Source organism: Phodopus roborovskii, unplaced genomic scaffold (assembly GCF_943737965.1).
Source record: "Phodopus roborovskii unplaced genomic scaffold, PHOROB, whole genome shotgun sequence".
Taxonomy (NCBI): Eukaryota; Metazoa; Chordata; class Mammalia; order Rodentia; family Cricetidae; genus Phodopus; species Phodopus roborovskii.
The window spans coordinates 22,799,889-22,865,406 of record NW_026126540.1 but is presented as its reverse complement, the minus strand read 5'-3'; the positions used below and the strand labels follow the sequence as shown (position 1 = coordinate 22,865,406).

The window sequence follows — 65,518 nt, the reverse complement described above, 5'->3', positions numbered from 1 at the left end:
AGAGTCTAATGTACTCTAGGCTGGCTGAGGGCTTGGCATGTAGCTGAGAATGACCCTGAACCCTTGACACTCCAGCTTCTGCTTTCCAAGTGCCAAGACTACAGGCGCGTGTCACCAGGCCCAGCGTGAAGCAATTCTGTTGGGCCCAAGGTAAGCAGAAGAATAACTGAAGGAATCAAGAAGTCCTGACTAAGCCAGGAAAGATGGTCCATACCTAAAATACCAGGACTCAGGAGGCAGGAGGACCACTCCAAGTTCAAGGCCAATGTGAGCTACTTAAGGAAGATCCTAACTTAAAAAAAAGTCTGGTCTGAGTGAATTGAAGGTCCACTTAGAGACCACAGAGTGAAAATAAAGGTTGAATGTGATGTTCAAAGGTCCACTGTTCAGAGCTTTGTGCCTGAATATGAAAATCTAGACAAAAAGTGATTCATAGGGCTGAACAGATAGCTCAGCAGTTAAGAGCACTGGCCACTCTTCCAGAGGACCCCCGTCCGCCGCTCTATTCAAAGCACCCACATGGTGCCCTCAGCAGTCTGTAGCTCCAGTCCCAGGGGTCTGCTGGCCTCTTAGAACACATGAAGCAAAACACCCATATATATTAAATAAAATAGAGACTGTTGAAGAGTATTCCTGTGCACTGTGTGAAGGTGTATCACTGTGATTGGTTTAATAAAAGCCGAAATGGCCAATAGCTAGGCAGGAGATGTAGCAGGGACTTCTAGATAGAGAGAGCTGTGGGAAGAAGAAAGGCGAGTCCACAGCTGGACACAGAAAGCAAGACACATAGGGAGAGAGGTAAAAGTCGCGAGCCATATGGCAACATGTAGACGAATAGAAATGGGTTAATTTAAATTATAAGAGCTAGTGGGAGAAGCCTAAGCAGCTATAGGCTGAGCTTCCATAATTAATAATAAGTCTCCATGTCATTTTTTGTGAGCTGGCAGCCCAAAGGAAAATCTGTCTACATATGGCAGCCAATGCGGGCCTCCAATATCCAAACATAGGGCCTCAGATAGCTAAGAAAAGTTCTGTGCAGAGAGCCACCTGTAGTTTCTAGTCCTACAGTTTCACGGGTTGGGCGGTGCTTAGTGGTATATCGAGGCACAATTACTGTTACTGCCTGTGGGCTTGAGCCAGCTGCCAGAGCCATGTGTTAAACCGAGCTTTAAAGATAGGTGACAGAGAATGCTACAAATGCTCAGTAAAGACAGATTCAGACAGAAAAAAACTTCTGAACAGGCTACAGGGGGTTTAAAACATGTTCATAGACTTTAAAATCAAATAAAATGGGTATAGACAGTCATAGAAAAACAGTTTATAAATAACAAGATAAATTCTTTAAAAACAAAATAATAGCCAGGCATTGGTGGCACACAGCTTTAATTCCAGAACTCAGGAGGTAGAGACAGGTGGGTCACTGAGTTCAAGCCCAGCCTGGTCTACAAAGTGAATTCCAGGACAGCCAGGGATACAAAGAGAAATCCTGTCTCAAAAAACCAAAACAAACAAATAAATAAATAAAGGATAGGCATGTGATGATGGAAAATACACAGTCTGGATCCTATATGGTGTCTTGTTAACTTTAAATATTGTTTATTGCTGATGAGCAAACAATAGCTGCTGAGAGACATTGGATTATAGAAACTACTAAATGAAACTGACCTATATATTTTTAAATGTCTTAACTTCAAAATGGAAGTAAAAAAATATGTTAGGGAAGAGGTTGTACCTGGGCGTTAGTGGTACACACCTTTAATCCCAGCACTGGAGAGGCAGAAGCAGGCTAATCTCTGTGAGTTCAAGACCATCCTGGTCTATAAGAGCTAGTTCCAGGACAGTCTCCAAAGCCACAGAGAAACCCTGTCTCTGGGGAAAAATAATAATAAAAATAATTAAAAAAAAAAAAAAGGTTGCGATTTTGTTTCCACAGGAAACAAAAGGCCAAGTCTGGTGTTGTTTTCACACACCTCTCTTTCCAGCACTTGGGAGAAGGAGCTCTGTGAGTTTAAGGCCAGCCTTGTCTACAGAGTGAGTTCAGGACAGTAAGAGCTGTTACACAGAGGAAACCCTGTCTTAAAAAGCAAAAAACAAAACAAAAAAAGATATTGCACCTTTAAAAATGTAGTTTTAATCTTTGAAAGCTATTTAGGATAATAAAGAAATGCAGATTAGTAGTTAATCATCTATAACCAATTTATAGTCATGTTAGGTATATTTCCAAGGTCATACAAAGGTATATTTTAGATAGGTGATCTTCAAACATTTCAAAGACCTACAGAATGTGGCATTTAAAATGTTTTAATAACATCAAGCTTTTTATGACAGTGAGACATGTCTGCTCCTGGCAACACCAATATACTTCAAAAAAAAAAAGGGTGTTGCAAATCTAAGAACCTCCATATGGAGTTTGCTTTTTTTTATGGCAAAAGATAACCACTTAGCAAAGAAATTACCCTTGCCTCCACTCCTGACAGTATGCTGTCCAAATTGGATAAGCAGGACACAAAGCAACATGCCTGCCAAACTTTGCGAAGGCAAGCTAGGATTCTCCTTTAAAATTCCTGCTTTACAGAAAAGTCTGTCAGATATCATAGGCCTGTAGACCAAAGATGGATTCACCAACATTGTGGAAGAACCTTGGGTGACTGTCCAGCCAGGCAGCTGTTTCTGTCATTTCTATAGATTTGGAAGTTGTTTGCTTTGCAATTCCTGTTTATTCAAGTAATATTTCATCCTTTTTGGGTCTCTGATGGAGATTGAAGGCTAGATAGTCATAGTTTTATGGTTTTCCTTGTTACCAAATTCAGAAAAGAAACTTACATAAGAGATGTAAAGTTTATAAGGGTGAGAAACATGAATGCTTAAATTGTTTACCTAAGAAAATGTTTTAAGGTCTAAAATGATAAAATTGTTTAAGTATAAAACTTTAGACTCATCAAGAGAAAATAGATAATGGAATATTTTCTCTAAATTTGACAAATACAAATGGCCTGGACATTGTAAATGTAATTCTTACCTGATAATTGTACCTATTGTGTGTAGTTTTACTGTGTAAGAGTTCAAAATTTTTTTAAAATTTAAACAAAAAGGGGGAAATTCCTTTATATTGTTTGATATGTCACTGTGATGGGTTTAATAAAAAGCTAAGCTGGGCGATGGTGGCGCATGCCTTTAATCCCAGCACTCGAGAGGCAGAGGCAGGTGGATCTCTGTGAGTTTGAGGCCAGCTTGATCTACAGAGCAAGTTCCAGGGCAGCCTCCAAAGCTACAGAGAAACCCTATCTCGAAAAACCAAACTTAAATAAATAAATAAAAAGCTAAACTTCCATGGAGTCCATTCTATATGGAGAGATAACTTGCCCAGCCTAGACACAGGGGTGTGGGGATGGAGAGGTGCCTTGGTCCTGCCTCAACTAGATGATGGGACAGACTTAGTAGACTTCCTAGGGGAGGCCTTACTCTCTCCTTGGAGCTGATGGGAGGAGGGGGGAGTGGGGGTAGTGGGAGGAGAGAAGGGAGGGGAACTAGGATTGGAATGTAAAAAATAAATTAATAAAAGAAAGCTAAACTGCCAATAGCTGGGCAGGAGTATAGCTGGGACTTTGGGCAGAGAGGACTCTGGAAAGAAGAAAGGCGGAGTCGCCAGCCAGATGCAAAAGCCACGAGTCATGTGGCAGAATGTAGATGAATAGAAATGGGTTAATTTAAGTTATAAGAGTTAGTGGGACACGCCTAAGCTACAGGCTGTGCTTTCATAATTGTTAATAAACCTCCATGATATTTTTTGTGAGCTGGTGGCCCAAAGAAAAATATATCTACAAGAAACAAAACCAAAAGCCTTATGTTCTCAAAGTCTTTACTTTACTGTTTACCAGCAATTATTATTTCAAAAAGGAAGTAATCTACATTACTCAGAGTACCAGGCAAGAGTAGAATGTGCCATTTTCATCGCCTGATTTCAAATGGCAAAGTTGTAGTTTGTGAGTGTCTATCATTTTAGAAAAATGTGTCCTTGATGTTGATTAACAAAGCAGGTTTAATAGAGTAATAGGCTTGGCACAACTCCTGATTCATCCTCAAAACTTTTTGTTTCTGGTTTTTTTGTTTGTTTGTTTGTTTGTGGGCATGTTTTGGTTTTGCTTTTTCGAGACAGAGTTTCTCTATAGCTTTGGAGCCTGTCCTGGAACTTGCTCTGTAGACCAAGATGGCCTCGAACTCACAGAGATCCGCCAGCCTCTGCCTCCAAGTACTGGGATTAAAGGCTTGCACCACCATCATCAGTTTGTTTCTGTTTTTTGAGATGGGGTATCTTTGTGTATTGTAACCTTGACTGTCCTAGAACTCTCTCTCTCTCTCTCTCTCTCTCTCTCTCTCTTTCTCTCTCTCTCTGTGTGTGTGTGTGTGTGTGTGTGTAGACCAGGCTAGCCTCAAAATCTAGAGTTCCACCTGCCTCTGCCTCCCAAGTGTCCACCACCATCTAGCCTCCAAACTTTTAATTTTGGGCCGTCCGGGTGGGGTTTGAGGTGTAGTCTCACTGTATTGCTCTGGATGTCCTAGAATTCCCCTTTGTCAACCAGTCTGGTCTCCAAATCACAGAGATTCACCTGCCTCTGCCTCACAAGTGCTGGGATTAAAGGCATATGGTGCTGCCACCACCCCCTGGCTAGTTTTTTTTAAATCTTGAGATTATAATTATATCATCTCCCCCCTCCATTTCCTTCCTACAACTCCTCCCTTGCTCTCTTTCAAATACATGACCTCTGTATAGTCTGTGTATCAGAGTTATGCCTGTAAGTACTTATACACCGTGTGTGTGTGTGTGTGTGTGTGTGCGCGCGCGCACACGCGAGTGCGTGCGTGTGTCAATGTGTTCTGGTACCTGCAGAATCCAGGAGTATGTTGCCTCCCCTGGAGTTGGAGTGCCAGGCAGTTGTGAGCTTCCGCCATGGGTGCTGGGAACCAAACTCAGGTCCTCTGCAAGTGCAGCAGCTGCTCTTACCACTCCAGCCCCTTCAATAGGTAGTTTTTAGTTAATATTTCTATGAAACTCATAGAACCTATCCTAATCTACTCATTCCTTCCCCACACAGTGGGTATTTTTATATCTCCATATATGAATGAAGAAACTGAGTCCCAGGGAATATAAAAACGGAAGTAGTTTACCCAAGGTCATGAACTAGTAAGAGGTACTACTGTGCTATGCATTCTGGGAGACCTCCCTGTTCTGTTTTGCTGACACAGTAATGGGCAGATAGGGATCATCGGAACGGGAGACATTCACCAGTGGATTGCTAGGTGCCAGGCACCTTGGAGAGGCTGAGCGAGCGTTAGCTCATCCAGTCATCACAACAGCCACACAAAACACATGCTATTATTGCCTCTGTTAAGCACCCTAGGAAAAGGAAACAGAACCCAGACAATCTGACTCCAGAGGTCACCACTAAAATACAGCACCTCCTTTACCAAATCAATAAAGCAGAACAAGAAGGGGAAAAAGTATAAACTGGGTGTGGCGGTACATACTTTAATTCCAATTCCGGGAAGGAGGAAGCAGGAGGATCAGAAGTTCAAGGTCATCCTCAGGTATAAGGAGGTATATAAGGAGTTTTCAGCCAGCCTAAGACACATGAAACCCTGTCAAAGAAAGGGATGAGGGGGAGAGAGAGACAGAAAACATCTGGAGAAATAGCTCAGTGGTTAAGAGCACTTAGACTCTTGTGGAGGATCAGGGTTCAGTTCCCAGCATCCACATGGTGCTAACAACTATCTGTAACTCCATTTCCAGAAGATCTAATGTTCTCTTCTGATTTCTGAAGACACTTACAGGTAGGTGGTGCCCAGACACGTACAAGCAAAACACTCATAACCATACGATTAAAATAAATCTTCAAAAATGGGGAAGAGGCCTGGAGAGGGTTAAAGAGCACTGGCTGCTCTTCCAAAGGGCCAGGGTTCAATTCCCAGCATCCACATTGTTAGGAATAAAGCGTGAGGGACCTTGGTAGATTCTATGGCAGGTGAGGGTGACTGAGGCAAGGGACGGGGGATGGGACATTACGACAAACATGCAAGACAGACAGAGCTTAGTGAGAAGTTTTATTAGAAGGGGCAAGGGGAGGAATGAAAGAAAAAAAAAAGGTAAAGAGTCACAGAGACACAGGACAGAAGAGAAGAAGGAGACAGGGAAGACCCTGTCTGCCCCAGGGAAACAGCAGGAAAGAGAGATCAGAAAGAGCATAAGTAGGCAGGGGTCTTTATTTTAAAGGCATCCTTTGCACCTGAGCGCATTCTGCCAGGTGACAGAGGCAGGCCGGTATAATGCCTGAATCCTTACACACATGGCAATTCACAGCAGTCTATAACTCCAGTCCCAGGGAACTGCTCACCCTCATACATACATGCAGGCAAAACACCAATGTATATTAAATAAATCTTTTTAAAAAGGACAGCTCTTTAAAGGGGGGGAGAGAAACTTAGTCACATTAGAGGTGGAATCTGGTTAAGAAGGCTTGTTGGGGAAGCCTCCTCAGGAAGTACTACTATGGTAGGGCCTGGGTTCACTCCTTAGCACCAAAAACAAAACAGACACAGCTGAAACTAGCTTACTATGTAAAAAAGAAATGTAAATTAGATTTCAACCCCATATGTTTTTTTAAAAGAAAAAAATTAACATTTGGAGTCTCCCCTTTGGAGGCGGGGCTACTCAGAAGAGAGGGGACCGGCTCCTCTGCAGGCAACAAGTCAGGTGCAAACAGCTATCTGGGCTGGGATTTATTTTCACATAGCAATAATAATAAAATGTCTTTTTCCTCTTCTTTTTGTTGTATGTATTTTCTGGATTTGTTTCTTCTCCGTCTTTTCTTTTTCTTTTTAGAAAAGGGGAAGGGAAGAAAAAATAAAATCAGAGAAAAATGCCAAAAAAAACAAAAACCCCACAAACCCAAAACCCATTTTCCATGATATTTAAAAACAGAACCATAGTTCTTGTCAAGACAGTATGAATTCTGGGTGAATTATTTTTCCCAGTTTTCAACACCAGTAAAGATTTTTGCAAAAGCCACTACCATCAAAACACTCAACCTGCAGATCAAATAACTCCTTCCCCTTTGCCTTCGTGTGTCACTTTTCATAAGAGGATAAAAGCATGGGCTCTGTTCTTGCAAACAGTAAGTGCGAACGAGAGAGCTCTTCTGATTCTTGTATGCTACTGAGGAGTTTTCACAAATATCCAAGGGTTATCACAATTGGAAGGATTGAAATACTAGAATTCACAAACTGATTTTTGAAAAAAATTCTTTCTTCTTTCCTTTTCCCTTTCTTAAAACTAAATCTTTTCCTTTCCTTTTCTTCTTCCCTTCTTGCTCCAGGCACCTGGCGATTTGTTCTGCTTAGGCAGAAGTACCACTCACTGCTGGGATGTGCTTGGTGCCAGTGCCTAAACTGAATCCCAATGTCAAACTTGGTCAGGCCAAAGGGAATACTGTCACTGCAACAGCGTTTTTCACTAGGTTGAGTGTCCCCGAGTTCTGCCTGCCCCCCCCCATTTCCCTAAGTTATTTGGTGCTGTTTTAAAGTCTGGGTAATGGTGCAGTCTTTCCCCTGACACAGAGTAAAAGCTCCACAGATTGCGCTGTCTACCTGGTAGTCAGTGGCAGCAATGGTGGCTGCTGCTTCTGGAAAATAATGGGAGTCTCACAATTGGCAGCATCTTAGGATTGCTTCAGGCGTTTGCTTGGGGCCCCCAGGAAAGGGCACCGTGTTGAAGCCAGAGAGCAGAGTATGCTTCAGCCACTAAGTGGGGATGTAACACCACCACTGGCTTCCACCCAGAGGTCTCCAAGACACCCTGAAGCATCACAGTTGATGAAATCCAGTGCCTGGGTTTTCAGCTGAACTGTGCTGTAGAAGTCATCCAGGATGAGAGTGTGGGCAGCATTCTCCATGGAGAGGTCCCTGTAGAGGGTGTCCTCACACATGACCTACAAACGCTCCAGGGCGTTATCTGTAGGCCAGGCCAGCCTCAAATTTAGAGAGCCATCTGTGTGCTGGGATTAAAATCAACCTCATATCTTATACCAAAACACCTATTACATGGCCTGGAAAGACAGCTCAACAAGTATAAGTACTTGCTGCTCTTTCAGAGGACCTAAGTTCAGTTCCCAAGTCTGGAAGTTTCATAACCTACTATAACTTTTATAACCTACTATAACTTCAGTTCTGGGGGATTCCATATTTTCCTCTGAGCCAGGAGGTAGTGGCACAGGCCTTTAATCCCAGCACTCAGGAGGCAGAAGCAAGCAGATTTATGTGAGTTCAAGTCCAGCCTGATCTACAAAATCTACAAAGCTACACAGAGAAACCCTGTCTCAAAAAAAAAAAAAAAAGAAAGAAAAAAAAAAGAAAAGACCGTACCTTCCTCTGGCCTTAGAGAGCACTAGTAGGTACAGTGGTTCACACCTTTAATTCCAGCACTTGGGAGGCAGATGCAGGTGGATCGCTGTGAGTTTGAGGCTAGCCTGATCTACATAGTGAGTTCCAGGGCAGTCATGACTTTACACATTGACACCCTGTCTCAAAACAAACAAACAAACACACACACAAACAAAAACCTAGTACATTTTTAAGTCAATACCATAACCAGACATGGTGACTCAGGCTTGTAAGCTCAGCGTTTGGGAAGCTGAATCGAGAGGACTGACGTGAAGTCAAGGCCAGCCTGTACTGCAGTCTAGCTGGGAGGCTTGTCTGGAAAAAATAAAAATACCTTCTTTTTAAAGTGGCATCCAAGCTGGACAGTGGTGGCGTACACCTTTCATCTCAGCACTCGGTGACAGAGGCAAGAGGATCTCTGTGAATTCCAGGGAGTGTGGCCTACAGAGACAGTTCCAGGACAAAGAAATACATCTTGACAAACCAAAAAAGAAAAAAAGAATAGCCATGTAGAGGCTGGAGAGATGGCTCAGTAGTTAAGAGTACTGCCTATTCTTCCAGAGGACTTGAATTCAAGTCCCAACACTCACATGACAACTCACAACCATCAGTAACTCTAGTTCCAGGAGATTTGACACCTCTGGCCTCTGAGAGCACCAGGCATGTCCATAGTACACAGACATACAAGCAGACAAAACACCCATACACATAAAAATGACACCTGCTAAATACTCACCGTGAAGTCACACTACTGCTCCCCATTAGCACTCAAACTGTCTGAAGGAAGTTACTTCTGTGCATGGCTAAGCACATGGTTGTTGGCACTGTCTACATTTCTAGCTTAGGTTTTTGAAGGAACCAAATCCTCATTCTAGTCACTGACGAGTGAGGAATGTGTATTATTAGCCAGAACACAGAGGAGGAAACCTTGATTGCCTCAGAGGGATACTTCATGGGGGCCCAGGAACCTGACCTGACTATGGAAAGATGAGTAAGAGGTACAAAGCCAAAGAACAGCCTGAACAAAGGCACAGAGGTATGACAGTTCATGCTGAGTAATTGCCTGTGGCTGTCTCCAATACAAAGAATGCTTCATGGGGTGGAAACAGCAGGAGACAAGGCTGGGAAAACTGGCCAGGATTATGTGATTAGAGACCCCTGAAAACTGATTGTGTTGTGTTGGGGACTGGGGCTGGAGAGATACTCAGGGGTTAAGAGAACATACTGCCCTTACAGAGAACTGGAGTTCAGTTCCCAGCATTTACATTAGCCAGCTCGTAATTGCTTATGACTCCACCCACAGGATTGACAGTCCTATGTACTTATCACACATCAGAAAAATAATTTTTTGATTGTTTTGAAACAGAGCCTCTCTATATAGTCCTTGCTGTCTTGAAACTCTCTATGTAGACCAGCTGGCCTCAAACTCATGGAGATCTGCCTGCCTTTGCCTCCCCAGTGCTAGGATTAAAGGCATGTGTTATCATACCCGGTTTAATAAAAATAGCTTTAAAAAAAAATCTTTTTAAAGTATTCATGGAGCTGGAGAGATGGCTCAGTTGTCAAGAGCACTTACTGCTCTTGCAGAGGTCCAAGTTTAGTTCCTACTATCTGCATGGTGGCTCGCAACCATCTATAACTCCAGAGAATCTGATGCCTTCTTTTGTCCTCTGTGCATATGCATACAGATAGGCAAAGGACAGACATAAAAATAAATACTTTCCAAAAGTATCTGTATTAGCTTGCCTAGCATGCACAAAGCCCTGGGGTCAAACTCCAGTAAGTAGGGGGAAAAGTGTGTTTATGTTGGAGGGAAGGGCTTAGTCAGTGGTTCACCCTATGAACCTGCCTACAGGTACCCACAGGTGCCATGGAGATTACTGGATCCCTCCGGAGGGCTCTAGGTAGTCAGACTGTGCCCATCCCTGCCCTGCCCTCGAGGTGCCCACAGTTTCCTACGGGCAACAGAGCAGCCATACATATAATCAACAAAAACACATACTGGAAGATTACAGACAGGCTTCACAGGGAAACAATAGATCAAAGATGTGTGCTGATTGGGAAGAGAGCTCAGGTGAATCAGGGTTCCAGGGAACTTAACCTAAAGCACCCAGACAGGAAGAGGTGCCAGCCTGAGGGAGAAGGGACCCAGACACAGACCTGGGCCTCATCTGAGTTCAGTGTTTTCAAGCTGACTCAAGGCAGAAGCTGAGCTTCCACAAACCCCAAGGTGCCATGGTATGCTACTGCCAAGGTATGCAGAGTAATGGTCTGTGATCTGCATAAGGTAAGAAGGAAATCAGGTTCAACCCAACTTAGTTAGCTGGTGCTGACCCAAACTTCTAGAGTCTGATACTGCAGCTTATTTTAGACATAGTTAAGTACAGTGTAATTTTGAGAGAAGATTACTGGTAACAATTATCTCAATCCCGCATGCACAGTAAAGCTCAGTGTGATGACATCGAAACTCTTTTGCAAAGTACATGTGACGTCTTCCATAAAGATGGGCTCTATAGCTTAAGGGCCTAGGATCTGGTGTGGTCTCTGTCACACAGATAGCACAGAGGTCACCAAGCTATAAAGCATATGTAACATCTCCCCTAAGGATGGGTTCTATTGACTGAGAAACAGATAAAGTCTAGGAAGGAAGAATCTGGGATAGTGTGGGTGATTTGGGAATACCCTGGCCCTGCAGATCACCAGGCTGTTACGCACATCACTTCCGGCCTTCTGGGTGGAAAACAGGTATACACCTCCATTGAGGAGACAGCCCTGCGTGTTTAACACTCTTGGTTTCCCTGGTGCTTACCTGTGAGCACCAGGACCCTGTGCTGGCTACAGTCACCTGTTAGCTGGTGCAATGGTGTCACTTAGTCTCAGATACTTAGGAAGCTGAAGCAAGAGGCTAGCATGAGCTTGAGTTCGATAGCAGCTTAGACAACACAGTGAGACTCTGCCATAAAAAACAAACACCTCTGAGCAGAGGTGTGGGTCCATGGCAGAGCATTTGCTCAGAATGCATGAGCCCTCCCTTCTGCAAACAAGAAAAAAATTACCCAGGACTTGCTATTAAACGGACAAATCAGCCCCATTCCATGAAGTGGATAGTGGTAGGACAGAGACAAGAAACAAATAGTAGGAAGCCAGGTGGGCTGGTGCATGTCCAACATATAGGAGGCCGAGGACGAGGGATTGGCAAACCTGATGACCTGAGTTCTATTTCTGGGACCCACATGATGGATGGAAAGAAGCAACTCCCTCAGTTTTCTATTCCCCACAGGCATGCCATAGCACACACAAATAAATACATTTAATAAAAAATGTTTAGGGGGCTGGAGAGATGGCTCAATGGTTAAGACTACTGGCTGTTCTTCCAGAAGACCCAGGTTCAATGCCCAGTCCCCACATGACAGTTCACAAGTGCCTGTAACTCCAAGACATGACACCCTCATACAAACATACATGAAGGCAGAACACCAAGCGCATACAATAAAAATAAACAAATAAATGTAATGTAGGTTTAATTTTTTTTGAATGCTGAAGCTGGGGGCGGGGGAGCCTTGGGCATGGGAACAGCAAGTGTGAGTGTTGACAGCACTCTGCCTGCCCTGCCAGTCCCAAGATTGTCTTGAGCAGATTACTTTAGCCTTTCCTTCCTTTTGTGAAAACAGTGTATGAGTCAGGGTTCTCCCACAAAACAGGACCGATGGAGACAGAAGGGACTGATTGACTGATTTTAAAGAATTGGCTCAGCACTTATGGAATTAGCCAAGTCCAAAGTCTGGGGGTGGGTCAGCAGGCTGGAGACCAGGAGACCCAGCACCTCAGTTCAAGGGTGAAGGCTATGCCGTGCTCCGTTCCCTCTTGCTAAGGGAGATGCATCTTTTGTTCTATCCATCTGACCTTCAGCTGTTTGGATGAAGCTTATCCACACCAAAAACAGCAATCTGTTTTACTCACAATCTACTAACCTAATTTTTTTTTCCAAGCTAGGGTTGGACCCAGGATATTTTGTGTGCTAGGTAAGTGTTATACCCCTGGTCCTCCTTTGTTTTTTCCTCTTCCCATGTTCGTATATGTGCATGGTGTACGTGGATCAGAAATTGATCATCTCTAGCAACACAGGCCAGCCTGGATATATGAGTGTCTCAAAAAACAATAGGGGCTGGAAAAAAATGGCACAGTTCAGGTTAACAGCACTTGTTGCTTTTGCAGAGGACCTGGGTTAGGTTCCCAGCACCCATATGGTGGTTCACAACCATCTGTAACTCCAGTTCCAGGGGATCCAATGTCCTCTTATGACCTCTGCAAACACCAGGCACACATACACAGTGTACATAAATATACACATGGAAACACATACAAATTAAATTAAACAACAGCAACAACAGAATCAAGAAGCATTCCTTTCCCAGTCTCACCCCGCCTACAAGTCTAACATTGGCCTGGAGCACAGTCTAGGGCAGGGGGGGGGGTCTCCTGCAATCCTTACTCCTACTAGCCTCACTCTATACCCTCACACAGGCATACAATACACCCCAGCCCCAGAAATCCCTTGAAATAGCTTGAGGTCAGTGTTCAAGGCAACTCTACCTAGACATAAAGAGTATAGCTTTTCTCCATAGAATCTGGACAGTATCCCTGCTCCCCAGTCCCCTGGGTATACAGACCTCCCCTGCTTTGCTGTCCCAGCTTTATTTGAGGTGTGAGAAGTTCTCAGGGAACCTCCAGGCTTCCTCCTCACAGGTTAGAAAAGCCATTTGGTTTAGGTTTTATTGCTTCCAGGGGCCTCCAATGAAAATTTCTGGTGTTATCTTCCAATATAACTAAAGTCACAGTTACTCTAGTAAAACAGAAAGAAGGTATTTGCCATAAAATTGATTGAACTTTTGTTTCTGAGTTTGCATAAATATGAAACACAGAGTAGCCCAATGAATCCAGTGTGCCCATTACCACAGACCATGAAGGGATAAAATAAGAGCTTAGTTTCTGACATGGGAATTTCTATAAATCCTATAACAATTGCATGGTAGCAAAATTGGAACATTGTGTAAAGGACTGTTCATTTTGATTTGGGGACAAGGCTCAGTGGAGAAAGAGCTTGTATTAGGACAAGAGTTCAGATCCCTCGAACCCATTTAAAAGCTAGGCAGGCATGGCAACCTCCTATAGTCCCAGCTCCCAAGACAAGGGACAGGGGATTCCCAGGGCAAGCTGGCTAGATTGACTTGCCAGTCTGTGGACCTCAGATTCAGTGAGAGACTCTACCTCAGGAAATAAGAAGGGAGAGACTGAAGAAGACACTAGAGTTCAGCTTTGGGCCTCCAACCTTGCATGCACACCCATCTACCCACATACTTGTGAATATGCACACATGTGTGTATACCACACACGTGCCATACAGGAAAGAAAAGTATTACTTTGTTAAGTAGGGACTTGCCTGGTTTTCCCAGCTGTAGCTGAAACCTCTATAGATACAGGGCCCTGGATCTCTCTCCAACTGGCAAACGATCTGAATCCCAGGGAGGAGCTGCTGAGACCTGTGGGCCACAATTCCCACCCTGTACAGGCCCAGTGCTGAAGACGCTAGCTGGGTGTGGCTGCCCCTGGAAGCCCAAGGGAAAGCTTTGAAGTCTACATTGCCAGTAGTTGGCCTATGGCTGTTTGTTATAGATACTGAGAATGCCTAACACTGTGGCCAATTAGGAGCTTCTCTCTGCCTTGGCAGGAACTCAAACAAGTAGCATTTGTGGTACAACTTTTATATGTTCAACTGGCTCTAAGCTCTGGAAGGGGTGATTTGGGGAGCAGGATCCTGAATCTGACCCTCGAGCCCCCAGCACATCCATTTCCCTTGAAGGGAGGCAAAAAAAAAAAAAGTACCTAAAGGGAACAATTAAGTACCTGGGCTGTCTGCCTTGGGGCTCTGGCCATTGTTTGCTTTGGATGCTGCAGTATTTGTAACCTAAATCAAGGGCTGCACAGATTAGGCTGCTGGAATCCTCCAAAGAAGACCGGGCTGCCAGCTTCCCATTCCACCAGGGTTCCCACAGAGCCTGCCACCCAATGACTGCACAGCGAACTTCAGGGTATGCCCTCCACCGGACGCTTTCCCTTGCGCATTTGTGTCTGTCTCTCTCGGCATCTGTTTCTCTATGGGTCTCTGGCCCTCTCTTGTTTCCCAACATCCTTGCAGAGGCCCTGGGGAGCAGATCTGTGGAGGCAGGGGCCAGTGGGAACAGGACAGTGTCCGGTTCTCACCAAGGACAATAAGGGGCGGAAAGGGCTGGAGCCAAGGCCTGGCGCAGACTAGCCCTCCCGCCTGCCCTGGGCGCCCCCAGGTCCCGCCCTGTCCCACTGGTATGCCCTAAATGCCAGGCGCTCTTCATGCTAGTGCCTGTCCCTGGAGGGAGGCCAGCCCTGCATACTTGCCTCAGCCTCAATGTCCCCTGCCCTCTTGGAGGGTGGTATCACCTTTGACTCCAAGGAGCAGCTCAGGTCAGGGGCCAGAGGCCTCCCGCCAGGCCACACCGACTCCGCCCACAGATTATTTACTCCTGTTTCCGGAGTTGGCGGCGGGTGTCACCGCCACGTGTGAGTGAACAGGAGGAAACATCTGGCTCCCTCTGTCCTCCAGGGGGATGCCCCTCTCTCCCTCAGGTCTACTGGCTCCGGGGTACAGTCAGTCCCAGGAGCCCCAGGTTCCTTTGCCTCTTTCACCTTCATGTCTCGGAAGCCACCATGTCCTCGGGCCCCTTTACCTAATGATGGTGATTAGAGGCTGTGATATCCCTGCCAGGGTTAATTGGCAGGTCAGCTGTGCACAGCCTACAACTAGACACTCAGATAGGCTGAGTATAAAGCTGCCATTGGCGCCGAGCTGCCTTGTAAATGCACCCATTCCTGAGGCATGGGTCACTGTCCCTGAGGCACATACTGCCCCTGGTCCTACACAGTAGATCCCCGAGCACCGCTGAGACACCTGCTTTCTGGTCTTCCCCTCGCTCCCCTAGCCAAGGCAGTGATGCTATCTGCCAGGCTCCGCCCGACACTCGGGAGGCCTTACCCCAAGGCTGTGCATGCCCTACTCACCGCTCCCATTCCAGTTAAGGAGAAAGCCCAAGTCTGACAGTAAGATCTAGAACCATCCAGCTTCCCATAGACCCTACTTTGGGCACCCCCCCCCAACACACATACACAGTCTTCCTCAGGGGGCCCTACACATCACAACCTCTTAATTCCCTGCAGTCTCACTAGGTGAGCCAGGAGCCTAGAACTCCACCCTCAGGAAGACTGTGGTTTCTAGGGAAACTCTGCCCCACTCCCAGCCCAAGGATGGGGAGAGAAGCTTCTGCCCCTCCAGGAGGGCATCTGAACTATTGGCTTCCCTAGGTTGGCTTTCAAAGAACTAGCGCACCCCCTAGCGGCCCCTTAGGGACAATCTGCAGGGAGCCTTCTCCTCAAGTGTGTAGGGCAGATGAGCTCACAGCGCCCTCTGCAGGCATTTTGTGTAAACTGTGCAGGGCTCCCTCCACCCCAGGGACAGAAAGAAAGGTATGAGGTAGAGTGGCCGCTAATGCTCCCTCACAACTCCTTTGACTCTTCTAGTCATCTTTACTAGTCCTTATTCCCTAACCTTTAGGTGCCTCTGAAGAATAGAATTTCGTTCTAGAAGGACTGAAGAATAAGTTCTTTCCTTCAACCAACCTACAAATGTGATCAAAATGGGTGTTCACTAAGCCTACAGCATCCCCAGGAAAGGAGGCGCCTTGGTGTTCTGGAGGACAAGCACTCTGGCCAGAGCTGCTTCTCATGGCAGCACAGAAGACAGTCTGTGGGCCAGCTGCCTCATTTCCATGAAGACTGGCTGAAGCTAGTGGGCTCCCTGTTCTTTGATATATGTCGAGAAAACTTACACATTTCCTAATGTCTTGGACACAATATAAAAGGGGGAAACAAAATCAGAGCAAAGAGGCAAGGGCTAGTGATTAGCCTCCGGTCCTTGCTCACACTAGACTAGAAGAGATGGGTGAGGAGGGCAACATCAGTAGGGAACTTCTTCCTCCCAGCATGCGGCAAAACGATACAGGCAATCTTTCTCAGGGGAAAGCATGGGGAGCTAGAGTAAGTGTCCAGAGTGGAACCCCATGGTATAGGAATTAAGGGAGCCACTTGCACTGGAAGATCCTTTCTGGTTTTGAAGAATAATAGAAGACACCTGCCATCTCCTTTGAGCCTCTACACATGTACACATGTGCACACAGGTGTACATGCAAACACAAAATTAAGCAACACTTAAAAAAATCTACTCTGGTTCTCAAAGACAGCCCTTCCTGTGTTACACTCTTAGCCTTTACCCTCTCTCCTCACAGGTTAGGACCTTGAATCGTTGCACGTTTCTTCCACAGTGACTCTTGTAAGAAGTTCCGGACACTGCAGTGCCTGCCAAGCTCACACACTGGCAGGTGAGGTCTACAACTTATCAGAGCTCACAGACAGAACTACAAAGGATCAACTTTATTAGTCATTCAGGATTAGTTTCTCTTCTTGCCCTTGCCAGTGACTTTGGCTGGTGTGAGGACTGGCGCTGTTGCCTGGTACAGAGTGGAGGATATCTTGTTGATATAGTACAGACCAACCATGGAGAAGATGAAGCTACAGGATGAAAAGAAGACATTACATCAAGAGGCATGCTGCTAGCAGGGCAGACACTAGCTTCAGGGAAGGAATTCAGGTTTGGGTCTGGGAAATCAGGGAAGAACAAAAATAAGAAAACAGAGGAAAAGGTACATACTGTGAAGGGAAGGGAGGGCTGCCCACATCGTTGGGGGAATCCAGTCCCCAAAGACAAGGTGGTACCCCTTGCCCAACCGTCAGATACATACCAGGTGGTGACACAGACTCGGTGGATGAGGCCAGATGCAAAGAGCGCCAACAGCAAGCAGAGGAGAACTGGGGAGGCAAGAACAAGGAGGATCAGAAGGCTCCAAAGAGAAATGCAGAGCCGGAAGCATGCAGAGCCTTTCTGAGGGAGCTGCTTGAAAAGCTATGTCCTGGGGGCACACACCTTTAACCCCAGCACTCGGGAGGCAGGGGCAGGCAGATCTCTGTGAGTTCTAGACCAGCCTGGTCTACACAGAGAAACCCTATATCAAAACAAACAAACAAACAAACAAACAAACAAAAACAAGGGAAGATATGCCCTGATGAAAGTTAAGAGTTCAGACAGCCTTAACAGTGTTCTGAGCACAGAGGTAAGACAGATGAAGCTTTGTTTGGTTTTTGTTTTACTAGCTTTGCTCCACATCTCACCTTCCCCCAAACAAAACAAAACAAACAACAACAAAAATCCCCTTAAAAAAAAAAAAAAAAGAAAGAAAGCTGAATGCAGTGGCATGTGCCTATACAGATGAGGCAGAAGGACCACTTAAACCTAGTAATTCAAGACAAGACCAGCCTGGGCAACACCATGAGATCCTATCTCAAAAGTAGATTAATAAATAAAGTTTACTAGCAGGGCTTGGAGAATAAGGTTTGTTCCCAATATTTAGGAAGAAGACTAAGGCCTGACAGGACAGGAGAGGGCTGAGAGGGCAGAGAAGGCAAAGGGGCTGCACTTGCCCAGCTGGAAACAGCAGAAAAGGCAAGGAAAGGCAAGGGCTCTGTCCCCCAACAATGGCTCCTTTCAGCAAATACCAAAGACCGTGCATATGGAATGACGTTTAAGAGGCAGAAGTTCTGAGTGGTGGGTTCTGGGTGGAAGTTCTGGAACCCTGCAACAGGGCTATAAAGAAGACAGCAAAACCCAGAGGAGGCAGGGAAATGTGGGTGGCAATGACAGGTTTTGGTGTTACCGGGTGAGGCTTTCACAAGACTACAACTGCTGTGAGTCTTTAAGCATGTGGCCTTCCTTCTGTGATCTGGTCCTGATGCTGACTTTGCTTTGTGAATTCAATTCTCCATGAATAATTAAACCATCGGATCTCTATAGGAACCATCTAACAAGGATTATCAAAAACTTGTCTATCAGGACTGGAGAACGGGCCAGTTGGTGGAGGGCTTGCCTATCATGCTCAAAGCTAAAAGTTCCGTACCCAGCTCCATATAAACTACACAAGGTGGAGCTAATTCCAGCACTTGGGAGGTGGAGGCAGGAAGATCAGCAGTTCAAGGGTTCAAAGTCATCCTCGGCTACATAGTAAGTTCAAAGCCAGTCTGAACTACGAGGGAGAAGAAAGGGGTGGGGGGAGACAAGAGAGGGATCTAACATTGATCTCTACTCTCCTTTGGTTGGGAGTCCTGCTATCAGTAACATCCCAGTAAGCAGAGACTTCACAGTCCCCTCAGGAGAACTCTAGAGAAGGCTCAATTTCACATGGGAATCCCTCGGTGAATTTGTCTTGCTTTCTTTTCTCACGGGGACAAAGATGCCTGTCAAACATCACCTCAAGCTTAACCGTCTGCTTGAAACCTTTCCTGGGAGCAGGCCACATTTTCCTTTTTCTTTCTTCTTTTCCTTGTTTTTGTGCTTTTCTTCCAGCTCCAATGCCAGGAGCTGGACAAAATGCTTTATCTTCAAGACACTTTAGCATCTAAGCACAGGAAAATTCAGCAGCATCTTTGGGGGCAAGTTAAAAGAGTTCAATCAACTACCACGTTTTACTTACTTTCAGGGAAGATCTTTGCTTGGAAACCTTTACCAAAGACCAGATTCTCGAGATTATTGAAGGCCTGGGTTGAGGGAATTAAGGAGAAGCTTCTGCAACAAGACAGGGCTGGGTAGTAGGAGAAATACATCTTCTGTTCAAACCCGTCCCCTATCCCCTACCCCCACCCCCGCGCCGCCCTTATCCAGCAAGGGGAGGATACAGTCAGGGAGAAGACGAAAAGGCCGGAGCCCAGCAGGCCCCCCTGAATAGTGAGCCACTCGGTGGAGGCCAGCTGGCGGCTGTATATCTGCATGCCAGCGAAGAGCAGCAGGGACAGGAGGGAGGACAGCGCCAAGGAGGTTCCGGTACCGACCACTGGAGATGAGAAAAAGAGTCAAGCTAAGCTTCAGGCAGATTCTCTCCGGGGATCGGCCTGCCAACCACTTCCAAGCGCTGCGGTACTGCAGCCACACCTCCCCCACCCCCATGCCACGGCGACCTCCAGGAACCCCCGGCCCCGCACACCCAAGTTCCCGCCTGTCCCGAGGAAATGGAGCTCCCTGGAAACCAGGACACGTCAGCTTTACCGAGGCTACCGGGGAAAGAGGGCCACCCCAGCGCCCACCCCCGCTAGAGCAGCCCGGGCATCCCGCCGGTCGGGTTACCCATCACGCCCCGCCCGTGGGTCCAATCTGTGCCTCTGGCAGAGAAAGAGGGAGCCTAAGACCGCGCGGGTGTCTGTACGCAGGCGTCGGGGCCCAGCGTGGACTTGCTTTACTTCTTCCTCTAGGCGCCTTGGACGCAGCGCCCTCTCGCGGCAAGGAGGAAATAATGCTTCGAAGTGCATTCTAGGCCACCGCCCTGCTTGGTCTCCAGCCTTCTGTACCTAGGGCATCTGCTGCCTCTCAGGACAAGCTGCACTCGCGTCTTTCAGTCATGATCCCATGGCCTAGAGTCACCCATGTCTTTTTTGCTATTTATGTCATCTCTAGTACTACAAGTTCCTCAGACCCCCCTGCCCCACTCTGATCGCCTCAACGTCTCCCGAAGACATGCCCCACCCAAAATGTAGCGCTCTCAACCAGGAGTTCATCTTCCTGAAAACAGCCTCTCGCTTTACGTGAGTAGTATGACTAGGGATCAATGAAAGAATCTAATGGACGAAATGGTTCCTCTCTCCAATATCCTTCCATGCTATCCACCCCACTAGACCGCCTTAGGAGAGCCACGTGGGAAGAACTATTTCCCACCCCCTACCTCGACGGGCGCAGTTCGAGGCAGGTCTCTGGAGCATGCGCAGTGATATCTCACTCTCCCCACCCCTCCCTACACCCCACCCGGCTCCTGCATTAAGCCCCGGGTTCGCAGCAGCAGCCAGGATCGGGCACCCGGGGGCGGGCGGGCACAGTAGGGCCATGGCTGAGGGTGAGGATATGCAGACCTTCACTTCCATCATGGATGCACTAGTCCGCATCAGTGTGAGTTAAGGTGGGGTCGAGGGGAAGGGAGGGGCTGTAGAGGGGTCGGGGCAAGCCAAATCCTTGAACAGGTGGGGGTCCAGGAAGATTCTGGAATATAGAGAAGGGACTAGTTAAGACAGAAATGGCGAGGAGGGCGGAGATGCAGGTGTGCAGGGATCCTGGGGACAGCCGTGTGGTGAGTGCCCTAAAGATTCTGGTCTATTGGGGTGTAGGCAGCGAGAAGCTGCCCGGGCAGAGGGTAGGCTTGGCGTAGCAGCCAGCAGTGCACCAGGGTTATGAGAAGGGTCATGGGAGGATGATGGAAAAGCTGTCCCTAGGTGCAGTTCCCAATTTGGACCCCTCCCGACCCCCTACCCTACCACCCCCATCCCCTACGAGCTGCCGTGCAATCTGAGGTTGCCATGGCAACCCGTGCCCGTCTCTCCCAGAGGCGGTGCCAACCCTGCTCCCCCCCACCACTTCCTTCCCCCTCCCTCCCTGTCCCTCCCTCCTTTGTGTCAGCTGCGCCCCTGACCGGGATGGCTGCGAAGAGAGGGACCAAGGTGAGGTGTGGGGGTGGGGAATAGCCTGAAGACCCCTCGCCAAAAGGGGAGGGATACTTCCGGTGGGGAGGGGGCAAGTAGGCGGGGCGCTCCCCTTCCCCCCAGATTGGGCAAAGGGTTGCAGCAGGCCGAGTTTCTCCACCAGCCTGGGCCAGAGAGCTCGAGTATAGGAGGCGAAGAGGAATAGCTTGATTTTGGGAGCCTGGAAGAAATAGAAGTGAAGAATGGAGGATGGGAGCTGGGGCGGCCACGGGCCAGTGCCCAGCGGGTTCGGAGAGCTAGTGCACCCTGGCCGCGGGGAACAGTCATGTGTTGCTAGAAAAAGGGGCGGGGGACAGCACCCAAAAGTAGAATGGGTGGTGCCCTTGAAATAAATTTCAGGAGCAGACCCCTTACCCGGAGATGGAGACAGGTGAGGAGGGAGGACCGCCTTCCAGCTCTGCTGCATCGGGAGTGGTGGGGGTGGGGCGTGATGCTGGGGGAGGCCAGAGCTCCAACCATACCTTCTGGTTGGGCCTTAAGCTCTCCAAAGGGGAAACAGAAGCAGGAGACAGAGCTGGAAGATGTGTGAACCAACTAAGGCAGGTACTGGGCCAAGGCAGTAGGTAGCTTGTGCTGCCTTTCTTGGCAGCCAAGGGATCGGCTAAGATATGGCCAAGTGTCCGAGCTCTCAAACAACCTCCTGGTCCCTCCACAGACAAGCATGAAGAACATGGAGAAGGAACTGCTGTGCCCAGTGTGCCAAGAGATGTACAAGCAGCCACTGGTGCTGCCTTGTACCCACAACGTGTGCCAGGCCTGTGCTCGGGAGGTTTTGGGCCAGCAGGGGTACATAGGCCATGCTGGGGACCCCAGTTCGGAGCCCACGTCTCCTGCCTCCACCCCTTCCACCCGCAGCCCCCGCCTCTCTCGGAGAACTCTCCCCAAGCCAGATCGCTTGGACCGGCTCCTTAAGTCAGGTGGGCATGGGTTTTGTGGGATGGGGTGGGAATGCAGAAAGATGGAAGAGGGTCAGGGGCATCTGTCTGTCATTCTGGGGTAGACCTACTTACTGTTCATCTGGATTCTAATGAGAACTGAGCTCTGAAGTAATAACAATCCACTTTTTAATTGAACAGATGTTACCCACCCCCAGGCAGCTGTAACTCTCACCTCTACCTCCTGCGCCCTTCCACAGGCTTTGGGACATACCCTGGGCGGAAGCGGGGCGCCTTGCACCCTCAGACGATCATATTCCCGTGCCCAGCCTGCCAGGGCGATGTGGAGTTGGGGGAGCGGGGCCTTTCTGGGCTTTTCCGAAACCTGACCCTAGAGCGCATTGTGGAGAGGTACCGACAGAGTGTGAGTGTGGGAGGAGCCATCCTGTGCCAGTTGTGCAAACCCCCACCACTAGAGGCCACCAAGGGCTGCACCGAGTGCCGAGCTACCTTCTGCAATGAATGCTTCAAACTCTTCCACCCCTGGGGCACTCAGAAGGCCCAGCATGAGCCCACTCTGCCCACCCTCTCATTCCGCCCCAAGGTGAGCCAGTTCTGAAGTGGGGGGGAGTTTGTGGTAGTGCTAAACCAATGGCTGGGGGAGGCTGGCATTGGGCTTCCAAAGAGTGGTGGGCCAGGTTGAGTTTTTGTCTGTGTGTGTATGAGTATGTGTGTATGTATGTGTGTGTGCACGTGTGTGTGTATGTGTGTGTGCACGTGTGTGTGTGTGTGTGTGTGATAGAGAGACAGGGTCTTGGAGCTGGAGAGATGCTCCAGCTCTGCGATTGAGAGCTCTTCCAGAGAATTCCCGTTTGCTTCCCTGTAATTCCAGTTCTTGGGGTAACTAACACCTCTGGCCTCTTCAGGCACTTACACTCATGTGCATATTTCTACACATATACACATAATTCAAAGTAAAATATTAAGGAAAAAAAAAGACAGTCTTGCCACATAGCCCACACTAGCCTTGAACTCATAGCAATCCCCTTGCCTCAGTCTCCTGAGTACTAGAATTACAGACACACACCATCATATCTGGCTGCCAAGCAAACCCTATCTCTAACATTCACTGGACAAATGATTCAGTATCTATCGGTTTCTCATCTCATCTCATCTTCTACATAGAGATGAGAAAATCTACTCTACAATATCTATAACTGAAGGGCTGTTAATAGGATCACAGGAGATGTCCGTTGCCTTAAAAAGTGTTATCTGCCCAAGCATGGTGGCACATGCTTGAGGTCCTTGCACTTGGAAGGTTGAATCAAGAGACTTGGAAGTTGAAGGCCAGCCTGGGCTACACCCGAAACTCTGTCTCAAAAAAGTTGCTTATAGCTGGGCAGTGGTGGTGCACACCTTTAGTCCCAGCACTTGGGAGGCAGACGCAGGTGGATCTCTGTAAATCTGAAGCCAGTCCGGTTTATAAATTGGGTTCCAAGCAATCCAGGACTGTTACACAGAGAAAGCCTGTCTCGGAAAAACAACAACAAAAAGTGCAGGCTGCTGCTGTTGTAGCCATTGGGTACAATGGTGAACAAAGATGAACTACAGGGTTATATTGAGCATCATCATTGGTACTACTGCATACATATCTGTGTGAAACAGACACGGGGAGGGGCAATGCCAGTGGAATGGACATTACTTGGCCAGTTCAGAAGTGCTTTAATGCCTGTGCTCACCATCAGATGGTGCTATGAAGCATCACAACTGTTCCCACTCCCTGACACTGGAGCGAGGGCAACCAATCGCTGGTAGGTCAGCACCCTTACACACACCACTCACTGACTGTTTCACTATCCTTTGTACCCCTAGGGTCTGATGTGTCCAGACCACAAGGAAGAGGTGACCCACTACTGTAAGACATGCCAACGGCTGGTGTGTCAACTCTGCAGGGTACGGCGCACCCACAGTGGGCACAAGATCACTCCAGTGCTCAGTGCCTACCAGGCCCTCAAGGTAAAGACCCCTACTCACTCAGCCCCAGCATTAACACACACCGGCATACACCTCCTAATTACTGGCCTCTGCAGAGCCGGGAAGATGCTCACCTCTCTCTTTGCCCTTAGGATAAACTGACAAAGAGCCTGGCATACATCTTGGGAAACCAGGACACTGTACAGACCCAGATCTGTGAGCTGGAAGAGACCATCAGGCACACTGAGGTGAGGAAGGGCGTGGATGTGTGCATGCCCCCATTGCCTTGCTGCGAGTTCCGAGCCTACAGGAGGAGGGTGTGTGTGGGTGGAGGCTCTGGTTAACCTTCACAGGCAAGAACACCAGTACCCCGGCTTAGGCTCTGGCTAGGACTGCAGTGGGGGTAGGAGGGCTACAGCTGGGGACTAAGGAACACAAATGCCTGTAGGTTTAGCTCAGCATGGGCACAGCCCTGAAGCTAGGGGTGAGGTGAGGCACGAACAGCTTCCACAAGGCTGTCTGAATGAACTGAGGTGGGAATGGGGATAGCAATGGCATAGCTAGCAGTGTGCCATAGCTAGTGCAGTCCAAAAGTGGACATTAGAGCGATCGTGACCTTTCTTATGGAGGCGAGATATTAAGAGGTTAAGGGCTAAGGCAAAATATGCCAGGTAGCATAATGGTGATTTCAGGTTGCAACCACTTGAAGAGCTCTAGGCTCAGAAAGGGCTACTCGCTGTATTCTCAGACACACAGCAAGAAGGCTCTCCTTCACACACTAAGACCAAACAATCTTGTTTGCCAGACACTGGTATCGAGGCTGCAATGTACCCAAATAACCAGCTATTGAGAAGAGATCTTCCTTGCCACTGGTCTCTCAGCAGCGTGGCTAAGCCAACCCATATATCCACTTAGCAAATCATTTCTTCACAAGTACATTGCTCTGGAGCTGACAGTGAAGCCCAGTGGCAGAACATGTGCAAAGGGCAAAGAGGCCCGAGAGGTAACCCCGCCCAGTGGTTAAGAACACCTACTGCTCTTGCAGAGGACCCAGGTTCAGTTCCCAGCACCCGCATGGCAGTTTATAACCACTCCAGTTCCAGGAGGTCTGCTGCCCTCTTCTGGCCTTCACGGGCTTCTGCACACAGGTGTGCATAAAACCTTACACAGGCACACACACAAATAAGTAAGATAAGTATTTTTTAATAAAAAATATGTTAAAAGTCTGGGAATATCTGCTGCATTAATACACGGTCAAGGCCCTAAATCACCACAATCATAAAACATAAAACACAAAATTAAATGAAAAAAATTTTAAGTTAAAAATAGAACTGCATTCGTTATTATTATTACTGTTATCACTATTGGGTTTTGTTGAGACAGGATTTCTCTGTATAACAGCCCTAGCTGTCCTGGAACTAGCATTGTAGACTAGATCAGGTGGGCTTCGAACTCACAGAGGCCCACCTACCTCTGCCTCCCAAGTATTGGGATGAAAGGTGTGCACCACCACTGCTAGCTTTAATTTTTTTTTTTTTAATTTTAATCATGTGTCAGGCATGTGTGTCACTGTGATTGTATGCTCTGTGTGTGAGGTGCCCGTGGAGTCCAGAGGCATTGGGGCCCCTGAAGCTGTAGACACAGGAGGCTCACCTACCTTATATGGATACTAGGAATTGAACTAAGGTCCTCTGAAGGAGCAATACTTGATCTTAACCAGTGAGCCATCTCTCCAGCACCTGAATTATTATTACTGTTTACTTTTATTATTATGGTTTTTCAAGACAGGTTTCCCTCACTCATTAGACCAGGCTGGCCTTGAACTCAGAGATCCACCTATCTCTGTCTCCTGAGTACTGGGATTAAAGGTGTATACCACCACAACTGGGCATGAATTATTCTTTAAAAAAAAAAAAAGTTAAACTGGTCATGGTGGCTTACACTGTGATCTGAGGACTGGGGAAATTGAAACAAGGGGATCTCTCTCCAGTACACAGCAAGTTCAAGGCCATCCTGGGCAACATAAAGTCCTGTGTCTCATAGAGATTCCCAAGTGAAGGCTGGAAAGATGGTTCAATGGTTAAGAACACTGCCGTTCTTCTAGGGAACCCAGATTTAATTCCCAGCATCCACATGGTGCCTCACAACTATCTGTAGTTCCAGGGTATCTGATGCCCTTTCTGGTCTCCACAGGTACCAGGCACACACTTGATATACATACATACATACATACATACATACATACATAACACCCATACACGTAAAATAAAAAAGATGCTTTATAAAAAAGATACTTTTTAAAAGATTCCCAAGTACGTATCTAATATGGCTTTTATACTTTATATTTTATACTTTATATTTTCTCCTGTGTTAATTTGGTTTTCTAGACCAAACCAAAAATCTGGGAAATAGAAGGGGCCTCTCTCTAGCCTACAATTATGATGTGAGCATTCAGGAAAGTTAGCACAAATAGGAGGTGACCACATCTGTGGTGTAGGTGCCTGGACCAATTGAGATGGATAGGTTAAATATACCCAATTTCCCTAGGACAGTATGGTGTGACATCTTAGGTACAAACACTGCCTCCAGGAAGATAGTTAAGTCATTCATCCCTTGGGTGTTGGTCCCTGGACAGGTGAGTGGTCAGCAGGCGAAGGAGGAAGTGTCCCAGCTGGTTCGGGGGCTGGGGGCTGTGCTGGAAGAGAAGCGGTCCTCACTGCTTCAGGCCATCGAAGAGTGCCAGCAAGAGCGGTTATCCCGGCTCAGCGCCCAGATCCATGAGCACCAGAGCCTGCTGGACGGCTCAGGTTTGGTGGGTTATGCCCAGGAAGTCCTTAAGGAAACGGACCAGCCTTGCTTTGTGCAAGCAGCCAAACAGCTACATAACAGGTACTGAAGGACATGGCCCAAGGGTGCAGGCTCCAGGGAGGTGGGCATCCTGGGTGTAGCTAGTGCCTGGGACAGTAGCTAGAATACCCAGGTGAAGTGCTGGGCTCCCAAGAAGTCCCACGTGGTCAAACTGATGCTAGCTGCTTCTGAGAAGTGAGGTAGAGACCTGAAGCAGAAGGCGGGGCTCTAGGGGTAGGCAGGGCAGGATCCTGAGGAGGGGTTGCTGCCCTCCTGGCAGTGCCTGACCCTTGTCTGTCCATTCCAGGATTGCCCGGGCCACTGAAGCCCTCCAGACATTCCGGCCGGCTGCCAGCTCCTCCTTCCGCCATTGCCAGCTGGATGTGGGCCGTGAGATGAAGCTACTGACAGAGCTTAACTTCCTGAGAGGTAAGGAGCTAGCCAGGCCCGAGTCCAGCCAGAGCCTTCTTCCCTCCCACCCCCAGCAGCGGACCCGGGGGGCAGTGCCCACCAGGGACCTCCTGGCCTCCTGCCTGGCCTGGCCAGCCACTCCCACCCAGCCAACCCTGCCACACCATCCTACCGCGCTCAGCGCTGCTTCTCCCTCTCTCTTTGTAGGCTGTGGCCACCGCGGACTCAGCTCCGGAACACCCCAGGCAAGTCAGCAGCCCTGCCCTGGGGGCCTTGCCACCCGCTGGGCCCCCTCCCTACTCCCTTCCCTATGCTCCCACACAGCTTGGCCACCCACATTTTGCTTCCGTCTCTCCTAATGTACTCTGAATTCTTGGTCCTCCCACTTGACAAGTGCCCGGTCTCTTCCACCTTCTTTAGGCTATTGCGTAATCCTGGTCCTTTTGACCTTTCCTTATCTTGGCCCTTGCCTTCTGGACTTTCATGCTCCTCCTCTTGACCTACATGCACTCCCCTGCTAGCAAGCTTGCTCCCCTCCGCTTCCTTCCCATCTTCTGTCTTGCTGACGCTGGTACCTCCCTTCCAACCCTTCTGCCTCCCTTCCTGCTCAGGGCTCTCTTGCCTGGGTTCCAGTGGCCTTTGCCTGCCTCGTTCTGGGGCTCCCCTTAGCTCAAAGACTAAGCCGTGAGGGTCCTCAGAACTCAGTTGGTCTGATGCTGTCATTTGAGGAAACTGAGAGGGAAAGTGGCTTACTTCAGGCCAAAGTAGGGTGGTGGCAAGCTAGGACTAGAGTTCAGGCCCCTGCCTCCTGCCCAGCACTTGCTCACTCCTTTCTCCTTTGGGCCCTGTCCTGCCCACCCAGGTTCCTTCCCCCAGATCCCTCACCTACACTCACCCCCCGGCTCCCGCTGCTTCCTCTTTCCTGCCTGCCCCACTGTCCATGCCAGGCCAGACCCTGACTGACCCTGTTGTCTCTTCCAACAGTGCCTGAGGCTCCTGTCATTGACACCCAGCGCACCTTTGCCTATGACCAAATCTTCCTGTGCTGGCGGCTGCCCCCCCACTCACCACCTGCCTGGCATTACACTGTTGAGTTCCGGCGCACAGATGTCCCTGCCCAGCCTGGCCCTGCACGCTGGCAACGACGGGAGGAGGTGAGGGGCACCAGTGCCCTTCTTGAGAACCCCGACACAGGCTCTGTGTATGTGCTGCGTGTTCGTGGCTGCAACAAGGCTGGCTATGGAGAATATAGTGAGGACGTGCACCTGCACACACCTCCAGCACCTGGTGAGTAGACAGACAGGTGGTGTCATGTGGTGAACTTAGATGCTCATGCAGAGGGTACAGGAATACAATTTGATTTATGTAATTCATACAATTCAAGGTGTGGGTTACACTTGTTTCCTCTGGAGCTAAACTGCCCGGGTTCAAAACCCATTTTTGCCCCTTGACAACTGTGTGTCCTTAGCCACAACTTTTTCCTTCTCTGAGCTTTTAGGATCTTCTTCTATGGAGGTGATAATAATACTTAGTGGAGGATTTGGTAATTAACACATTGTAAGATGGTGCATATAAAGACTTAGCTTCTGACTCATAGTGAGGGCTCAGTCAATGTTTAAAAAAAAGGGGGGTGGGGCTTGCCAAGTGTGCTCACCACTAGGGTAAAGGGCAAAAGAGACAAAGTTGGGTATAGGGGTCAGGTATGAGCACCAGAGCATGGGAGGGAAGGTCCAGGTCAGTGGTGTCAGGAATGTGAGCAGATGGAACAGGATGGCAGTGGAGATGGCCCACAGGGCCAACCATGGAAAATGGGTTGCCGAAACCCTGAGTCAGCTAGAGATGACACACTGTTTTCTGTGCCCACTTGTCATCCCTGCAGCTCTTCCTGGGGTCCCAGGCCTAAGCCCCTCTCTTCCCTAGGTCCCCCTTTCGGTTCCCCACACCCTATTCCCTTGGGCCCCTCCCAGTTCCTAGTGACTGAACCTCTTAACAACTTATCTCCTGTGCCCCAAATTCCCAGTGTTTGTGCTGACACCCCATGATCCCCAGTGCCAGTGTGTCCCTGAAACCTCTCCTTCTGTCTTAACCTCCTCCTCCTTCTAGTCCTGCATTTCTTCCTTGATGGCCGCTGGGGTGCGAGCCGAGAGCGGCTAGCTATCAGCAAGGACCAGCGAGCGGTGCGGAGCATTCCAGGGCTTCCCTTGCTGCTGGCTGCCGAGCGGCTGCTCACAGGCTGCCACCTGAGTGTGGACGTGGTCCTGGGTGACGTGGCTGTGACCCAGGGCCGCAGTTACTGGGCCTGTGCAGTAGACCCTGCCTCCTACTTGGTCAAGGTGGGCGTCGGGCTGGAGAGCAAACTTCAGGAAAGCTTCCAGGGTGCCCCGGATGTGATCAGCCCCAGGTCAGGCCCTTCTGCAAGGGGTGGGGATGAAGCCCTGGGGAAGGGTGGTACAGGGAACACAGACTTGCTGGGGTGGGGTGGGCAACAGTAAGACCAAGTAGCACGGAAGCCAGACTGGGGGCTTCCAGATGGAAGAGATGGATCTTTTGAGGACTGGTTTTCAGGGTGTACAGTTGGGGAAAAGGTTGATAGCCGCAGAGCCATTACCTCTTCCTTCCATCTGTCACTCAGGACCAGTACACCACCTGTCTAAGCTCCCATGTCTTTTCCCCCTAGCAGTTTATTTCTATGAAAAGTTGTTTCTCCAAGACCTCCTTCACCTACTTCTTTCTCAACATCTCATAGTCTTCCCTTAAACATGTCTCCACAGCCCTCCTTGCCTCCGGTGCCTCATTAATACCTCTTCCCACGGTTCCCTCCAGAACCCTCTTTCGGGAGTTCACCCTTCAACATCCCATTCCTTCAAATGCCTTCTCTCCAGCCCAAACTCCCGTTAGAATGCTACTGTCCCCATTTCAGTTTCCCTCCAGAACCCTGACACTAGTCCATCTTCATCTCTCCCAAGGCCACCTTCCCTACACCCTTGCTCTGCTCCTGCCCCTCCCCACTGTATCCTAATCACTGTGCCGTCACCCTTCCAACACCCCCAGCTGTCGACACGGTTTCACTAACCTGATTTCCCTCCCTAGCGTTATTTTTCGCAGCACCTTCTACCCTGACAAGCCCCATACTTCCTCAGTGTGCTGTAGCGCAGCCCAGCTCTCCTTCCCTAGCACACCTTCCTCTCTCACGCACTTCCCTTCCCTTACTCCTTTCTCATGCAGACTGGAACCTCAAGCCGTACACTCTGCCCCTTGCCTCCTTAACGTGTGTTCACCTTAATACCTGCAACCTCTTGTTCCCCAACATTCCATCCTCCCAACATTTCAGCTCCCCGGTCTCTCCTGCTTTCCCTTCCTCTGCCTCCCAACATCCTCCTTCCCAATTCCCATTCCCACAGATACGACCCAGACAGCGGGCACGACAGCGGCGCTGAAGATGCCACAGTGGAGGCGTTGCCGCCCTTTGCTTTCCTCACCATTGGCATGGGCAAGATCCTGCTGGGCTCTGGAGCAAGTTCTAACGCGGGGCTGACAGGGAGGGATGGCCCGGCAGCCAGCTGCACAGTGCCCCTGCCGCCCCGCCTGGGCATCTGCTTGGACTACGAGCGGGGGCGAGTCTCCTTCCTGGATGCTGTGTCCTTCCGTGGGCTCCTCGAGTGCCCCCTGGACTGCTCAGGGCCTGTGTGCCCTGCCTTCTGCTTCATTGGTGGTGGCGCTGTTCAGCTGCAGGAGCCTGTGGGCACCAAGCCTGAGAGGAAAGTCACCATCGGGGGCTTTGCCAAGCTGGACTGAGCCTTTCAGCCCCCCTTTCCAGACCTAAGCTCTACTCCCCAGCCTCCAGGCAGCGGGTTGTTTACCCAGCAGCTTTTCCCCCAGACCTTTCCTAACTACGTGGTCCTGCCCTGTACCTTGCCAGGGCATCCCTTGACTGAGGGGCTCTCTCCCCAGCTTACCTCTGGATGTCCTCCATTCTCTGTGTTACCTATTGGCCTAGGCCCCCAGGCCCACCAAGTCTCTGCCCCAAACCCTGCCCTTGGTGTCTTAACCAAGGCATAGAAAGCCCCTATCCCATCCCTGTCCTGTGCCCCCCAAGGCTTACTGGGAGGGAGGGCACCTAGAACAGTGGTGTGATTGACAGCTCTGCCCTTTGCCTTGCCAAGCTCCCTGCTCCAATGATGCTGAATTTACAGCCTTGGCAGCCAGGCTTTGAGCCTCCCCAGTGAGAGGGAGGAGAACCTACTGTTTTATTTGGGTTCCCATACCCCCAACCGCATGTCCCTTCTGTCCCTCTTCTCCCTCTTGCATGCTTTACCTGTCCTGCACCCACGCCAACGTGCCAAGTCTCCCTTGGGAACTCAGCTCAGCTGAGGTGTCCCCACTGGGTTGGGCCAAGCTAGGCCTTTGGTGCCTGCTACTGCCTCCTTGCAGTGGGCATTGCTAGGCCTGTACTGAGCAACAGCTGTGATTTTCATGGTTTATAAACAATAAACTGTGACACCAGGCACATTTCCGTTTTCCCAGAGTATGACCATTTCTGATAACTTCCGGTCTGATTGACGTGGTGATGGCATCTAGGAGATGGAGGTCCCTAAGTTGGGTGTGCACAGCTTCCTGCTATACCTAGGATCCGAGTCCCAGCTGACACTCACTGCCAGGGCGGGGCACAGCACCGACTGCTAGCATCATGTCCAGCTTGGATATCTGAACCCCAGCAGTGGACCCTGCGGGGATGTGGCTGAGGGCATGGTATGGTGTCCGGGCCCATAGGGGTCAGGGAACTAGAACCACTTCCTCATTCCCAGGGTGCCACAGAGCCCACCCAGAGGCGGTGGTGGGTAGGATGGCAGAGAGCCAGGGCCTGGTGCCAGCAGCACCCGGATCTGTCCCAGCCCTGGCTTATCATGGCTGTGTTGACTCTTCCACTGTTATCTGCGGCCCAAGGATTTGCTTCACACCTGGACAACTAAGAATAGAGCTGCCTTAGGGGCACCGTGCCAGACAGAGAGGGGCATGGGCTGGTCCTGGAAGAGACAGTCACTGCGCAGGCTGAGGCCGGGTCAGGGGCAGGCCCACTGGAGCCAGCCTAGGTTTCGTTTCCTCCTTCCTTCAGGGCCGCCAGGCATGGGAGGCAGGTGATTTCTGGGTTCCTTCTCAGGCCACCTCTGTGTCCCAGTGTCACCTTTCCCCGTAGCCCCATTTTTTTTTTTTCAGATGTACCCACCCCTCCCTACCTCCTTGCCTTCAGGAGTCTTTGTCCAGAGACCCCCACCAGGCCCCTCACAGAGTCACTCTGGCCCTCTGACCCATGAGTTTCAGAGGAAGAATCACAGTTGGCACAGCTAACAGGAGGCCACCTTTTATTCAGCCAGGTTTGGGTTTCCATCCCTGTCTCCAGCCTTTCTAGGCCAGTCCTTCTGAGAGCCCCCACTGCCCCAGAGTGTCCCCCAGGGCAGGGCTGGGCTTCACCAGGCTATGATGGTTGAGACACTTGACAAGAGTCTCAGGAGGGCTGTGAGCAGCCTATCAGAACTCTGGCTCACCAGCCCAGATCAGTGTGCCGGCAGGGGCCTGGCAGTGAAGACAGAGGAAGCAGACTGCGCAGCTGCCCCCTGAGCTGGTGACTTGTCCCTACAAATTGGCTGAAGCGGTTGCCACTACTGGGTTGGTGTAAGAGAGGCCGCTACCGCCATTACCTGCAGAAACCTAGCGGAGGGAAAGTAAAATTAGGGTGAAAAAATCCATCAGGCAGAACCCCCGTCCCATGGCATCCCTGACTATGGGCCTGGCGAGCTCTCAAGGAGTTAATTCAGAGCGTGCACCTGCTGGACCTCAGAGCAGCCAGGTGACTGTAAACATACAACTCCTCCGCTTGGCTGTAAGTCCCCAGCCCTCTTGTAGGCCCCTCCCGTCTCCTTCTCCTTTTAGTTTTTGATCCTCAGGCCCAAAGGGGACTGTGTGTGTGTGTGTGTGTGTGTGTGTGTGTGTGTAGATCGCTAGGAGGAGGAAAATGGCAAGAAAGGGAAGCTCTTGTCTCTTTTCTTGTGTCTTTCCCACCCACTGGCCGTTCAGTCTCAGCTGGTCACAAATTATTTACTAGACCCTGTAGAGAAACCGAGTGAGGACAGAGGGAGGAGCCCTTGCTTTCCTAAAACTCCCAAGAACCCTTTCAGCACATTCCTCTCACTAGAGACCTAGAGACTTCTCCACCACAGCTGTCTGTGTCTAGGAGGTGAGTGGGACATGAGTGCTCACGCCTTCAGACTCGGCTCCCCTCACTGCACCTTGGGGCACCCTGATGAACACAGTTCAGAGCTCAGTCAGCAGTAGACAGCAAGGGTTTCAGTGCAGACACTTCCTTTCTTCTGTAGTCTCCCAAGACACTCCGGAACTCTCCCTCCATCCCCCGCCTTGCGAGCCCCTCCACTGCTTGCCTCTCTGAAGCTCCTTGGATTTCCCAAGCAACTCTTCAGAGACCCTCACCAAGCCAGGGTCCCTGCCCCACCCAACCTGTGGGACAAAGATTTACCTCCTCATAGGGGCTACGTTTGGTACTGCTAGGGGGCACATAGCGTCCATGAGTGTGGTAGGTGGGATATTCACTCATAGGATGGTAGGTGTCCTGGGTTGGGAAGATGTCCAGCTGCCCATAGTTCCTTCGGCGGCACTGACACACTGCCTGGGGAGACAGGAGATTATGCTGGCCCATGGGATTCCATTTACCAGGGCACACTGGTGAAGGCCTGAGACTTACCAAAGCAATGAGATAGATGATGGCCAAAGCAACCAAAATGCAGACCAGCACCAGCAGGGCGATGCCCCAGCCTGGTACCCCAGGCCAAGACTGGGCCGAGGAAGAAAACTGCATCTCATTCACTAAAAGGAAAACAGCGCTCAGGGAAATCCTCCAGAGGAGGAGGGCTTCTCCCTGCTCTCAGGGAAAACAGGCGCTAGGATTGGGGATATTGCCTCACCATTGATTTTTGAAATAGCCAGATTATAGTCTTCTGCCTCCTTTTCATGCTGTAAAAGCTGTGACTTCACCTCCGAGGCACTGACAGCACCCTCCCGGAAAATCACAGTCGAGTCTACCACCACCGAACCTGACCTGGTCACAGGAAATGGGCAGCTCAACCACAGGTATCTGCTCAGCATTACTGCCCCCCCCACCCACATCACAAAGTCACAAGTGTCCCTCCCGCCGTGAGTCATGACCAGACGGTACCTGAACTTGATAGTAGAGATCCCCAGAAAAGCTTGATTAAAAATCTGCAGAAACTGGGATAAGAGGAGAAGACTCAGATTTGATGCAAAGAGTACATGCAGTCCTCCAGAGCTGCCCCAGAAGAGCAGAGGCCAGCTGATACCCACCAATCCAGAAATGTTCCTCTTCAGTTCTTGGTAGTAGTTGGAGCTGGGATCTTCCAGGGAAGAATTAAACTGATGGTTCCAAATGTGAAAAGACAACAAGAAGAAGGAGACCCCAGCAGACACCTGGGGTGAGCTAGCGCTGGAGACGGAGACGGTGGGGGGGAATGCTGTGCTGTAGTAAGTGCTATGGGCAATAGTGGTGTTGCTGGAGACTGCAGGAGTGGTAAGAGTACCAGGGTGCTGGCTTGGGATTGAAGATTGAGTACTATTGCCAACTGGGGTTGTAGCAGCCATTGTAGAGATGTTATTATGGATTGGAGTGTTAGCTGAGCCTGACATAGCCTTGGTGGTTTGGATGGAGGAGCCACTGTGGACTGTAGTGGTGGCCGAGTCCACTGTAGAGCTGGTGGCTGGGGCTGAAGAACTAGTGTGGACTGTAGTGGTGGCCGAGTCCACTGTAAAGCTGGTGGCTGGGGCCGAATCTACTGTAGAGCTGATGGCTGGGGCTGAGGAACCACTGTGGACTGGAGTGGTGGCCGAGTCCACTGTAGAGCTGGTGGCTGGGGCTGAAGAACTAGTGTGGACTGTAGTGGTGGCTGAGTCCACTGTAGAGCTGGTGGCTGGGGCTGAGGAACCACTGTGGACTGGAGTGGTGGCCGAGTCCACTGTAGAGCTGGTGGCTGGGGCTGGGGAGCCAGTGTGGACTGGAGTGGTGGCCGAGTCCACTGTAGAGCTGGTAGCTGGGGCTGAAGAACTAGTGTGGACTGTAGTGGTGGCTGAGTCCACTGTAGAGCTGGTGGCTGGGGCCGAGTCCACTGTAGAGCTGGTGGCTGGGGCTGAGGAACCACTGTGGACTGGAGTGGTGGCCGAGTCCACTGTAGAGCTGGTAGCTGGGGCTGAAGAACTAGTGTGGACTGTAGTGGTGGCCGAGTCCACTGTAGAGCTGGTGGCTGGGGCTGAAGAACTAGTGTGGACTGTAGTGGTGGCTGAGTCCACTGTAGAGCTGGTGGCTGGGGCTGAAGAACTAGTGTGGACTGTAGTGGTGGCTGAGTCCACTGTAGAGCTGGTGCCTGGGGCCGAGTCCACTGTAGAGCTGATGGCTGGGGCTGAGGAACCACTGTGGACTGTAGTGGTGGCTGAGTCCACTGTAGAGCTGGTGGCTGGGACAGAGACACCACTGTGGACTGGAGTGGTGGCCGAGTCCACTGTAGAGCTGGTGGCTGGGGCTGGGGAGCCAGTGTGGACTGGAGTGGTGGCCGAGTCCACTGTAGAGCTGGTGGCTGGGGCTGGGGAGCCAGTGTGGACTGGAGTGGTATTCAAAGTTGAGGAACTTTTGGTGGTCTGAGATAAGGTGACATTGTTTTGATCTGGAAGGGCAAGAAACCCTGAACCAGAGTTGAAGGTGGGGAGACCATTTTCATGCTCACACACTTCTCAACAGAGATGAATACTAGGTTGCTTTGGGTAATCTGAATGATTTTTTGGCTCTGGCTAGAGCCAGAACTTGTTTAAAAACAAACAAACAAAAAACAAAAACAAATATACACTCCAAAACCAAAGTAACCCCAGGAGGGGGATTAGGTTAGCATCAGGCAGCCCGTTTGCCTTCTTCCTTGCTGACAACCTCCCTGGCTACTCTCTTCCTCCCTAAAAGACTAGCCTCTGCTCCTGGCTAATTCATTCCTCCACTACTTTTTGAGTCAAGGATTCATACTGTAGGCTGGTGAACATGGCCCCATTCTTCCACTACCATTATCTCCCCTGACATAGTCCACCGTCTCAACACCCCACAAACATCAGAGAGCATTGCCTACTATGGTGCCTACTCTCTTAGGAGTCCCGTCTTCTCAGCCTGTGTCCTTCCCCTCTTTTTTTTTTTTTTTTTTTTTTCACTCTGGCACATACTGGGTCATCCTTGTCTGCCCTTTGTGACTCTTGAAGTGCCATTTAACAGTAACCAAAGGAAAGGCAAAGAGTCCCACCTGAAAAACGCAGCCCCTCCCCACCTCGTGCCTCTCACCTGTTAAAAGCGCTAGAAGTAGCGTCAGGAAGAAAGGAGCCCGGATGCCTGGGGTCATGGTGGTGGTGAACAGGCGGGAAGGCAGGCGCTGTGGCGTGTGCGGTGGAGCAGCTCTGGTGCCTGCTGCTTTATACCAGTACCCCTCCCGCCCTAGGCACAGCCAGAGCAGGTGACAGGTGACAAAACTCCGCCCCCTCCCCTATCTTTTCCTCCTCCTCCCCAACCATTCCTGTGTAGGGTACTTGGGCTCCAATCACTCAAACTTATGGCTACCTGTTTATCCTCCAGTTGGCCTCCCCCTTTTTAGCAACCACTCCTTGACTTTCCCGCCCCCAGGTGTGTATGTGGAGGAAACCTGGGACCCTCTGGCTCTGGTTTTAGCCCCAGAGTGACGGTGAAGATGAGAAAAGGGAGCATAGAAAGGCCCTGGACAACTAGCCCAGGGAAACCCATCCCCATCCCTACGTCCCCCAATCCCATTTCCTATTCTCTCTGCAGATCCTTGAAAACAGCTTTCCATAGGTTGAGAGGACACAAGGGGGCTGGATAATAGTGGACAGGTCTCTAGCTTTAGACTCCCTCCCCCCCCCCCACTTCCCGGAATAGCTCCACCCTTCTAACCGCTCCCTGTACTCTGAAAACCACAGTCGCCGCCCCTGCCAGGCTTTCCAGTAGCCTGGGTCCCTCTTTGACTCGCTCCCGAGAAAGGCGGTGGGGGGAAATTTCCACTTAAAAAGGACGAAACTGGGGCTCCACCGAAGCCTAAAGTCCTTCCTATCCAACTCTCCACCTTGAGTGGCAGGCTGGCCGGTCCTTGTGGCCGGGAACGCCTGCCCTCTCGTGGCCACTGTGAGCCTCGCGCGGCCGACCCGCAAGGGCTGAGTGGCGGAAGAAGAGTTGAGAGACCCTGTAGGGAGGTTTGACAGCACACCCCAAGTTGAGAGGTTGAGACAAAGATCTTAGGGAAGTTGGTTGGGCCTTGACGAAAAGAATCGATGCCTAGAACAGATAGGAAAGAATGCACAGTGCGGTGGAGGAGCAAGGATCAGTGCTTGGGTTACTCAGACTTCTGGGGATGGTGTCTTGGTGGGGGCGGTGAAGCTAAGTGTGCGGGAGAGGGGGGACCCAAGGTATGTAGAAGGGGGCATCAAGTTTAGTGACGAGGACATCGGCTTGTGGGAGGGGAGTGGGACTGGGTTATGTGCAGGCAGCCAGGTATTTAGGAGGCAGAGAGTAGGTGGAATTTGGGAGCTGAGCGCTGTATTTGGAAGAGGAACAATACTTGCAGCAGACAGGCACGTGGTGTAGGGCAAACCCATGTGTGTGCATTTAGGGAGAACGGAGAGGCATTCTGAAGGGCAGAAATAGTTGGGGACGGGGAGGGCTTTGAGTTCACAACAGCATGCGGACTGTGGGAGAGTACCAGGCCAGATCCCGCAGGTGTAGGTTGCTGTGTAAACCTGCAGGAGCAGTTACAACTGTAGTAGGCAAACAATTCTTAGTCCCAACGAATACAAAACGGAAGCTGATACTTTAGAAACCTTTCGAAGGGTGCATAAACGGAGGCGTGGGACTCACACTCCCGCCTTATACCGCGCCTCTGAGCGATTTTGTGAGGCCGGCCCTAGGCGGAGTGAGGACGCTCTACGTCAGCGCGCCCACAAGAATTTAGGTAGGCGGGCCCCAAACCCCAACTCCTAGGATTGCCAGGCAACAGCCATTCAATTTGGTTGCTGGGATACCAATCACCATGGCAATAGCTCCGCGCCTCACAGTCTGACTATTTAAAGAGCAAGCGCGCGCACTGCATCGGCATCGGAGAGTGGTTTTCCCGGGCACCGGGGCTTCCCGTTCTCTTCTCACCCTTTCCCTTCTGCCCTCCCTTTCACCCTTCCGGGCGCCCAGGCTCTGGTGTAGCTCTAAGGTGACCCCAACTCCCCAGAAGACCCCCCAGTCCCAGGGCTCCAAAGGCCCAGGTGGTAGGGAGCGGGATTCCGGGGCTCCGGGCGGGCGGGAGGGACGGGACGCGGTGCAGTGTTGTTATTTCCCCCGCCAATATTGCACTCGTCCCGGCCTCCGGCCCCCTCGGCCCCCCCGGCGCCCCCTCACCCAGAGCAGGGGAGCCCCGACCCTGGGCTTTCGATCCCTGCGGAGCTTAGACAGAAGTGTCGCCTCTGCCACGGTGAGTAAGTGGGGCTGGGAGGACTTTAGCCATCTTCCAACCTCATTCTTCATTTGGTATTTTTCCCATCCAAACCCCAACTCAGCCAAACTTTCCCTAGCTCTCTAACCTGCAGCTACCAGCCTTTCTAACCCCTCGGGTTTCTTTCTGTCCTAGAAAAGGCCTAAAATAAGTGATTGCACTGACTTAGAAAATAACTGAAACTTTATGGCAATGTGCTGATGATGTCTTTCCTGGGGTTAGTACCTGAGTAATACCCCTTGAAAGTCCCCCAACCCCTGCACAATGGGGTCATTACCCCTCTGGGGCTGAGCTCCCTGATGGGTGCCAGAGAACCATCAGTTAGGCTGAGGGGCTGTAGGTTGACCTCAGGGTCTCCAGAACAGAGCCCAAGGTCAAAAGTCTGCAATCATGGTTCTGAATCCGGTGGCACCTCCTCACACCCTTCCCTGGAGCAGTTGCCTCCGGAATGGCTCAAAGTCCTCAGGCACTGTGTCTGAAGAGGGGAGATAAGTTACTTCAGAGGGTGAGGTTTCCCAGGGCACCGGTCAAGCTGACCTCAGTCTAGAACCTCACCATTGCATCGGTACTGGAGATTGGACCAAATGATGTTTTCTTGGGAGAAGCAGAATACACCGAGACGCCCCCCTCGCATGGACGTGTCAATAATCACCCCAGAATCCGCCACTAGCTGGGGACCCTCATAGAGCTTCACCCTGTCCAGGATAGAGGTATCATTGGTGCTAAGGTGCCAGGGGCTCGGTGCCATCGTGTCCTGGGATTTTGTGCGCGCCCCCTCCCCTTGTGCTCACTCCTCCTGAGGGAAGGGAGGGAAGGCTGAGAAGGGGGGGAGGGGGGCTTTTTCTCAGGCCTTGGGCCCCTAGCTCTTTGTCCACTCCTTTTGCATCTCAAAGCACCAGCACATTCCTAGCAAGGATTGGGTTGCTATGACAATGAGCACAAAGGGCTGGGGGTGAAGTCACCCGCTTCCCAGGCTCTAGTCCACACCCCCCCTTTATCCTCTGCCCTGGCTCCCCACGGCTCTAGATACCTTAAAGAGAAACCAACTCAACTCCCAGGATTCTAGGCTCTTGGCCACAACAAGCCCAGCTTCTAAGCAGACCCTTTTCCCTTCCCCTCTCAAGCCATTCCCACCAACTAGGGACACTTGTAGGAGGGGGAAATCAGTGTGATGAAGAAAATGCCAAACTGAAATGCCTGTAAACTATGGGCTTCAATGTGCTCTTCTGTAAATCACGGTCCTTTTCCAAAGTCAGATGCTGTTGGAGCAAGTTCTGGACACTTAAGGGGACTGCTCCGGGCCTGGAGAACTGAAAGGCTTCTAGCTCAACACCCTGGATTTAGAGGGGGAACTTGGTGCAAAGGAATGGTGTGCCTAATACCACCTCCTCTGTGTTGAGATGGGAAATGGAAAGAATTGTCTCCAAACCCATAACACCATGAAACTGAACAGAGGGAAGGTCAGTTACTGAGTCCCTGCTGGCTAGAGGGCATAGGAGGCTGAGTCTTGCTCCCCACCCCAACTCCTTTCCCCAGGGCTCAAACCCTTTCCTTACCGAATGTAGCCAACTTGGGGCCGGTGCAGCAGCTGCCATCTATAGGATGTCTTGTCACGCCAACCCACATTTCGCGGATCAGTCCACAGCAGTCGTACCTGATCAGGGGTGTGGCCAGTATGCCACAGAGCATTTCGGAGGTGCTCACCTGGGCCAGATACTGATGTCACTGCCTAGGAGTTGTTGACAAAGACAGTGTATCAACCACAGGGCCAGGATGAAGGGAGACAAAAGATGGTAAGAGCTGGTGAGAAAGCTCCAGAGTCAAGCGGATCAGGAGAAGCTCTCTGGAATCCTATACAGCTGATGACCAGACCAGATGTCTGGGTAAGGAGGTTCCTAGTCAGGCAGTGGGGCCCCCGAGGTTTGATAGAAACAGCTTTAGTAAAGTTACCGAGTTGGGGAAACTGGGCAGCTGGGATACCTTGAGCTGCAGCCCTGGCTGGGCCACTGCTCGGAAGGGCGTGGCCTGCCAGTACGTCTGCTCTGTTTGCTTCCACATGACCACATAGAAGCGGCCACTGTCCTGGTAACTGAAGAGGAAGCCCGCGTAGTCATCGTCAGTGACCGTGTTCACGTGGAAGGTGCCTTCAAAGTCTACACCATTGAAGGCCGTGTATCCTGGGGTGGGAGTGGGTTAAATGTGGGCATTAGAGCTGCTTGGTAGCCTGGGTGGGATGAGTATGGAGGCAGAGGTACCGGTTGTATATAGGGCCAGAGTCTTGGGTAAGCCCCCGCCCATCCTCCCCATCTGGCTCTTTCCCTACCCTCTATAGGAGCCTTCCCTTTGGAAATTACTAAGCTGGGTATCCCTTACATACCAACTGCAAGACCTGGGTCACTGTTCATAGTCTGAACAATTTCCATGCCCTGAGGTTGTTAAGGAAAGAAAGAAAAAAGCCCTGATCCAGGTGCATGTTGCCACCTGGTACCAACAGTGGTCTGGTCTGCCAACACCTGCCCAGTCCACCTCCCTGCATACCTGATTGAGCACTACCCAGTTTGGATCAATCTGAGCATCACCCTCAGGATCCAAAACCACAGTCTGATAGGCCCGAAAATCTGTGAGGGTAACTTCTGCACTTTCCGGACACACATCCAGAGGATCAACCACTGCATCATTGTCAAAGTCATCCTCACACACATCACCAACACCGTTGCCTGGATAGAATGAGGCTAGACACTGTCACCACTGGGATTTTCCATTCCTGATCCCTCCCAACCTTCCATCCCCCATTCCCTTCAGTAGGCCTGCCTCTTGACCGATCTCTGGGATCCCAACCTCACCATCTGAGTCTTTCTGATTAGGATTGGGTACCAGACGACAGTTATCAGGCCCAGGAGGAACATAATCTGGGACACCATCATTGTCATCATCCCCATCACACTCGTCTCCAAGTCCATCATTGTCTGAGTCCAGCTGAGAGCTATTTGGCAGCTGAGGACAGTTGTCCTTGGTGTCCTGGTGCCCATCTCCATCGCTGCTCAGAAGAAAAGGCGACAAATAACAGCAGGCAATGTAGGTTCCCTCTTCTCCTTATCTTCTGGGGGCTTTCTGGGGCTTGCCTACCCTCCAACCTGGTCCCCTTGCCATCATCCAGATGAGATGGAAATCCAGCAGTAGGAATGGAGAGTGAATTGTGAGAATGGTGAATTAAGGCTACATCACAGAGGTAACTGAGAATGTGGTGAAGAAAAATACTCTCTGATAGACCTTGGATCTCTTGGCCTAGACCCTACCTGTCTTCATTGGTGTCACAGACATCCCCCACCAGGTCGCTGTCTGCATCTGTCTGAGAGAGAGGTCTGATCTCACCATCTCCTGATAACTCTGGAGAGGGTGACCTCACCTCTTATTTAAAGGACGGGGCCTCACCCACCAAACCCCCACCCTCCCTCACCCTCACCATTCCCCTGTACCTGGGTAGGATTGCTCATTTCAGGGCAGCTGTCGCAAGCATCTCCCACTCCGTCTTCATCGCGGTCTGTCTGCAGTGGGTTGGGTACTTTAGGGCAATTGTCTAATCCATTGGGGATGCCTAGTAGATATGAGAAACAAGGCTGCTGTGAACTGTGTAGCATACTCTTGAAAGCCCTGAGCTTGATCTGGAAACTTGCTTTCACTTACATCTTCTTTAACCACTTCATGTTCTTAGCCCAGTGTCTCTAAGCCTACTTCCCCAGTTGCCACTGACTTCCAACCTCCTCCTTCATCCCTATAGATCTCCCAGCCACCCCCTCGGCCCCAGGCTTGCACCATCCCCATCCACATCGTTGTCACAGGCATCTCCTTCTCCGTTGCCATCTGTGTCCCTCTGGTCATTGTTGGGAACATTGGGACAGTTGTCACAGGCATCACCAAATGAATCTGTGTCTGAATTCTGCTGGTCCTTGTTGGGGAACAGTCGGCAATTGTCCTGAGCAAAGGGAGAAGAGAAAGGTCAAAAGTCCCCATACTTACTTTGTCCCTGTCCTTGTGAAAGGCAATACCCTAATGGTACTCTGCTGTCCCATTCACATAACCTCTATATATTCTATCTTATTTAGACACCAGGTACAGATTTCCACAGTGTCATAGAACTTTACCGGAGAATTAATTGCCTAGGGCCAAGGAGAGGCAGGATAATGGAATTCAGCTCAGGAGCTGAGAGGGACAGCGCATCCTTTGACTGTAGAGGTTTCTGTTGTTTGGTAGGGTTTTTGTTGTTATGATGGAGTTTTTTTGTTTTGTTGTTGTTGTTTTTGTTTTTTTTTTTTTTTTTTTTTTTTTTTTTTTTGAGACAGGGTTTCTCTGTGGCTTTTGGAGCCTGTCCTGGAACTAGCTCTTGTAGACCAGGCTGGTGTTGAACTCACAGAGATCCTCCTGCCTCTGCCTCCCAAGTGCTGGGATCAAAGGTGTGCACCACCACTGCCCAGCCTTTTTTTTTTTTTTTTTTTTTAATGTAAATTGGTGTTTTGCCATGGTTGCCAGATCTCCTGGAACTGGAACTAGACAGTTGTGAGCTGCCACGAGGATACTGAGAATTGAACCCTAGACCTTCTGAAGAGCAGTCAGTGCTCTCTTAACCACTGAGTCATCTCTCCAGAACCTTTTGTCTGTTTTTAGTTTGTTTTGAGACAAGGCTTCACTATGTAGCCCTTATTGGCCTGGAACTCACCTATATAGACCAAGTTGGCTTTGAACTCACAGGTGCCCACCTGTCTCCACCTCTTGAGTACTGGGATTAAAGGTGTGCACTACCATGCCTGGCCTGGTTCTTGCTTTCACTTCACCTCTTTTTTCTTACATGTACTATTTGTTTAGTGGATTACGTGCCACTGTGCCTATATGGAAGGCAGAGGACAGCTTGTAGCATAGATCCTCTTCCCACCATGTGAGTTCCAGGGATGAACTCAGGTCACCAGGCATGGTGGCAAGTGCCTTTGCCTGCTGAACCATCACACTGGGCTTGTTTGGTTTTTAGAGACAGGGTCTCATTCTCTAGCCCAGGCTGACCTCCATCTTGTAGTGACCCTCCTGCCTCCATATCCTAAGTGTTGGGATTACTGTCACATGCAAGTTGACCTCATTCTATTTTATGTTCTGTATATGGGTGTTTTGCCTGAATGCATGTCTGTGCATTACATCTGTGCAGTGCCTATGGAGGCCAGAAGGGGAACTAAAGTTATAGACAGTTGTGAGTCACCATGTAGGCACTAGGAACTGATCCTGAGTACTCTGAAAAGGCACCAAATGCTCTTAACCACTGAGCTATCTCTCCATCCTCCATACCTCAACGTTCTTGATGCCATCCCCATCAGCATCATCATCACACTGGTCTCCTACACCATCATTATCAGCATCCTCTTGCCCAGAGTTGGGTGTCAAAAGGCAATTGTCCTGAGGTTCAGAGTGAGGGGAAGGATGGGTGAGCTGCAGTGTGAACCAGCCTGCACCATCCCCCGCCGCCTCCAGGCAGCCTTTGGCCCTGCACCTGTTTGCAGTGTTTGTTGTTATCCATGCAGGGAAGCGCCTGGTCTGGATAGCCGTCGATGTCTGTGTCAGGCCCACACACGTTCCCATTCCCTGCCCAGCCCACATTACACTAGGGAAAATGTACAGAAGGCATTAGCAGTTTGGCTTGGCATTCCTGTGCCCTTCCCTACACCTCTCCCTACTCTGGTCTCTGTTCTCAGACACAGGTTGCCTCTTTCTTCCCCATGAAGGAACTCAGGTCAACCCCTAAATTTCACTAGACTACACACTTCTCCACATCCCTCCCTTTTTCCTCCTGTCCTAGGTTCAGGTTACCTGGCAAGAGACTGCACCATTGCGTTCAAAGAGACAGTGGGCGTGGACATGGCAGGGGCTGTGGGCTGGGCTGTGGCAGGTCCTTGCTGGGAGGCAGCCCTGGCTCTGGTTTCCCAGGAAACCCAGGCGGCAGGGACCACATTTGAAAGACCCCTAAGTGTAGGAAGGTAGAGTTAAGAAGGAAGGACGAACTCAGCAGGAGCCCTGGACTAACTTCATTCTACCTGTGGAGTTTAAGACAGGCACTTAGAAGCACACCAATTGTATTTATCTCCTTTAGGTTCTCTTTTAAGGTAGACAATAAATGAGGAAGCTGAGGTCCAAAAGATCAAATAACTTGCCAAAGGTCACAGCTGGTAAAAGTTAGAACCTGGAAATCTCAGCCAGGATCATGGGAACATTCAAGGGGAGCAAGAAGCAAGTTAGTTACACGGTTCCCCATCCCCGGTCATGCGCAGGGCACGCACGACGTTCAGCTCACCAACGTGTTGGTGCAGATGGAATTTGGGTCACAGCCTCCATTGTTGCCATCATTACATTCATCGATGTCATTGCAGACCTAAAAGGACAGAGTTAAGGCAGGTCTCACAGACACAGAAGTCAGTAATGGGGCCTGTTCAGACCCAAAGCCAGAGGTGACGCGGGACGGGACAGCCTCGTCTCATTTATCACAGACTACACAATCTGACCTGTTTACTGGCCCGAGCATAGTCGATGCCCACACCAGACACTCGAGTACCCTTGTACCCTTGAGGGCAGGCCTCACAGTGGAAGCCAGGCATGGTGTTGATGCAGCTGGAACCCGGGAAGCAGGGGTCAGAGTGAGCACACTGGGGACCAAATGAGAAGGCAGAAGTCAGGCATTTTCCCGGGAAAGTGAGGCAACAGCGTGTGATCCCAGAAGCATTGCTCCTGGCATCCCTGTTGCAGCTCCCCAGCCCAACCTCTTGGTGCTCCTTTTCCCCTGGCTGGCCATCTCAAACTTCCCTACCTCTCCACCAGCTCCTTCACTGTGTAACCTCCAGTCTTCCCTATTTGCTCTTCCTCCAGTCTGGCTTGGCTGCTCTCTGACCTCCCCTAAATTCCTTTGCCTTTGCACAGCTTTTACCCAACTTTTTGTACCCTTGGGGGCTCCACCATTCCTCACCTCATTGATGTCATCACAGTGGGTGCCGTTGCCCTGCAGGCCAGGGGGGCAGGGCCCACAGCGATAGCCTGGGTACTCGTACACTTCCATGCAGTCCACACCTCTGAAGCAGGGGTTGGGGTTACAGTGGGAACGCTGCTCATGGAAACCTGGGAGGTGGACAGTCAGAGCCACCGTCTAGGGTCACTATTCAGATTCCCAGGAAGGAGAAGCTGAAGCCACAGTGGGAAGCATAGCAACGCTGTCTGGTGCCCTCCTCTCCCACTCACCGCACACCTGACACTCCATGATGGTGTTCCGGATGAGGGACATTTCCTTCACCTGATGAATGAGGGGTAGTCAGCTCCCCGCGCCTGCCACCCCACCCCAGAATCAGTAGCTTCCTTGGCTGGCCCACCCAAACCTGGTCTCGGATGTCATCCCGAAGCTCCGATAGGATCTGGTTGAAGAGGGTGAGCTGGGTGACCAGTGCCTTGGTCTGCTCCCCTGTCAAGGTCCAGGGTACGGAGAAACTCAGAACCAGGGAGCCACTGTGGGCCCTCTTTGGATTGTAAGCCAGTTCTTGCCCCAAAGTCTACACCTTCAAAACCCACCCATGACAGAAGACCACCCTCGCTCAACCACCTCATGGCTGACTCACCTAAAATGGATTGCAGCGCACTGGTCACTAGAGAAGAAGTGATAGCAGTCAGGGGGTGAGGTGCTGGGAGGGGGGAAGGAAAGGGGTCTGGGACAGGGCTAGGATGGGAGGGAACCTTAATGAAGATCAAGTGTTCCAGAGTAGCAGGGCAGAGGCGCTACACTACACAGCCTCTTGCATAGAAGACATGCACTCTAACCACAGCCTTATATTCAGCAGCCATTTCCACTGAGCTAAAAGCCCTCTAGGTATTTGCCTCAAAGGAAATTAAAAAAAAAAAAAAAAAAAAAAACCTTGGATCCCAAGCATGGTAGTACCAGGGGACTCCAAGTGAGAGGCCACCCAAAGCAGGGCCAGGACCTTAGTACATTCCATTTCAAACCCTTTGAAGTCTCTGGGAGAAGTGGGTGTTTGCTTAGGTAAGAGGCTCTGAGCATCCTTGTCAGAGACCAGGGTGAGAGGCCTTGGCTGGAGGTGCTGCCCACTGCTAGGTAACAGCTGCCAAGAGGGATTACAGAAACCTTGAGACTAGGATCTCAGTCGAGATCCCTCCACCCCTACTCCAGAGTTCCTCAGGGTCACAGTCCTGCTAGATGACTTTTATTTTTCAGATCCACACCTCCTACATGAGCTCATGAAGTCAGGGATGAAAGATTTGGAGTTGTAGGGTCAAATGCCTCAGAAATGGGCGAGCTAAGGGAATGGGCAGTAAGTGGGTGGGAAGTGGAGAGGATAGGAGCCTGTTACCTGCACTGTGAATGGTTTCATCTCCTTGGAACGGACATTCACTCAGAGCTCCTACCCGTGCCATGGATCCACCTATAATAATTTTCATCGATTCCACAAAGCCCTAGGGGTCAGCAAGTAGGGTGGGAGGGTCTAGCAGCAGTTTGGGGAAATGGTGCTGCAAACCGTTTCCCCAAACCAGAGGCTCCTTCCTCTCACCTGCATCCTCAGATACGCCTTCTGTCCAGTTCTAATCTCCAGGCCACTGACCTCCGCTGGAGGAATTGGGGCCAGTGCTGGAAGGCCAGCATGTTGGTCGCCCAGCTTACAGTCCACATACAGCTGCAGGCCAGGGCTGGGTCGAGATGGTCCTCGGAGGCGGAGGAGAGCCGTGTGTGTGCGGCCATCAGCCAGGCCTGCTTGCTGTAGGTTCACTGCATGGACTTTGCCATCTTCCCGCTGGTACCGCACCAGTACTGCCCGGGAGTGGAGGTCAGTATGCACACCAGCCCCCATCCCATGTCCCGATGGACTCCGATCATTTATAGATACCATTTATAGATAACACTTCCCCTACCCGCTGGCCATCTGACTCTTGTTTGTTTGGTGTTTTGTTTTTCAAGACAGGGTTTCTTTGTATAGCCCTGGCAGTTACTCTACACCAGACCAGTCTTGAACTCAAAGATCCACCTGCTCTGCCTCCCAAGTGCTAGGACTAAAGGTGTGCACCACCACAGCTCAGCTCGATACCACCTCCCTCTCTCTCTCTAGCTCTGGCTGTCCTGGACCTTGCTTTGTAGACCAGGCTGTCCCCCTCTGCCTCATGGAGTGCTGGGATTAAAGGCATGCACCACCAACACCTGGCTGATAGCACATTTCTTAAGGCTAATTCCTAATTGTATATGTGTCTCTTGACACCTTGTATGTAACAGCTGCACAATATATGTTCTTCAAATTGGCCTGAGATGAGGACCTTATTAGTTCTCACTGCCTCAGATGACGATCCTCTCCCAAGGTAACAGCTAGAGCTGTACCCACTAAACTTTAGCAAAAACCTAAGTGGCTCTACTACTTACTGTTGGGACACAGCGATGCCTCACCCTCCCTGAGTGTCCAGGCATACAACCTGCCACCCATCCCTATAAATACCAGGGCTTACCCAACTGTCTGGGCACCTCCATAACAAGTGTCCCTACTAGAAGTCAAGGAGAATAAAGAGGTGCCTGGGAGTGGGGAATAAGGGAGACTGCTCAAGGGGTCATTCATTCAGGAGGGGACATGCCCACAAGTCACCTTTGTTGATCTTGCCCACAACAGAGGCCTCTAGCCACCGTGTGTTGTCTTGCCGAGAGTAGAGACCGAAGAGGACACCACCTTGCTTTGGGGGGAGGCGAAATGTGGATAAGAGGTAGATATCCCCAGCAGTGAGTAAAGCTGTCCGGATCTTCTCTGCCACAGCTACCATCTGCCGAGACTCGCCCACAGTCAGCAGGTCAATTACTGGCCAGGCAGGGATTATCAAAGTCAGAGAAAGGAGTTAGTGTTAGAGCCTCCCCTCTCTCCTGAGCCCTCAGAGGTGAGCATCCCAAATTATTCTCCACTTGCCCCTGGACAGCATGAACCACCTCAAAACTCACTAGGGACAGTGGTACATGCTTGTAATCTCAGGCTGACGACTGTCTCAAGCTAGCAGCCAGCCTCAGCTACACAGACCACGCTACAAGACCCCATCTATAAGAAGCAAAACCTCAACCCTTTTTGTTAGCAGGGAACAGAGGCAATTCTTCCCGCCCAGCACCTTCTGCTGCTTCCAAAGTCTTGGGAACCTATAGGCTTAGAGCCCACTTAGAAATACCAAAGCCACGCCACAAACTAACTTTGTCCCACCAGGTGGCGCAAGGGAGACATTGCGGATCAGAGCCTGGAGTGGCACCTGGTGCAGACGGCTCAGAAACCAGCGGTAGCTTCTCTCCGCTGCCGGCCGGGTTTAGCTCACTTCAAACCCTGGTGCCATTTCCTCCCATCCTAGGGACTCGTCACATGTGTCTAGATAAGAGCATCTGTCCACAAAGGACTCTGACTCTCCCACCACTGTTTAGCGCGCACACACACACACCCATCTCCCCCGGGAACGTAGGACCCAGCGCCTTTGCCTCTGCCTCCTGTGTCCTGGCCAATCTGTGGTTTTCCCTCCAGCCAGTAAAGAATATTTGCTTGTGTCATCTGCTCCAACTACCTCTCCTACACCACCCATGGGCCATCCCACCACCAGACCTCCGGGAGAGCTCAAGCCGCTCAATCCCCACCCCCACCCCATCTTTTAGAAGCCAAGAGCCAGGAATAAACGAGGGACCAAGCCCAGGGTCCCACATGCTGCAACCATCACCGATCAGGCTGCTTTCCCCGACTGTCCCGCTGATGCACTGACACTAACTCAGTCATGCAGTCCTGGAATTCAGATCCTGAGTCCATCCTGGTCTCAGCGCCTGAGTCTGGGCCAGTTTGCACTCACCCACCACTCTGGTGCCCACTCCTCCCACATTATCACCAACTCTTCACTCCCCGGAGTGTAACTTTTCTCTCCAACCCAATTTCAGGACTCCTCCCTGTCTCCTCAAACCCCCATGTGGTCTGTTATTTGGCTGGGGGCAAAAGAAACGAGACAAAGGGGTGTCAAGGAGGATGGATGCAGGCTTACCCTGAAGGTCCTGACTAGCACATGCGTAAGAGCAAAGGAGGAGAAGAGCCAGGGCCCCCCAAAGTTCCAGCTTCTCCATGCCGCTTAGCCGGTTCACTACCCCTGGCAGGCAGGAGACTGGGAGGGAAAAAGACTAGGCGGAGAGCAGGAGCGGGAGGGGGGCGGGGGGACTGAGGAGCGATCTGGGGGGGGCAGCAGCCGGGCAAGGGGGGGCTGAAACAAAGAGCTGCCAATCACCTTGGAGGCATCACCAGCTCCAGGAGCCAGGGGTACTGGGAAAGAGTCCTAGAGCCTTCCTTGCCTCCTCCTCCTCCTCCATAATGGTCCTCGCCTCCCTTTACTTTGACATCTGGTTCTTGGGGGCTTTCAACTTAAAGCGCTACCAAATGCTACTGTTCTCTGGAAGCCGCGGTTGGAGAAGTCAGAAACTCCTGCCATGGGGTCTCTAGGCAGTTGACGGGAAAGGATAGCAAGGGACTTGACCGAAACCGGCTTGCTAAAGTACCTAGAGGATGCCAACGACACGAGGCTTATTGCTGCGGCATGGCAAATACTTTTATTACGGTGTGTTGGGCCCCTGACTTGTGCCCATTCCTCTATTTCCTCTCGTTCTTGGGAAAAATGAAGTCTGGACGATGTTGTCTAAACTGGTCAGTGAGGTCGAAATGAAGAAATCAGGAAAGGGGAAAACATCACCAGAGGCTGAAGCAGAAAACTATAGAGTGCAGGGGCGAAGATGGGGCTGGTGAACAGTGGGCACCGCGGGCAGGCCTCGTCCGGGATGAACCGGAGGGGAGCTCCGGGGTGAATCGGGAGCTCCCGTAACGAAGGCAACAGCCCGCGAGCCGCACCTCCCCTTCCCCCACTCAGGCCCCAGCCGGGCCTCAGCTCCGGCGCCGCCACCGCCCCTGTTTTGTTTCCATGGCGACAGGCAGCGCGAGGTCCGCTCCAAACATAACGCGCTGTGGAAAACATGCGGCTCGGGGGACCCCCCCGCAAACCCCGCTCGGGGCAGAGACCTGAGGGGGCCCGGGGCTGTCGGGGCCACGTGCAGTTTGGCAGGAGCCCCCAGAGCCCGACGAGGCGCACCCGATGCCCCTCTCCCAAGCCCTCCGCGCCTTCGGCGGTGCGCTGCTGCTCTCGGCACAGGCGCCGCGACTCTCCCCGGCGCGTCTGGATGGCGGCCCTGCCCCCCTGTCGGGCCCGCCTCAGGATGAGCCCGCGGCCACGCGCCTCGGAAGTCCGAGGCCCCACCTACAGGCCTGCGGCCTCGCAGGCCGCGAAAACCCGCGCCTCCCCAGGGGCCTCCCCGGACCCCCAACCCCCAGTGGCCAGACAGGCAGAGGCCGGGGGCGGTGCCTGGCCAGGGAAGGCGGGCACTCATGAGGAGGTGCTTCCGGGTCAGAGAGTGTGCAACATGGCGGCGCCCATGGAGCTATTCTGCTGGGCAGGGGGCTGGGGGCTGCCGTCTGTGGACCTGGACAGTCTGGCCGTGCTGGTGAGGGATGACGCAGGCGTCCTCTGCTACGCCCTGGAGGGCCGGGAAGGGGGCCCGAACTTTGCCGGGAGCCCAAACACGAGCATATTGAGAGAAACTGAGGCAATCAAAGGCCGACGTGAGCTCGATGCCTAACGCTATGGTTTCCTAGGATAAACTCGTGTGGCAGTGGAAGTAGGACTGACCAGAGTTTCAGAAGATGGGTTCTAGACCTGGCCTATCCGTTTGTTGGCTGTATGACCTTGGGGTGATCCCTTCTAGACGGTCTTAGTAATCTTAGGTGTTGCATTTCTGCCCTCCCAGCCCCCTTCACCCTCTTTTTCGCTAAGAATTTGTTGAGGCTAGTTTTCGTAGACCAGTCAAAGCCCACAGCCCGACTCTAGGAAGGGCTTTGGAACTAGACAGGTTTACTTCATTTCACTCCACCTCTTCCGGATTATAAAAGTACTTAATTATGCTTCTTACAATGCCAAACACTGTCTTGCAGTAAGATCTTGATCCCCCATATCGAAGTTGTTTACAGAGAGGCAAACATGTAAGCAGATAATAAGATGCTCAGGTATACGATTTAAAAGGAGGAACAGAGACTGGAAGTCAGTCATTCCTTCCAGGAGAAGGGATATTCATTAGGAAAAGCCTTTGAGAGTAGGTTTTACCATGTAGCCAGCAGAAGGGCAGATTTTCCTAATGTGTAATTCTGGATCTGGACGTATGAACATGCTCATAATCTCTGAATCCTGTTTGCCCATTTCTATATGGGAATGGCTCCCTCCATCCACCTTTCCCCTTGGTATAAAAGTGCTAAGTATAGTTCACGGCACATAATGAACTGATTAAATATTTCTTTTCTTAGTTACTTTGTGAAGCCAAACCTGTCTTCTCTACCTTCTGCTTCCTTCTCTGCAGACTTATACCAGATTTACAGGTGCTCCACTGAAGGTACACAAGATCAGCAATCCTTGGCAGAGCCCTTCAGGTATACAGTGTCCCTGTAAGAAAGGGACTGGAAGGGGAGGAGCAGGAGACCAGAGTGTGATGCAAACAAGCATGTGTGGGCAAGCTAGGATCTTGTTGATTAATTCTTTCTCGATATCAGGAACTCTGCCTGCCCTTCGAACCAGTAATGGAGAGGTGATCTCAGTACCACACAAGATCATCACCCATCTTCGTAAAGAGGTAGGTGGCTTGAATAGGGGCTGACAATGAAAGAAATCCAGCCCATTCACTGTAACGTTTATTGAACACCAAAAAACACATGCTAAGCAAAATAAGCCGTTTGCAAGATATTAAACTTAGAAAGCTGGGGGGGCAGGACAGATTAAGAAATCAAATTTCTTCTGAATGCTGGGCAGGGAGGGAGGAAAAAATATAGGCTGAAGATACATGGGAAATAAAGAAGACTAGAGGACAGCAGTTGGCTTTGGGGAGGCCCTGAAAAGAGGAACTGGAAAGGAACTCCCAATAAAAATAGGCATGTGGGGCATGTGTATAATCCCAGCACTTGGTAGAGGCAAGATGATCAGAAATTTACAATTATCTTTGGCTGTATAATGTGTTTATGGGCAGCCTGGGATACATGAGTCGTTGTGACAAAAAGTTGTGAAAAAAGTCAGGAGTGGATACCTTTCATCCCAGCACTTGAAAAGCAGAGGCAGGCAAATCTCTGTGAATTAAAGATCAGCCTGATGTATATAGTGAGGTTCGGGCCAGCCAGAACTAGATGGTGAAACCCTGTCAAAGAAAGAAGAGAGTCAGGGGAGGGAGAAAGAGAAAGGAAAGAAGGGATCTCTTTTTGGTTTGTGTTTCACTTTATTTGTGTTGGTGTGAGGGTGTCAGATCCTCTGAACTGAGGTCCAGACAGTTGTGAGCTGCCAGGTGGGTGCTGGGAATTGCATCTATGCTGTTAACCACTGAATCATCTCTCCAGCCCCCATAAGGGTTATATCTTATTTCAGGGACCATGTTATGCTGGAGAGAGGTGGACAAAGCTTAGTGCTAAGCTGAAGATTTAGGGAGAGAATTACAAGAGAGTGGAAGGCTTTAGTTCTGTTCTTCTGCCATTGACTATGATGTGGGACAAGTAACTTAACTTTCCAAAGCAAGTGGTGGCTTTTAATCCCAACACTCAGGAGGCAAGGTAGGTGGGTCTCTGTGAGTTCAAGGTCAGCCAGAGCTGTTATACAGAGAAATCCTGTCTCAAACAAAGCGATAAAGTCTTGTTTTTAAACATTTATTTATCTTGTGTGTGTGTGGGGTACACACACACATGCTGTGGCATGATTGGAGAGGTCAGAGGGCAGCTTACTGGAATGATTCCTCTCACTGTGTGGACTCGTGAGATGGGACTCATGTCGGCAAGTCTGACAGTAAGTTTATTTACCTGCTGAACAGTTCGTCTCACTGCCCAAAACTCCTCACTTGTAAACCTAGGAGGCTTAACCAACATTTACGAGGTCTGGCATCTGGTGTTGTCCCAGGAGGGAACATAGAGTCAGAAATAGGGTCCTCTTTCTCGTTTTTTACTTTCCAGGGGGCTGGGGAAGTATTGGAAGCTTAGAGGCTCAGAGAAATAGAATCCAGATAAAAGCTGAAGTTCCTGCCAGGATTTGGGTTACTGTCTTGATTCCTTGCATGTAAACACAGCCTTTTCAGTTTCCAGCGTGTTTTTTCCAAAATTATTTCCAAACCCAGCCACATTGAGAGAAAAAGATTACTATCTTATTCCATAAAGGAGAAACTGAGGTTTGGGGAAATTTGAGAGTCGTGCTGAGGTTATGTGGGGACAAAGCTTTCTTAGTACGTGTAGGGAGGTACTAAGGGACAGCCTGAAGCCTGGAACAGTGGGCCACACTAAAAGACGAGGCTGCTGGTGGGATATGTGTGTAGTAATGGCAAGTAGACTTTGGAGTGAAGAAGAGATAGCCAAGAGCTCAGTCATGACAGACAAGCTGGAGGTGGGGAAGCTGGGCATAAATTTCCTGGGTTCAAGGAGGGTAAAGATGGTGCCCCTTAATTTCTAAGTCGTGGACCGAGGCCCAGCCTGAGGTTGAGCTCCACTCTGCCAGCTGTGTGGAGTCTGGATCAGGAAGTTACTGTTAGAAAGTTGCTGTCAGCGGGCACACTGCCAGCTTTCCGTGGAAACTCTGGGAGCTGCTCCCACTTTGTGGCCAGGCCTTCTTCCCTCCCCCCCAGTGGGTGCAGGACTTTGACAGCCAGTGGGCTCCAAAGCCCAGGCTTTCTGCCAACAGCAACAGGCTACTGGCTGGGCTGAGGCAAGGAGACCTCAGCTGGAAAAGCTCCCTATTATACCTCCACTCTACTCAGAGGCTAGTGGGGGGTACCGTTCCTTCCTACGGAGAAAGCACCTCTGCAGCCCTTCAGTCTTCATCTCGTGAACATTTCTTCCACAGAAGTATAATGCCGATTATGATCTGTCAGCCCGGCAAGGAGCGGATACCCTAGCCTTCATGTCTCTGCTAGAAGAGAAACTACTCCCCGTGCTAGTGAGTATGCCCAGACCCCGTGTTCACAGCCTGTGAGACACACATGCATCAGAGCAGCCTGGGACATAGAATCTCACTCTGATAGGCAGGTGCACCGGTTCAGAGTTCCCTTCCTTTCTCTCTGCCCAATCCAGATACATACTTTTTGGATAGATGCCAAGAACTATGTGGAAGTGACCCGCAAGTGGTATGCGGAGGCTATGCCCTTTCCCCTCAACTTCTTCCTGCCTGGCCGCATGCAACGCCAGCACATGGAGCGGCTGCAGCTGCTGTGTGGCGAGCACAAACCAGAGAATGAGGAAGAACTCGAGAAAGAGGTAGCATTGGAACAAATGAGATGAACCCCAAAGATAACGGTTAAGAATGAGAGTGTCCACAATAGGAAGTGTCACAGCTCCCCCAACCACATTTCTTGTGTCCTTTTCTGCAGCTGTATCAAGAGGCTCGGGAGTGTCTGACCCTTCTCTCTCAGCGTCTGGGTTCTCGGAAGTTCTTCTTTGGCGATGCGTGAGTCTAATGTGGAGGGGAACAGATGGATGGATGTTTGAAGGGGATACAGGTTCAGGTGTCAAAGCCTGAGCTGGGGTGTGAACAAGAAGTTGTTAGGACAGACACTGACTCTGGTGACGGGGCTGGCTGTGGGACCAGAACCTCCTTGGTGGTACAGGAGGGTGGGATGGGAGAGCAGCCAGGCACAGGAGAAGACTGTTGGGCTGTGGGGCACTCAATGTATCCTTTATGCAGCCCTGGGATAGAGCTTCATTCAGGGCAGGCTGGCGCCACCTGGGAAAACCCCTTACCAAACCCAGAGCTCTCCCCCTGGTGACCCCTTGCTGCCCAGAGCCTGCTCCACTAAAGCGGACTTCTCCTCTTGCTTCACGTTGACCCCTCTGCACAGTTGTCCACTTCCGTCCCTCCTTTTCTGTCTCTCCAGTCCTGCCTCCCTGGATGCCTTTGTTTTTAGCCATTTGGTCCTGCTGCTGCAGGCAAAGCTGCCCAGTGGGAAGCTTCAGGCCCACCTTCGTGGGCTGAACAACCTCTGTGTCTACTGTACCCATATCCTTAGCCTCTACTTTCCCCGGGATGGAGGTAAGGAGCAGATGGGGAGAATGGGCTGGGCTCCAAGGACTAGCTCCCTTGCCCACTCTCCTTCCTTGCCCCCTAGCTGAGGTACCACCTCCACAGCAGACACCAGCAGGCCCTGAGACTGAGGAGGAGCCATACCGGCGCCGGAACCAGATTCTGTCTGTGCTGGCAGGGCTAGCAGCCATGGTGGGCTATGCCTTGCTCAGTGGCATTGTTTCTATCCACCGGGCAACCCCCGCTCGGACCCCAAACACCCAGGCCTTGGGCATGGCTGAGGAGGATGAAGAGGAATGATGTATTCATGCTCTTAAGACTGGTTTTTCTACTGTCATGCATTCCAGATGTCCCTTTGACTCCCCATTGTTGGAGCACCCAAAAATGGGGTGCTATCCCTAGAATAAAGCTATTTACACTGAGATCAAACATTTTCTTCTTTATGGTGCTGCCATTTTCCTGGCTGCTGCATTAAGAATGCTTAGGTGTAGGCCTACCCACCGATAGTTGGGTTCTAAAAGTGCTTCAGCCCTTACACTGTCTTAAATTGCTTCTCTGCATAGGTTCAACTTCCCAAGTCATCTCCATGCCTATCTTATGTTTTACAGACAGTGAACTCACCCTGGACTTAGGTCCAATTTCCACAGGCAACTAGGACATGGCACACACTTTACAAGCATGGGGGTTCTGGAGGAAACTAGGGCTTCCCACCTCTAGCATACACTAGAAGGGAGAATAAGACACCCAAACCCAGCCCTGCCGAGCCGTGTGCGGTCACAGACAGCACATAAACTCTTTCCCTTTAATGTCCGTGCTGAGCCCTAGATACCTAGCTTAGGTATCTGTTCCATCACTGGCGACGCCACAGGTAAGTGTGAATGGAGTAGGCAGGTGAAATGGTCTCCAGGAAGCCCAGGCCAGGATCACTGATGGTAAGAGGGACATCCTTAGAGGAGCTGGGGAGAAGAAAAGCCGAGAGTCAACCCACTGAGGCCAACCACCAACACTGCTCAGGCCCAGACCTGCCCTGTACCCAGCTTACCGGTTTAACACGACCATAACGGCAGAGCCATCAGGGCGTATCAGTGCCACCGTGTCCAAGTCATTCTTCTCACTGGCCACCAACCCCACTCTCTGGGATCCCTCGGGAATGAACTTGCTGAATGTGAAGACAGACATCATCAGGGACTCTAGCCCTGAGAGCACTGTCCCATCAAGCTCTCCTCAGCATCATCTCTGCTCATGGGACCTACCAAAGCTACCTGGGGATGTACAACTATAATCTCAGCTATGTGGGAGACCTGGACAGGGAAATAGGAAATGACAGGTTTTCCTGGGCAACACAGCCAGACTTAATTCTAAGCCCCAGCTGTGCTGCCGGGCCTTGGCCCTGTCCTCCTGCATCACAGCTCTAGCATCAGTCATCCAGGGATTATCTGTAGTCTGATGCCACCTAGTCACTTCCTGCCTACATGGTGCAACTGAGGAGTGTGCCCCTCCCAGGGTTTCCACCCTGAACACCTTCCTGCTCCATCATGGCAAAGGATGATGTAAGGCTGATACAGATGACAGGCCTGGTATGGAATGGGAATGCCCACCCTGTACTCACCTGAAGTGGCCAAGATGATAGAACATGGGCTGTTTGTAAAATGTGTCTTTGGGGATGTCTACAATAATGGGACTATCAACAAAGTTTCGGACCCAGTTGGGCCCTCCTTCAGGATTCAGGGCAAGGTTCCAGTCAGTCCATCCAGCTACGTGGTAAAGGAGGTTCTAGAGCAGAAGCAAGGGTAAAAGTTAAAGATGGGTAAGATACCTAGAGAAGATAGGTAATAATCACATAGGGAGTTAGGGGCTAGGAGTGGCTTGTTCTTTGAAGGAGTGTTCTGTCTCAATATCTGACAAGAGGATTGTGAAGATGGTGGCATCTCTGGAGCTGAGAAATCTAAGGCAGATATGTCTGCCTGGGCCCAAACATGAAGAAAAAGAGTGATAAGGTATGCACACCTGTGAAGAAAACAAGAACCAGGGCCTCCTACAGTTGCCCCCAAAGAGCAATATGCCCAGCCAGCTGAGAAGGAAGGCCTGTGTGCCTTTTTGAGATTAGATAGGGTCTTGGGACTCTCTGTCTTAGGACAGGGAAACAGACTGCTCACCGTGATGATGCTGTGGCTGTATTGCATCCCTCGACCCCAGGAGCCTAAACGGACACTCTGTTCCCAGAACTTGGAGCCCACACAGGCCTCTGAAGCAAAGAGCGTTGTGTTGGGGAATAAGCGATGTGTCTCCCCTAAAGTGGGTTTGGCTGGAGCCAGGAAATCCATGTACCAGTGTACAGCAATGCCATGAACGTACTTAGCTGCCTCTGGGTCTGATAGCACCTGCACAGAGAAATGGAAGGCTCATGAGGGGTCTGGGAGGAACTACCCATGCTGATAGGCGGGTAGCAGGCTGAAAGAACCTGAAGTTGAAGTGATGAGACCACCACCTGGACATCCAGGGATGGTAGTGCCCTGGGCAACCAGATTCAGCCCAGGGTGTTCCAGGAGTCTTTTGGGAGCTGGTAAAACGCTTGCCGTGCAGCTGAGGACCTGGGCAGGTAAGGGACAGGTGGATCCCTGGGGCTCAGGGGCTAACAAACCTAGGCCAATCAGTGAGGAACTCAGTCTCAAACAACAAAACAGCAAAGAACACACCAAACTCAGCTGCTCTTGAATTGTCATCTAAGGCCCACACCTGTATGTACATTAAATGGGAGTTGAGAGGACAGGTATGATGGTGTGGGCCTTGGGAGACAGAAGCAAGTAGGTCTCTATGAGTTCAAGCCCAGCCTGGTCACTCAGAACTACACAGTACGATCCTGTTTTAAACAAACAAATAAATTATATAAATGTGGGAGAACTCAGGTGTGGTGGCTCATGCATATAATCCCAGCATTTAAGAGGTAAGAGGATGACTACAACTTCAATACCAGCCTGGTATATAATATAGCAAGACCCTATCTCAAACCTGGCACAGGGAAGGTACCCTAAAATTGTAACCAGTTGGATGGTAACTTGGGGCCCACTAGGCAACCCTGGGAAGTTCTAGACCTTACCACCTGTGCCCAGCGGGGCAGCAGCAAACGCTGATCATCTAGCATGAATAGCTGGACATCATGAGAACTGTTGGTAAGCGCTGGCCCTAGGTCACGGGCAATGAAGTCTCTCTGATGTTCAGGAGTGAAGCCCAGGCATTGGAAGGGGTACCCAGTTATGAGCCCTGCAGAAGGCTCATTCTCCACTGTCACTGCCCAGAATTTTATCTTGTGACTAGCATAAGCATCCAGAAACCTGGCACGAGAGAAATGACATGAGTGATCAAGGCCAAGAAAATGGACCAAGACCTTGGGAATAGGTAAGACCGACAATCTGAAAGGCACAAAATGTAGAAAGATGAACTGAGACACAAATCTGGAAGTGGAACAGGTCAAAGGGTACAAAAGAGAGGTTGGTACAGACCCCGTGGCCCTGATGATCCCTTACTTGACAAAGTAATTGGCCCAGGTCCGGTGATAGATATCCCCTGGCTGACCCTTGAGTGACCCTTTCCCATTCACTGCTCCATTGGTCTTGAGCCAAGTAGGAGATGTCCAGGGACTGGCTAAGAGTGAGATGGGGCGTGGAGACATCTTCAGAGCTCGGTGAATCAGGGGTATCTGGAGACAGATGTCATGAAGAGAGAGACACCCAGAATTGGAACACAAACTAGCCCAACCAGTGCATCGGGTCCAACCACTAGCCCCCACCCTCCTACCCCGAGGTCAGACAGGCTGCAGGAGAAGGTTCTACCTGGATCTGCAGAAAGCTCTAGCCTGGACCTTTCCAGTCCCCAACAGCAATACCAAGAGGGCTGAAGCAACCAGAAGGCCCACCTTGAGCTTGGTGTCTTCTTCTGGGAGGCTGAAGTTGGATAACTGGAAGTCATTAGGGGTGTCAGCATAGGTGTAGATACGGATGGAGAAGTCACAACTAGCCATGGGTACCCGGATGATGTTATATTCAATTCCTGGCCAAGATAGGGAAATCTGAATCAATAGATCATGGAGCTCAGTGAGGTGGCACATGAGGCAGAGGCTGCCAGATCTGTGAGTAAGCCAGCCAGGGCTAGAGAGAGAGAGAGGGAGAGAGAGAGAGAGAGAGAGAGAGGGAGAGAGGGAGAGAGAGAGAGGGGGCAACTATGGGAGAGAGAGAGAGAGGGCAACTATGGGAGAGAGAGAGAGAGGGCAACTATGGAAATTGGCTTTAATCAGTGTTAGTCTTCAATGGGGTCTCATTTAATACAGTCCCTTCTCCAAAGGGAATGTGGTATAGAATTGTAAGGACAAGAATCTGAGTGAAGAACAAGCCCCTCCTGAGCAGTTTTCATGTCCCCTTAAGTACTTAGCAGAGTATTAAGAAGTGATCTGGTTTCAGTGGCACTGAGGCACAAACACTTGGGGGCTTGTGATCCCAGCTCTTGGGAGACCAAGTCAGGAAGAGTTTGAGGCCAGTCACGGCAATTCTGATCTACAGAAAGAGGGAGGGAAGGGACAGAGGGGAAGAGGAAAAAAAGAGAGGGGCAGGGTGGGGATGTGGATCAGGTGGCAGAAAGTTTCCCAAGAATGCATAAAGCCCAAGATTGAGCTCCAGCTGAGTAAACGGCCTGATGGCACAATCTGTAGTCCAGCACTCAGGAGGGTCAGGAGTTAAGTCATCAGTGACTACACAGTGGATTTGAGTCTGGAATACATGAGGCCTGCTCAGAGAAGGATAGAGAGGAGAGGGGGGAAGAGAAAGAAGGGAGGAGGCAAATGTCAGAGAACATGAAAATCAGAGTTAAAAAGGCTGGCAGGATGACACAGTGGGTAGAGGGTGCCTGGTGCCAAGCCTGGGGACCTGACTCAGCCCCCACGACCCACATGGCGGAAGAAGGCAATGGACCCCTGAGGATTGTTCTCTGGCCTCCGTACCCATGCGCAGCACATACAATAAATAATAAAATGTAACAAATTACAAAAATAAAGCCAGGGTACAAAAAGGGTATCAATTATACTGTGTAACCTTTCCGGCCCTTCCTCACCTTCACTAGAGAAGTACGATTTGAGCAGCAGGTTCTGGGTAGAGGGTGACAAGGCTAGTATGTTGAGAGCAGTAGCATCTGTCATTGCTCCTCCAAATCCTTTCACTTTCTGGAACCTCTCTTCTGGCTGCAAGGTCAGGAGTAGCCCTGGGGACACCATGGAGAAAGGAACAGTCAGGGTACTGAACAGAACATACTAGAAGTGGTGAGGCTTCGAGCCAGGGGGCCCAGCTGGACTTAGAGCGAGAGGTAAAGTGCTTACCTGTGCCAGTGCGATTGGCCTGGATGGACCCAACACTCAGCTCCATTCGACGTCCACTCCGAGTACTCTCATAGCGGCTGAAGGTGCCAGCAGCAGGTAAGGTCAGGGGGTCAAGAGAGTCACAGTATGTGGCATTGCAGACACAGACCACCGAGCTGTAGCCAAAACTTTTAGGGATGCAAGGTTGGGCACCTAGAAGGCAGGGGCACAAACAGAGGCAAGCATCAACGTGGGTGGTCGAGGGGAGCAGGTATGACAGTCAAGGAGACCGAACAACATTAAAAAAAAAAAAAATGCCTCCACTGTACTCCCAGCCCTTAGTTGTCTCAGGCACTCTATAAGAGTTACAGAGCCTCTGCTCAAAGTTCACCACAATAGTGGAAGGTTTCCAAAGGACTGTGGGGCAGAGGAAATGCCCATGCTGCCACCCCCTCCTTGCCTCACTTACCATATGCCCATGATGCTGCCTGAAGTAGGAAGAATCCTATGAGCCTGGCAGCCATGACGCCTGCCCCACCCAGCTGTTTGAGACACTCCTGAGAACACAATGAGGAATGATTAGAAGGTAAACCCCTTTCTGTCCCCTAACCATTCTCCTGGCCAGGGGTGAGCTGCCTGTGGATGCCCACAGCATAGTCTCCCCATCTTCATTAGTGATTAGACAATGCCCATAGACACTGGATGTGTTTCTCTTTGCAGCCACTCTGCTAGTGAGTTTTCTGCCCATCCCATCGATTTCAACCTTCAGCCCTCTCGACATCTGTGCCTTACGCAAAGAGCCATGATGGCCTGAATTAAAAAAAAAAAAAAAAAGAATCTGCCATTCGTTGAATTCCAGAAGCAAGGTTGTTGACAAGGTAAATTGCAATCCCGCCTGCTTACCTTTCTAGAAGATCGTGAAGACTTTAGCCTTTCAGGGTCAATGAATGAGAAGATTGTAGCAGTTCCAGAGTCTTGGAGGGATAGAAGACCTATGAAATAAAAGCAGGGATGTACATAGGCATCATAGCTACAGGCTCCAGACTAGTACAGCAAGTTAGTTCCGCCTTAAGGGGGAGGTCAAAGTCATGTGATCACTAAGATGGTCATGTGATAAGGAAGTGAAGCAATTGAAGCCATATTTGTAGTGGGCAGCTGGGTTCTTCCAGGCTGTTCATTCATTGTGTACCCTATGAAACTCTGGGAAGCCTACGTGGTTGACAGCTTTAGGAAAAGGCTAGAACAAGGACCTGTGTGAAGAGTTGAGTAGAGACTCCTATTTCCAAGATAGAAGGGACTTGTAGCCTCCAAGGGTCCCTGCACTCCCATGCACATACGGACACATGGATATACATAACATAATTAAAAAAGCCAAAACACACACACACACACACACACACACACACACACACTCTTTGCCCTAAGGAGACTAGTGAGGCACAAAAGTTATATAGTTACAGTTACAGATGAAGACAAAAAGAAATGTTGACAGGCGTGCATAGAGGACTTCCTGAGAGGAAGAGGGACCCTTTGTGGTTGAAGACTTCCCCATAAAGACTTGACAGAGGAGAAGGTGAGGGAGTTACAGACTGGCACTGGGTGGCAGGCCTGAGGAAGGGAGTAGTGCCCCCTGGCTCCTCCTGGATTCCCTCATTTCGTCATCAGATGCTGGCTAGAAAGCTGTCCATCTTTCCACACAAGCCTGGGAGGTTGGTGGAGTAATTCAGAACTGGAAAGTGCTGCACAGAGTTCTATATCTCTGGTGGACACAGAAGAGGGCTGTCCGTGAGGATTCTTTGTGAACCACATGAAGTAAGACTTATTGGCAGTGACACATACAATATGATCTGACTAACTCCATGTCTCTAAGCCTGTTTCCTCACTTACAAAACAGAGATAATAGCACAATCTCACAGAGGCATTACTGGAGCCAGAAAGATAAGCAAATGGGGCACTTAATAGGCATCAGGAGCTTTATGCTTGTTGACTGAGACTCTTATGTTTTTATGATTATAACAGTGACGTCTTTGCCACATACCCTCTAAAAGTTTATTAACGTATCTTAGATTTGGACTTTATGTAAGTATAGCCTCTGCGAGATTCATAGTGTTTGAGTCTTGGCAACTCACAATCATGTACTGTTTGGTTGTCATGTTGAGATCAGTAAATTAATTCCTGTAAACCTGCTTCTTATCTATAGAAGAGGAGTGATCCTGCCACCTCACAGGGCTATTTTGAGATGAGTGTGTTTAGAACAGCACTGAATGTTGCAACTAAGCAGTGTTTATGCGGGGGAACTTACTTGTTCCAGGCAGCCGAAGAGCCTGCCTCCATTGTGGCATCTACTGTGTCACAGGGATAGGTGGCAAATTGTTGCATTTATCGAACTGCTGTATGGCTCTGGCTATCTGTACCCACCCTTTTTAGGCTTCCTCAATTCCAGGAAGTGTTGCCTAGGACCTGTTCTCCATGGGACCTGACTCCCCTCTAGTTCATCCACCCATAATTACAGAGTTTTGTCTTTGTGGCCTTACCAATCATCCCCAGCCAGAGCTGATTTCTTTTTATCTTTCTTTTTTTTTACACTGGACTTAATCAGAGGCCATAGAGGACGGACGGCTAGTTCCCCATAGCTTGCTCCGCCTGTTTACTTACTTTTATCTAGGACCACCTGTACAGGGGCAGCACCACCCAGGATCAATTGGGCCTGACGTCTAATCGAGAAACAGCAGCCCCAACAGGAGGCTAAAGGAAATCCCAGCAGCCAAAATGCGACTGGGCGGGCCATGATGAGGGTGCAGGGAGGGGTGGAAGGCGGGGCGAGGATGGGATGGGGGCGTACTAGGGGGAAGGGCCTGAGCCGAGGGGGCGGGGAAATGGAGGGAGTGGTGAGGGCAGTCAGGAGACCAGAGGTGGAGTGAGGCCTAAGAGTCGATGAGGGACAGAGGTGGGCGGGGCACGAGGGGTGTGCCCCTCAGAGGCTGCGCGGCAAGAGCTGCAGTGCCAAAATGCGCAGTCGCGGAGAGGCGATGACTTCGGTTTGGAAAAGGTTTAGGTTTGTTAGAAAGTTGGAACCCAGGCCTTCTCTTACTTTTCATTGGTTCTCTTGGACAGTTGTCTGTCTAAACTGGGTAGCTCACGTGCATCCTATATTTGTTCTTGGTCTACAGAGTAGACTCTACGCTGCTAGGATTGCGCACAAGGGTGACGCATGCGCCACTGTGTCCGTAGGGCCACACTCTGGGGTTTGCCCAGTGGGGAGGGTAGTAGGGTATGCACACGGAGCACATCCCCCGGAAACGGATCAAGATTCCTGAGTTTATTCTTTAAAGAGCCTTGGAATAAGACATATCTGGTCTCCCAAAAACTGTCCCTGTGGGGCAGTATGCACCTCCTACTTTTTGTTGTCCTGGCTGCATCCCAACCCTTCCTGAGGCTACACTGTTATGATTGTGAATTATTCAAGAGGCCTTGCAGCCTGACGCCATCTCTGGGCAGTGCCTCTTCCTTTTCCCATTCCTGGAGGGCATCTTAGTGCTCCCACAGTAGTAGGAGCCTAAAACTGTTTACACTGGACTTTCGCTGCCACTTTAGTAATGAAAGGGGTTGGGTTTTTTTGGGGGGGTTGTTTTAAGTTTGAGACAGAATATCTGTACTCTTTTCTGGCCTTAAACCCGTGGCAATCCTCCTGCCTCAGCCTCTCAAATGCTGTGAGATTACAGATGTGAGCCACCATGACTGGTATACTAGTGTTGTTAGTTGAAGACAGATACGCTGTATTAGATTCAATGATCAAATCCCTGATCTGAAGCTTATATTCTATGGTATGAGACGGTGTATTAAATAAAATTAAAAAAGGTCTGGAGAGATGGATCAGTAGTTAAGAGTACTCCCTGTTCTTCTAGAGGAGCCGGTAGAGTCTGTAGTATCTACATCCTGTGTCTTACAACTGCCTATAACTGGCTCCAGGGGATACTAGCACTCAGGTGAATATACACATAAAAATAAATTTTAGCCGGGTGTTGGTGGTGAATAACTTTAATCCCAGCTCTCAGGAGGTAGAGGCAAGCAGATCTCTTGTTAGTTCGAGGCCAACCTGGTCTGCAGAGAGTTCCAGGACAGCCAGGGCTACACGAGAAACCCTGTCTCAAACAAAACAAAACAAAACAAAAACAACTTAAAACTGGGCA

The 65,518-nt window shown here is 50.4% G+C and overlaps 6 protein-coding genes across 11 annotated transcripts; 2 read left to right on the top strand and 4 right to left on the bottom strand.

The window, feature by feature from the left end:
* Positions 1-16,935: 16,935 nt before the first annotated feature.
* On the bottom strand, positions 16,936-20,387 carry Krtcap2 (keratinocyte associated protein 2). Of its 2 annotated transcripts, none has more exons than XM_051199461.1 (5): positions 20,340-20,387; positions 19,303-19,457; positions 19,101-19,164; positions 17,319-17,385; positions 16,936-17,088 (listed from the first exon to the last, which is right to left on the bottom strand). In XM_051199461.1, the coding sequence occupies exons 1-5, from the start codon at positions 20,374-20,376 to the stop codon at positions 16,968-16,970; spliced, it is 444 nt and encodes a 147-aa protein (XP_051055418.1). In that variant the 5' UTR covers positions 20,377-20,387; the 3' UTR covers positions 16,936-16,967. The 2 variants fall into 2 exon arrangements, with proteins under 2 accessions (XP_051055418.1, XP_051055419.1); XM_051199462.1 differs by lacking the exon at positions 20,340-20,387 and adding an exon at positions 19,748-19,941.
* Positions 20,360-31,772, top strand: Trim46 (tripartite motif containing 46). 3 transcript variants are annotated; one of them, XM_051199456.1, is made up of 10 exons: positions 20,360-20,560; positions 21,803-22,064; positions 22,283-22,626; positions 23,895-24,038; positions 24,149-24,244; positions 26,632-26,885; positions 27,151-27,272; positions 28,239-28,541; positions 29,358-29,655; positions 30,656-31,772. In XM_051199456.1, exons 1-10 carry the CDS (start codon positions 20,375-20,377, stop codon positions 31,047-31,049), a joined length of 2,403 nt encoding a protein of 800 aa, XP_051055413.1. In that variant the 5' UTR covers positions 20,360-20,374; the 3' UTR covers positions 31,050-31,772. The 3 variants fall into 3 exon arrangements, with proteins under 3 accessions (XP_051055413.1, XP_051055415.1, XP_051055414.1); XM_051199458.1 differs by having other exon boundaries at positions 20,431-20,570; XM_051199457.1 differs by lacking the exon at positions 20,360-20,560 and adding an exon at positions 20,950-21,105.
* Positions 31,773-32,597: 825 nt separating this feature from the next.
* Muc1 (mucin 1, cell surface associated) lies at positions 32,598-37,020 on the bottom strand. Of its 2 annotated transcripts, none has more exons than XM_051199459.1 (7): positions 36,646-37,020; positions 34,626-35,992; positions 34,480-34,532; positions 34,229-34,362; positions 34,009-34,130; positions 33,784-33,933; positions 32,598-32,960 (listed from the first exon to the last, which is right to left on the bottom strand). In XM_051199459.1, the coding sequence occupies exons 1-7, from the start codon at positions 36,701-36,703 to the stop codon at positions 32,886-32,888; spliced, it is 1,959 nt and encodes a 652-aa protein (XP_051055416.1). In that variant the 5' UTR covers positions 36,704-37,020; the 3' UTR covers positions 32,598-32,885. The 2 variants fall into 2 exon arrangements, with proteins under 2 accessions (XP_051055416.1, XP_051055417.1); XM_051199460.1 differs by having other exon boundaries at positions 34,626-35,929; positions 36,646-37,019.
* Positions 37,021-39,013: 1,993 nt separating this feature from the next.
* On the bottom strand, positions 39,014-50,062 carry Thbs3 (thrombospondin 3). Its single transcript, XM_051198758.1, has 23 exons — positions 49,907-50,062; positions 48,502-48,708; positions 47,428-47,684; positions 47,230-47,332; positions 46,483-46,509; positions 46,246-46,328; positions 46,112-46,163; positions 45,843-45,991; positions 45,385-45,525; positions 45,177-45,254; positions 44,696-44,848; positions 44,379-44,489; positions 44,177-44,284; positions 42,662-42,821; positions 42,325-42,443; positions 42,145-42,197; positions 41,692-41,885; positions 41,387-41,565; positions 41,226-41,274; positions 40,829-41,025; positions 40,405-40,577; positions 39,404-39,543; positions 39,014-39,323 (listed from the first exon to the last, which is right to left on the bottom strand). Exons 1-23 carry the CDS (start codon positions 49,983-49,985, stop codon positions 39,265-39,267), a joined length of 2,871 nt encoding a protein of 956 aa, XP_051054715.1. The 5' UTR covers positions 49,986-50,062; the 3' UTR covers positions 39,014-39,264.
* Positions 50,063-50,828: 766 nt separating this feature from the next.
* Mtx1 (metaxin 1) lies at positions 50,829-56,416 on the top strand. Of its 2 annotated transcripts, XM_051199455.1 has the most exons (8): positions 50,839-51,404; positions 52,311-52,380; positions 52,501-52,580; positions 54,815-54,907; positions 55,042-55,224; positions 55,338-55,414; positions 55,842-55,996; positions 56,073-56,416. In XM_051199455.1, exons 1-8 carry the CDS (start codon positions 50,880-50,882, stop codon positions 56,285-56,287), a joined length of 1,398 nt encoding a protein of 465 aa, XP_051055412.1. In that variant the 5' UTR covers positions 50,839-50,879; the 3' UTR covers positions 56,288-56,416. The 2 variants fall into 2 exon arrangements, with proteins under 2 accessions (XP_051055411.1, XP_051055412.1); XM_051199454.1 differs by having other exon boundaries at positions 50,829-51,404; positions 52,311-52,580.
* Gba1 (glucosylceramidase beta 1) lies at positions 56,407-62,394 on the bottom strand. The gene is made up of 11 exons (XM_051199453.1): positions 62,232-62,394; positions 61,798-61,885; positions 61,350-61,541; positions 61,088-61,234; positions 59,901-60,034; positions 59,512-59,684; positions 59,085-59,319; positions 58,144-58,368; positions 57,597-57,760; positions 57,030-57,146; positions 56,407-56,943 (listed from the first exon to the last, which is right to left on the bottom strand). The coding sequence occupies exons 2-11, from the start codon at positions 61,850-61,852 to the stop codon at positions 56,838-56,840; spliced, it is 1,548 nt and encodes a 515-aa protein (XP_051055410.1). The 5' UTR covers positions 61,853-61,885; positions 62,232-62,394; the 3' UTR covers positions 56,407-56,837.
* Between the last annotated feature and the right edge of the window lie 3,124 nt (positions 62,395-65,518).

Excerpts from the sequence above, each read along its gene's own strand:
- Trim46 (XM_051199456.1), top strand. The coding sequence starts at position 20,375 with ATGCGCAGTGATATCTCACTCTCCCCACCCCTCCCTACACCCCACCCG. Across the intron at positions 22,065-22,282 it reads GGACCGGCTCCTTAAGTCAG|GCTTTGGGACATACCCTGGG; the intron begins GTGGGCATGGGT and ends GCCCTTCCACAG. Across the intron at positions 29,656-30,655 it reads CCGGATGTGATCAGCCCCAG|ATACGACCCAGACAGCGGGC; the intron begins GTCAGGCCCTTC and ends CCATTCCCACAG.
- Krtcap2 (XM_051199461.1), bottom strand. The coding sequence starts at position 20,376 with ATGCTCCAGAGACCTGCCTCGAACTGCGCCCGTCGAG. Across the intron at positions 19,458-20,339 it reads CTCGAACTGCGCCCGTCGAG|TGGTCGGTACCGGAACCTCC; the intron begins GTAGGGGGTGGG and ends TCTCATCTCCAG. Across the intron at positions 19,165-19,302 it reads TTTTCGTCTTCTCCCTGACT|GCCTTCAATAATCTCGAGAA; the intron begins GTATCCTCCCCT and ends CCCTCAACCCAG.
- Muc1 (XM_051199459.1), bottom strand. The coding sequence starts at position 36,703 with ATGACCCCAGGCATCCGGGCTCCTTTCTTCCTGACGCTACTTCTAGCG. Across the intron at positions 34,363-34,479 it reads ATCTCTACTATCAAGTTCAG|GTCAGGTTCGGTGGTGGTAG; the intron begins GTACCGTCTGGT and ends TCCTGTGACCAG. Across the intron at positions 32,961-33,783 it reads AACGTAGCCCCTATGAGGAG|GTTTCTGCAGGTAATGGCGG; the intron begins GTAAATCTTTGT and ends TCCCTCCGCTAG.
- Thbs3 (XM_051198758.1), bottom strand. The coding sequence starts at position 49,985 with ATGGAGAAGCTGGAACTTTGGGGGGCCCTGGCTCTTCTCCTCCTTTGC. Across the intron at positions 47,333-47,427 it reads AGGCGTATCTGAGGATGCAG|GGCTTTGTGGAATCGATGAA; the intron begins GTGAGAGGAAGG and ends GCTGACCCCTAG. Across the intron at positions 40,578-40,828 it reads AGCCAGGGCTGCAGCTCAAG|GCAGTGACATCAGTATCTGG; the intron begins GTATCCCAGCTG and ends AACAACTCCTAG.
- Mtx1 (XM_051199454.1), top strand. The coding sequence starts at position 50,880 with ATGCGGCTCGGGGGACCCCCCCGCAAACCCCGCTCGGGGCAGAGACCT. Across the intron at positions 52,581-54,814 it reads TCACCCATCTTCGTAAAGAG|AAGTATAATGCCGATTATGA; the intron begins GTAGGTGGCTTG and ends TTTCTTCCACAG. Across the intron at positions 54,908-55,041 it reads AGAAACTACTCCCCGTGCTA|ATACATACTTTTTGGATAGA; the intron begins GTGAGTATGCCC and ends TGCCCAATCCAG.
- Gba1 (XM_051199453.1), bottom strand. The coding sequence starts at position 61,852 with ATGGCTGCCAGGCTCATAGGATTCTTCCTACTTCAGGCAGCATCATGG. Across the intron at positions 61,542-61,797 it reads GGCAGCATCATGGGCATATG|GTGCCCAACCTTGCATCCCT; the intron begins GTAAGTGAGGCA and ends CCTGCCTTCTAG. Across the intron at positions 61,235-61,349 it reads GGCCAATCGCACTGGCACAG|GGCTACTCCTGACCTTGCAG; the intron begins GTAAGCACTTTA and ends TGGTGTCCCCAG.